The following is a 71568-nucleotide window of genomic DNA, read 5'->3' as shown; positions in this document are numbered from 1 at the left end:
TATTGGATTCGATTATTCTTATGTTTCACTTTGCATGTTTTGACTTCCCGAATAACTAGGTTATTCAAACTATCCACAGTCGATCATACTTTGGAAGTAGGTATTGAAGCTAGACTGTCATGAATGGGTCTGTAGATTGTCTAAAGGTGTTTAGACATAGCAGAAGTTTGTTGCAGTATCCATGAGTACTCATGTAATAAGATTTGAGTATTTGACTAAACCCACGCTCATTTGAATCACTTCATGGATATTATGAGACGATAATATCTTATATTCTTGAAACGGAGAGATATGAGTTGCAGTTTACAAGTCGGTTGCACATTGATGATATGTAAACGCACCGATAACTCAATGCTATAAAACATATTGTTGTGTGTGATTTGATGAGTAAATAGAGCAAGCATATGAGTTGAAGTTTATCCATTCCTTTTACCCTAATAGGGATAAAAGCGATATATGTGGGCCCCTCGATGATTTAGTGATGACAACCCTAAGCGCTTGGCCAAGCCTGGACTGATTTGATTTGTTCAATTAGTCGGTCATCATAAATCGGAAATCGGGAAACAACACATGGACAGAGAGAATGATTATAATCCATGTCTCATGTCCATACAATATATATAATGGAGGAATATATGATCCCTTATCTAATGGACGCGTTATTGATCAGAGTTCGACAATGACTTTTAAGAGCTACGATTGCTAGTCGGGTTTTAAAGTCGTACTTACAATTATAGTTATTAGACTTATCCAAGTGGGAGACTGTTGGATTAGGTGTCTAAGCCCATAACTATAATTGGTATGTACTTGACCCGAGAGTATCATTGTCCATTTCGGGTTGCCTTCATCAGGACAATTTGATAGGATGTATATTTGAGTAAGATATTATTGGTGATTTATTAATATATTATAAGTATAATATATTAATTGAGAAATCGTATTATTTAATTAGTATTGATCAAGAATTGGTTTGGAATTAATTTAGTGATTAAAATAGACTAATTAAATTAACGGGGACTGATTATGTAAATCAGTGAGACATATGGTTTGGGCTAATGATCCATGATTAATCTGTAATGGGCTAAGCTTATGTGAAAGTCCATAAATTATTAGTCTATATAAGTAATGGATCATAATCCTAAGTGTAAGAATTAGGGTTACATATAACTCTTGGAATTCTACACTATATATGTGTAACCCCTTTATCCAAAATCGGACCTGAGAGTGACACTGCATGAGTGAGGACAATTTTTTTGGTGCCTAACCTCTCTCTCATTTGTCTTCCAATTGTTCATGATGTTTGTGACTTGTTTGAGGCACAACACTTGGGGTTCTAAGCTCTTGAAAGACCAATTCCTACAAGCTACAATTAAGAGGTAATCTTCTAACTTACTTTTATGATTTATATGTCAAATTGTATGTTAGTTGTAGGCTTCATGCTTTGGAAATTTTATTGCATATATAATTAGAGAAAACTTATATCCAAAGCTATTAGGGTTGTATGTGCACCATAGGAGTGTTATAGTACACAAAACCCAACAAGTCTTCCTTCGCAGTAGTCGTGGGTCGAAGGAACCAAAGTCGGCCCACAAGTTATGTTATAGTATGATGCTTGTCTTTGTGATAATTGTCAGTCATGTCTGTATTTGTATGCTGACTCGGTGATTATTGTTACGATATTATGTGGTAGTAGTACGGGTGAAATAGACTCGATATCCGGTTTAATAGACCGAAGGGGTAGACCATCACCCATATATGCTTGGCAGTATCCAGTTGAGATAGACCGAAGGGGTAGGCCAACACCCAAATATGATTGGCAATATCCGGTTGAAATAGAGCGAAGGGGCATGCCAGCATATATGCTTGACACTATGTATGTTTAGTATGTTTATGTAGTATGTGGTATGTTGGGGGAACTCACCAAAATTTCTGCTTACAATTTTCAGTTTTTGTCTCAGGTACTTCTAGTTCGAACGGGAAGGGCCCGGCTTGATCGCACAACATCACTCCATGTTTTTCCGCACTTAGTGATTTTGGGATTTGTACTATGATATTATGATACAATGTGACTCTTTTGAATATTTTGGTACCAGTTTCTTATGAAGGGAATGAATTTAAAAACAAAATTTTTATCTGTATTTTTGGAATGTTACAATCTAAAAAGTCGGTAGGGGATTGATGTGCGAATTTTCCGTATATCGGGTAAAGTGTGGTGTATTAATGGTGACAATTTGGTCTTTTTTAATAGGATGTCGGTGCCTGGCCGGGGAGCAGAGTCCTCCTGCAGCTATTCGGGTTGCTGAAGAGACTATTGAGGTGACTACGGGGAGAGATCTTGATGTGGGAGTGCGTTAAAGGAAGAGAAAGTGGGCACATGGTTTGGCATTTTCAGTGATGGGCGAAGAGTTCGACATTGCTAACATGGGTACTGGAGACCAAAGGGACCACGTCATGCATGTTGAGGATGGAGGAACCCATGAGCCTATAAGCTGCAAGTTCAAATGTGGTAGATGCGGATGGATGGGCCATGTTCGCCAAGATTGCACATTGGAGGTAGAATTATGTCATCGTTGTCATCAGCCTGGTTACATTAGGGAAAATTGCCCACGTTTGACGATCGGGTGGCTCAGACTCCATCATTTGCGGTTTCCAGGAAGCGGAGTCAGGACATCAAGACCTCACGGGTATGTATCGTATTCGAATCCTTCATGCTCTTATTATTTATGCTTATGATCATAAGATTATGTGTGTGAGACGTTATGTTCGGTTTACCTAAGTCTTTACCTAAGAAAAAGAGATTCGTTATGACTGTTTGGTTGTTATTATTCAAAGAATTCTCATATTCCATTTTACATATCGAGATCCGTGTTTAGAGGATTTTTGGATGAACTGGTGTTAGGCTTCGACATGGGGGACATCGGCCAATAAGGGATTAAGCCCTGAGTGGAAGAGGACTAAGAGTGTTGCTTGAAGGATCAACAACTAGATTGATTTTGATGGTTCCATCACAATGGGTTGGAGGAAATTGCAGTGTAAGTTTAGTAGACGCATGGTATTCGAGATTGTTGAGACCTTTTACGGTAGTGTGATTAAGGGATTGGTCAGAATGCGGGTGCAGGGTGAGTTGATGTCGGGTTCATACTTTCAGGGTTCTACACTCGGTCCTTGCGTCGGAAGCTTCTAGACAAGATCTTGATGTAGCTGGTTATCTCTTATAGGACAAAGAAATAGAATTAAGAGGAGTGTGTGTCGCTCAGGTTGTATATCAATTGAAGTGTTGATTAGCTCGTTGAACCGATCGTTATCATTAGTAGGGTAGAGCTATTGTTGATTATCAACCTACTTCAGGGTAGAGCTATCATGGGTTTTTTTCTAGCCTAGACATCACTATCGTAAGTAGATCAATAAGTACTTTGACTTGGAATTACTGATAAATATTATTTATATGTTCATAATAACGACTATGACTATAAATATAAGTTACACTTAAATTAGGACAAGTGCAACTTAAAGTAATTGGGACAGAACTCTGACCCGGGAGCTTCTATTTCTCCGGCTCTATGATGTCTTCAGGCCTCGTTAAAGTAATCGAGAACTAGGTAGTAAAAGGGTTAAGGGTACGGAAGAGTTCCAGAGAGATTGGATGGAAATGGTGTGAGAAGTGGCTGCAAATGACTTCGTATTTATAGCTGGGAATTTGAAGGGCGCGCCGCGCATCCATCCTAGGCGCGTCTCACCTCTTGTCGGAGAAGGGTGACGTGGCTTCATATGGACGCTAACATGTGGCAGCTTTAGGGTGGTCCGCGCCGGGCTGTCTGTGCGCACTGCACACCTTGTCTGCGCGTGCGAACGCTTAATATTCTTCAAAAATTCATATCTTCTTCATACGAACTTCGTTTTTAACGCTCTGTATATCAATATGTAGCTATCGACGAGTACTACAACTTTCTTTAGACTCTGTCGGTTAATTCTTATTTTATTTTTAAAGTTATATATTTTAACAGACTTAGAATGTTAAAATCCGTATAAAAATCAAAACTTTCTTATATGATATCCGTTCTCGACTGTCTTTATATCGACATATAGTTATTGACAAGATCTTCAACTCTTGTTTAGATTGTTTTTCCTAACAACCGACCGATTTCAATTTCAATTTCTGAGTCGCACACTGCAACGCTGAAATTTCGAAAAACCAAAACTTCCTCTTACGAAGTCATATTTATGTGTTCTTTATATCCACGAGTTCGCTTTTACGAATACTACAACTTTAATTTATTTAATTTATCCTAATTAATATTTTATTTTTATTTTATATTTTAGCCTTATTTATTACGTTTCGACGTAAGTTTTCACACATATATATCATATATACCTAATATCTATAAAATTCACACACATACACACACACACATATATATATATATATATATATATATATATATATATATATATATATATACTTTTATTTATTCATAGAAGATTTCAATCATCAAATGACATACATACAAATTTATAATTATGTCTAACGATAAACACAGACGTTACACATATTAAAATGAAGAAGCTATGAAGTATTTCAAATCATATAGCCACAAACATTGACAATAAACCACTTTAAAAAAAAGCATAATTTCTTCATATTAGCTCCACGATTTTATATTTTGCATCATCTCCTAGTTGTCCCAAATACACATTGAAACCTTTAGGTCAAATTTTATTATTCTTTTAAGCATAAACCCTAAAGTAGGGCACATATCATTTTGTGGAAATTATATATTTCATTGATTTTCTTATATATACTTATTGATTCCACTATGTTCATCCTATACTCATAACCTTTCATCTAGAATTACATATACATCTAGAATTATAGCAAGTTAGTTTGGTCAATGTAATGTAAAATTATGTATTATGGGTCTAATTTTTGATGTTTTAAACTTTCAATTTTCAATAGGTAATTATGAATATATTAGGGTCCAATTTCTATGTTATATATCAATTGAAATGATACATAATCACATTTTATGTTGAAAATGACAACGAAAAAAAAACTAGAGAAATGATGTATTTTTAGCAATAATGGAATATAATGATGATGGGTAATGTTAGAGAAGAAGATGAGAAATACAAATAGAATAACAAAGACAAAAGGGTAAATAATATAAAAAACACTTCGTTTACACCAAAATTCTAATTTGACACCGTGTTTTTTTTTGTCTCAAATTTGACACTGTGTTTTCCAATTTGTTACAATTCTGACCACTTGACCGGTTAACTAGGTTACATGCTGACGTGGCATGATGACATGTCAGTTTTGATGATGTGACATGCTGACATGATATGCTGACGTGTCAAAATTGAATTTTTTTTCCACAAAAAACACTAAGTTTTTACTTTTTTTCGATTTTGACACTAAGTTTAATTTTTTCTTTCAATTTTGACACTATGTTTTTTTGTTCCAAATCGAACATCATTTTTTCCAATTTTGTTCAATTTTGACCATTTTTCATTTTAAACCGTATAAATATATTTTTTATTACATTTTAAACCGTATAAATATATTTTTTTGTTTAAAAACCACATTTTTATTTAAATACAAGTTGTTGTTGTTGTTGTTGTTGTTTTTTTTTTTTTTTTTTACATTCAAAGTATAATGTATAAATATGAATTAGTTATATTATGAGAATCAAACTAACCATAAGCTTCTAATAAGATGTGAAAATTTCAGGGGTTGCAAACTTGACATCCGGGTTTTAATCGACTACACGCCTCCAAACCTACAAACTCATTTTAAAGTTGCGTATTTAATATACAATACGGTTTTTATATAACTAATACATATTTATACATAAAATTATGGTTTGAATGTAAAAAAAAAAAAAAAAAAAAAAAAAAAAAAAACTTGTATTTATATAAAACTATGGTTTTTAATTGAAATGGAAAATGGTCAAAATTGAACAAAAATTGATAAATGATGTTCGATTTGGAACAAAAAAACATAGTGTCAAAATTGAAAGAAAAAATTAAACTTAGTGTCAAAATCGAAAAAAAATAAAAACTTAATGTTTTTTGTGGAAAAAAAATTCAATTTTGACACGTCAGCATATCATGTCAGCATGCCACATCATCAAAACTGACACGTCATCATGCCACGTCAGCATGTAACCTGGTTAACCGGTCAAGTGGTCAGAATTGTAACAAATTGGAAAACACAGTGTCAAATTTGAGACAAAAAAAAACACGGTGTCAAATTAGAATTTTGGTGTAAACGGAGTGTTTTTTATGCTATTTACCCAAGACAAAATTAAGAATATATGAAGTTCAAACTCATAGGTAGTTTACAAAAAATTAAAGTTACAAAATATGATTATATTTGCATTTTGTTAAAATATGACCATATTATAATAACTAATTTTATGAATATTACCACTTTCATGAATTTTACAATGCACGATCTCAGGTAAGATTGGACCAAGTTCATGGGATCCTTTCTTATATGATATGAAAGACTGTAGCACAAAGTGTATTTTGAAATAACTGACCTTACGAATCTTATCTATCTATATGAAAAATAAATAATGTAGCGAAGGGGATTACTTTTGTAAAATGGTACTTGGAATTTGGAACAATTATTTGCTCTAATAATAAAAATTTGTTTTGTTATATGTCATACTCTCATACGTTTTACCATATGTTATTTTGTGATTATTTTATATTATATTTTTTTACATTCATTTTGTGGTTTTTGATTTTTTTTTCCATTTTATTAAATTTTACATAGTATTTAAATATATTTTAATAAATAAAAATCTTTTTTGCCACATGTTATACTCTCATGCATTTTGTCACATGTTATTTTGTGGTTATTTTAAATTATATTTTTTATACATGCCATTTTATGGGGTTTTTTTTCCCATTTTATTAAATTTCATATAGTATTTAAATGTAATAATAAATGACTATCAATTTAACTAATGCAACATTCATTTTATTTTTAAAATTCATAAATTAAAGCCCAATTATTTCTTTTGTTTTTTATTTAAGTTATTTGTTTAAATTTTAAAATAAAAATAAACACTTCAATTTTAATAATTCAGTATTTTTCTTACTTTCATTATAAATTCAAACTTTCTAAATGTTTAGACTTTTATATTTAATAAATTCAAACTTTCCAAATGTTTAGACTTTTATATATATATATATATATATATATATATATATATATATATATATATATATATATATATATATATATATATATATATATGAATAAATTCGTAACTAGTAAATTAAAAAATAATACTTCTTTATCTTTTAAGTGGTTCTGCCGAATTGGTTATTCAAGATCTGTGGTCATTATCTAGATCAGATGAAAAAAACGATCATTCTTCATGACTTGTTGAGAATGAATTTTATGTATTTTGTGGCCTATTAGAATTGGAACCGGAAGGTGCTCTTGTGAGTGAGTGTGATCAAGATCGAGTAATATTGCTTCTTCCACACAAACCAAGAACCCCTAGATTTATGCAAATTGGACATCGTTCTATTATATATATATATATATATATATATATATATATATATATATATATATATAATAGAACGATGTCCAATTTGCATAAATCTAGGGGTTCTTGGTTTGTGTGGAAGAAGCAATATTACTCGATCTTGATCACACTCACTCACAAGAGCACCTTCCGGTTCCAATTCTAATAGGCCACAAAATACATAAAATTCATTCTCAACAAGTCAGACAATGCGCCTTCTTCCACAATTGTCTGACCCCCAGAGTGAGCTCCTTCTTCTTCGGTCTTGTATGGGTATTGCTAAGCTTTTCTTTGGGTTGAGGACGTGCCAACCCGTTCACATGGAGGAGGCGGCGGCAATATTCTTTGACAATGGATTGCGCGGGGCGATTGAGGACATTGTGGTTTGTGGGGGCCCTTTCTTTGGTGACATATAATGGCGAATTGCTTCCTTACCCATTAGGTTTGGGGTTTTGGGTTTATACTCGGCAGTAGAGGCTACCTCCTATGCTTTTGTTGCCTCAAGGGCCCAATCTTGGGTATTGCAAGACCACATCTTACGGGATAGCGGTATACATGGTATGGATTCTGATTATGATTGTGCCTTGGCATCCCTTCACAACAAGCTTCCAGATTTTGACCTTAACAATTTTACTACTAAAGACACTGCCCCCCCCCCCCCCTAAATATCCCAGAATACACTGGCGAGTGCCCTTTTTCGTAAAATTGTCCAAGATATGGAAGTGCATCTCGACATGACGGCTCGGCAGAAAGCGGTTTTCCAGTGCTTACGTGCACCACATGCTCAAGATTTTCTTCTAGATATCCCTATAGATGGGCTTGGCCAACACATGTCTCCCGTAGAGTATCGTACTATTCTCAAATATCGACTCATGATTCCCATATTCCCAGCTGACGAGATATGTCCTGTGTGTTGCAAGGCATGTTTGGACTCTTTTGGAGAGCATGCAGTTCACTGTAAAGAACTCCCGGGGTTTAAATACAGGCACGATATGGTTAGGGATGTTTTGTTTGACATATTTAAGCGTGTCGGGGTTTCCGCTAAGAAAGAGGCACCTGTTAATTTCTTGACTGACCCGACAGAAGGAAGATCAACCCTCACACCGGCTGACATTTTGATTTTTGGATGGGTCGGAGGGAAACACGCATGTGTGGATCTTACAGGGGTATCCCCTCTCGTGGGTCTGAGGGCTGGGGGTTTCACGGCGGGACATGCTGCTTTAAAAGCAGCTACAGGCAAAGTCACCAAACATGAGAAATCGTGCATGGAAAATCAGCACGTGTTCATACCATTTGCATTTGATACGTTTGGTTTCCTCGCACCAGATGCGGTAGAGCTTCTTAAAAGAGTACAACGAATCATGCATAGTAATGTTATATCCCCTAGATCTTCGGATGTAGTCTTTAAAAGAATTAGCTTTACCATTCAAAAAGGCTTAGCGGCACAGCTTGTTGCCCGTTTGCCATCTCACTCATTGTACGATGACAATTAAAATATATGATTGCAACTTGCCTAATATATATATATATATATATATATATATATATATATATATCAGTAATTACTCTATAAATAAAGAAGAATCGGAGTCTGAAGAGGTGAAAGGATTTTTTTTCTATCATTAACCGTATGTGAAATTGATACGTGTCGAGGATGTACCTAAGGCCACCTCCATGGCCAGATCATTTTATGACAGAACTTAATTGTAGTATTTTGATCGTCATTAATACATTAAATGGAGTTCTCACGTTTCCTTGCTGCCACATTTCCCACGATTCCATACTCCTAATTTCTTGTTCTTTTTCTATTTGTTTAATTAGAGCATTTATTTATTCTCTAGTAAATGTAGTTACAATCATTCTAGTATGGTTTGGTCATGTTTCCCGCTTTCTTGTTTTTAGCTATTTCCAATTATAAGTATTATAGTTGTAATCGTTTGGAGTAATTGTAACATCTGTTCCAGGTATTAATTTAATTTTCTCAATATTAGGGTTTTGGTGCTGGGACTCGACGAGTTGGGAGCTTCGACTCGTCGAGTAGAGGCTATTATGTGGACGCGGGGGTTGGGTCCTACTCGACGAGTAGGAGCCGGAAAGAGAAACCCTAATTTTTAGGGTTTGCACGCTATATAATCTCCTTAAGGACCTTGAGGCTGACCTTCCATCAGCCTCCAAACCCTATAACGTCTGTGCTAAACCCTAATCCCCATTTTCTTCCATTTTGTGAGCTAAGAGTGATTTGTGGAGCTTAAGAAGAAGGAGATAGTGAGAAGAAGCAGAAGATCCAGCAAACCAAGCCCTCACTCTTGAGCTTGATCATCTTGTGGACGGTTGTAAGTCTTCAAGACTCGATTTTTATCTTAGAATATGGCTAGATCTTGAGTTTACCCTTCATTTCCTATCTTTCTTGTTGATTGCATGCATGGAGTTCATAAAGTTTTCAACTTTATGGATCTCCAGGGCAAAATAGTCCCAAGGTGGGCTAGATCTAGCTTTTGGTCAAGCAAGGATGCCATGCAAGGGTTTTTAGAGTATATTTCCCCTTTTTGGCCATTTTGACCTAAATACATGCATTGGACATGTATGTCCATAAAGCCTCCATCTTTGGAACGTTTTGAGGACTAGAAACTCTTCTGGAAAGGAAGGATTTCGGATCCCTAGAGTCTTGGACCACTTGGCAAAGCTTTTGAGCTTTCCAACCCTTGATAAGGACCTTGGAGCATTTGGAGTGGTTCTAGAAGGTAAAGTTGGAAACTTTATCCTTCTAGACACCTTAGGGTTTCAGATCTAAGCATTGGAGTCCCTGCATTCGATGGATTATCATAATAAGCAAACAGGGAGGGGGACTCGATGAGTTGCCCTGGCAACTCAACGAGTCGGATCGGGTTTTCCCGACTACTGGATATCAAGTGGACTCGTCGAGTTGATGAAACAACTCGACGAGTTGGTTAGGGTTTGTCCGGGCTTTCTGGATTATGTGGGAACTCGACGAGTTGCTGGATGCACTCGACGAGTTGAGGTCAACATGGACTGTTGACCTTGACTTTGACCAGGGTTGACTTTGAGGGTAATTATGGAATTATGACAAGTTAATTACACAATGATTATAGGCGGTTGAGTTGGAGCAGCAGCACGTGGGACATATCTGATTCTAGCTTGTCAGTTCAGCAATCGAGAGGTGAGTCTTCTCACCATACCAATGGGTCTACGACACCAAGGCCGACCCATTTTATGATATGTGGTACACTAGCTGTAGTAGAGATATGTGGTATGATAGTTAGCTTTATGCTAAGTGGTATGCTAGTGTTTATGTATGTTATTGCATGGAAGACCCCGGGAGGAGCCCATGACAGTCAGATATAAGACCATGTGGGGGAGCCCATGGCATTCCTAGGTGAAGACCATGTGGGGGAGCCCATGACATGATGGTATAAGACCCTGGGGGAGCCCACGACATCCTTATATGTTTATGTATGTAGTAGGTAGTATGATAGATACCTCTGTGATATATGATATGCTAGTTGATTATGTATGTTATTGTATGGAAGACCCCGGTGGGAGCCCGTGGCAGTTAGATATAAGACCATGTAGGGGAGCCCATGGCAATCCTAGGTAAAGACCATGGGGGAGCCCACGGAATCCTTATATATTGTATACATGACTTATGTGATATGTGTAGCTTTTATAGCTAATATGATATGTGTTATGTGGATTGTGTGTAGGGTATGCTCTGGGGGACTCATTAAGCATTAGCTTACAGTTTGTGGATTTGTTTCAGGTACTTCTGAGCCCAAGGGCAAGGGCAATGCTTGATGGCACGGCGTGCACTCTCTCATATGATATTTTGAAATAAAATTGTAATTGATATGGGTTTTGAAAACAATTGTACTTGGATTTTGTGGTTGTTGGAAATGCGTTTTGGTTAATTAAAAATGAAAATTGTCTTTTGAAAAATGGGGTCGTTACAGTAATGAGAATCAATAAGGTGTTTGTGTTCTTGTTTCGTAGTTCTTTGGAAGACTAGCCATTTCGAAATGGCTTTATCTTGGAGATTGACCATCTTGAATCAGTTTATATCAGAATTTATACGATCGATGGGATGACCAATTTGTTTTTAGAACTAATCGTCGTTGTTAGTAAATGTAATAATTAGGCTAGAGGGGTGATAACACTCCTAACACCTTGCCACATCACTTTTTTATCTGTCACATCGTCTTTTTGTCTTAGCACATAAATCTTAGCATTTCATAGGGGGTGGTAACACTCCTAACTCTATTTTTTTTATTTTCTTTCAAACTTAAGTAAATTATATTTGTATAAATATATGCTAACACATCAAAGATCCCTACAATTTAAACATAAAATCACTCTAATCATGTTCATGAATTTTTTGGCCTTCTTGAAACAAAGTGTCATGGTTCATCGAGGCAAGGCATGTAGATGCAATTAGTCTCATAATAGCTTGAAACCCTCTCATGATTTCTTTATCACTCTTCTTCCTAGAAATTATAGAGATCATAAACCATTAAATTAACATGAAAAAAATGTATCAATGGATTAAAATTTTAGGAATATCTTACCATTGAGTGCAACAACACCCTCAATTGAATGCATATAGTTGAATCACACCTGCAATCATATAGTGGCACAAAGCACAAATTAATAAAAACATAAAGATACATGTGAAGATAATCAAATGAAGCATTTCTCACTTCATAAAACACATGTAAGAGGTGCCAAAGACTTAATCATACCTGCTTGTTTTTAACTCATGAAGTTGTTGGGCAAGGCATCCTCGTAATGATCATCAATGGTAACAAGTTTATGTGCAATCATATTTGTTGAATTAAGCCAAATTCCTAAATAATATCAATGAAAACAGCTTCGACAACCACTGACAATCACTGAAAGAAAAAATCATGATGAATTAAGGTCTTTATGCTACATATAGAATAAATGATATTTGAAGAATTTCATCGAACACTCTTCGTTCGTCTAAACACCATGGAAAGACAAAGGTAAATTGCAGCAATCAAACACATAAATCACAAAAATAAAGTATAGGAGTTGATAATTCATTGAAGTATGAAGAACAAAAAAAGAAACAATAGAGATGCATAATGGAATAACAGAATAAATCAAGATGTAAAAAAATTTAACATAAATCGATTTAGGGATGGAAGTTACCACGATAAAGGTTTGAACATCTTTATTCCTCTCTCTCTTCTCGCTAAGCCAAGGGTGCCCCAAGGGGCGGTGTTTAGCGCCCTTGGGACCTTCCTATCGAGGTTGACTCCTTGAAGCCTTAGGCTATCCGGTATGGGAATGGATTCACGCGTGGGTTTCCTATGTGGCACCTATATGGCATACCAACCCACCGGTGAACACCGCCCCAGAGGCTGGTGGGTTGGGTGTGGAGTGGGCTAGAGTGGTGGTAAAGACGCATGAAGACATCCAATGGGAAGCCGTGAGTTTCATTTTCTCTCTACTTCTCTTTCATCCTTTTTGTTCCTTCACCACCAACCCACCGGTGAACACCATTTCCACAACCTAGTGGGTTGGTTGTGGAATGCTAAAATACTTACGTGGCGTTGAGTTGGCCGGTGGTTTGGTTGTGACCACTCTCACAACCTATAGTTTCACCAATTTCTAAGACTAGAGGGAGTGAAGTGTGGTAAGGATGACATGGCGCCTATGTGGCATAAGGAACACCGCCCCCTCTATGCGGTTTGGGGAGTGCGGCCATTCTTGGGAGCGCTCCTCTCTCTCTTCCTCCCTCTCTATATCTCTCTTCTTTCTCTTTCCTCTCTCCATGATATACCACTCATTGAGTGTGGTAAAATGAGTGGTGACCACTCCCTCCAGCCTAATGTGCTAAAAGAAGCTGAGACGCAATGCGTGTGTCATCTGCTAATAGGTCGAGTGTAGAACTGTGCGAATTGCACAGAAACATAGCAGCCTTTTTTTCAAAGTACTGGTCCCACGATACAAACTAAGAAGTCAGTCCATCGGAACACAAAAGTCAATGTTGGCGAATGCCATCTTGATTTCTGATCTGAGAGGAGAAGCAGAACATTTCACCCAAAAATCGTAGTACTCTTACGCGTTCTTATTAAAAAATCGCAGTTACTTTCAATGGCTGAATATGTCATCAACTTTATCTGCATCAGCTTACAAACGTTTACCAGTTCAAGCTTTCTCCTTTTTTTTACCTCTTCTCTTCTCAAAATCAACACCCACCCAAGTTTACCAAAGAACATTCAACAAGGTTCGCCTAATAACACAGACCTGTCAACCACCCTCATAATTTGTCAACGGATATCTAAAGGCGTACCCATGTGAACACAGTGTAAGGAAATTATACCCTGATTTGGCATATAACTTTTTGCACGCAAACCGTTGGATTAAATGCCTCTTCGAAGTGGTAACTTTGCTGGTTTTGAGAATCTAATTTTTGAGCTCGTGTTTGGAGTTATTGTATGTGGAAGGAATCTAATTGAGATTTGGAATTTTAACCTGTTGTCTTGTTTTGGCTCAGGTGGATAGTTTGGATATTTGGATAAGTACAAGTGTTAACTTTTAAGGAATATTTGGGGATTGTGTCCACTCAACATTCTCGGGATGTCCGACTCAAGGTTTTTATTGTTCAGAGTGTTCTGGGCCATGAGTTTGTTGCTTGTCGTTACAGATTGTCAATCTACTCATCCTGCTGAAGGTAATTCTTAATTAATTGTGAGATTATTGATTATGAATTATGATGATAAACTTTGGTATAGAAGGTGGATTTACTCATGATAATCTTGTAAATTAATGTGCAGTGACAGCACTGCAGCTTATTAGGGATAGCTTTAGCGATCCAGGCAATAGTCTGAGCGACTGGAATCGTGGAGATCCATGTTCATCAAATTGGACTGGGGTTTTGTGCTTCAACAGAACCCTAGACGACAGCTATCTTCATGTCAGAGAACTGTAAGATATCACACCCTTGATAATTGATATTGGTTTTAACGTTTAATTCATTTAAAAATAATTCTGCTTACAATTTTTGCAGGCAACTACTGAATCTCGACCTTGGAGGAACTTTATCTCCAGCCCTCGGGCGCTTGTCTTATATGGAAATATTGTGAGCCAAATTCCTAATATCATCATCATCTGCATTACTTTATTTCTTATAGTATTTTGATTTTCTTATGCATATTTACTCTTCATTTTAAAGGGATGTCATGTGGAACAACATAGTTGGGAGTATACCAAAAGAGATAGGCCAACTTACAAATTTGGAACTCTTGTAAGTTGATTTTTTCTTACATTTAAATGTGAATACAAGTGAAAATTATTGTTAATTTACATGCAGGCTCTTGAATGGAAATCAACTAACAGGATCCTTGCCAGAAGAGATTGGTTATCTCCCTAATCTGGATCGAATACAAATTGATCAAAATCACATATCTGGTTCAATACCTGTGTCATTTGCAAACTTGAACAAGACAAAGCACTTGTAAGTACTCATCCTTTCCTTGATATTATATTTTTAGTTTCTTATTTCTACCTGATTTTTATGCAGCCATATGAACAACAACTCACTTAGTGGACAAATTCCTCCTGAGCTATCTAGATTACCATCACTTGTTCACATGTAAGTTTACGCTTTGAGTTTCTTAACTTCAAGTGCATTGGCATTTGCTGACATGGACGTATGTTGCAGGCTTCTTGATAATAACAACTTATCAGGCTCTCTTCCTCCACAGCTCAGTGAACTGCCAAACCTGCTTATACTGTATGCTTTCTTTCTTTACTAGATTCATGTTTTTTTTGTATGCTTATGCCTTATGTTTTGTTCTATAAAACTATATATAATCAGTCCTTTCTTTCCTTCTGTTGGCAGTCAACTTGATAACAACCACTTTGAAGGAAACATACCTCCCTCTTATGGCAACATGCTTAAGTTGTTGAAGTTGTAAGTCTAATTTCATTTTCCACATGTTCACTTAGATAGGAGTCTTTGCAAGTTTGTGATAATTTTTGGGTGTGGCAGGAGTTTAAGGAATTGCACCTTGCAGGGACCAATCCCTGATCTTAGCAGGATATCCAATCTTGCTTATATGTAAGTATGGAATACTTGTTGGATGTTTTGAAATGATGATATCTGGCAAAAATATTTTTTTAAGTTGTTAGTTTGATGAGAGGTGTAAATTTATTTCAGAGACCTGAGCAATAACAATCTTAATGGGTCCATACCACCCATGAATCTTTCTGATGATATCACAACAATGTAAGAACACTTGATCTTTTACAGGGTGTTGTTCTGGTCTGGATTTTTATACAACAAACAATTTCATTTCATATGAAAAAAACTATGCAGAGATCTGTCAAGGAATCAGCTTACTGGAACAATTCCTCCCAGCTTTTCAGGCCTTCCTAACCTACAAAGATTGTGAGGATTCTTTTAACCTTTCTTTTTGCTTCTTCTAAATGCAATTTTTATTTCTCAAATGGTACATTTTAGAAGGTAATTACTAATTACTATTTGGGTGTCCTTCATGATTACAACTTTAAGGACACCAATATTTATGGCTGTTATTTACAATTATGATGTATGAAGCATGAACACACATATCTTAAACAATTTCCACTGCAGGTCTCTTTTCAACAATTCATTGAATGGCTCAGTTCCATCCAACATTTGGCAAAACAGGACTTTCAATTCGACTGAATCACTTACCTTGTAAGACCTGTTTCAATAAAACATTCAAATAGTAAAAAAAAAAAAAGGTATAATCTTTCTCTAAACTCACATCTTCTCTGATACTGCAGGGATATGCAAAACAATAGGCTTTCAGGCATCTCAGGCAGCCTTACCCTCCCTCCAAATGTCACCCTTAGGTTCGCTAATTACATATTCATGTCATGTTTGGGTATTTATTCATCATAAATGTATGGGACATGAAAAAACTTTGGTTTCATGTCTATAAATATTTTCAGCCTTCAAGGGAATCCTGCATGCACAAATGCGAGCATCAGTGTGGAATTTTGTAACTCTCGTCCAATTGCATTAGTCAGTCATCTACAGAGCGTTCCATCGAATTCAACCGACAATTGTCCCCCTCAATCATGCCCATCTAACTATGAATATGCTCCAGGCTCGCCTACTCCCTGCTTCTGTGCTGCACCATTGCTTATTGGTTACCGATTAAAGAGTCCCGGATTCTCAGATTTTCGACCATATTTCTACTCATTTGAGGTGTATTTAACCTCGGGTCTTGAAATAAACCATTTTCAACTTGACCTTACTTATGAATGGCGAAAGGGTCCTCGATTACAGATGTATTTGAAGATTTTTCCTGTCTATACACCTACACCTAATTCTAGTATCTTCAATAGGAGCGAAATCCTCAGGATCCGAAGCTTGTTCACGCAATGGAAAATTCCAGATAGCGAAATTTTTGGACCTTACGAGCTTCTCAATTTCACACTAGTTGGCCCTTACGAAGATTGTTCGTCTCCTAAACCCTAATCTTACGAATTCTTTAATCTTGATTATATTCTTGTTATTAATAGTTCAATACTCGTTTTAATCGCAGTTATTCCCCCTCCCCCCTCGTCTTCTGGTATAAGCAAGGGTGCTGTTGCGGGAATCGTGGTAGGGGCAATTATAGGTGCGGTTTTAGCCTCTGTGTTCATAGCACTTTATATCCTAAAATTGCAACGGAGAAAGTACCACGCAGTTTCAAGAAAACGTCATGGTGAGTAAATTTCTCTAGTATTACTATTGAAGTCAAAATTCATCATCTGATTCTGATGCTCCTGGATCCGAATTCCAAATGATATTCTACGCAGTTTCCAGGGCGTCACTTAAAATTGAAGGAGTGAAAAGCTTCAGTTACAGTGAAATGAAACATGCTACAAACTATTTTGATGTCGGCAGTGAAGTTGGGCAGGGGGGGTATGGAAAGGTGTATAAAGGTGTCTTCACTGATGGGACAGTTGTCGCCATTAAACGAGCCCAGGAGGGATCACTACAAGGGGAAAAGGAGTTTCTCACAGAAATAGAGTTGTTGTCTAGGTTACATCATAGAAATCTGGTTTCTTTGCTTGGATTCTGCGATGAAGAAGGCGAGCAGGTAAATTACCTTTTTCTCCTTTAGTCATCTTTACATTAAAGATACATATATACCATTGATTTGTGCATTGCAGATGTTGGTTTACGAGTTCATGCCTAATGGCACTCTCAGAGATCACTTATCAGGTATTATTAAACACAATGAGTCTTTACTGAATATTGAAAGAGATAAAAAGGGAACTGATGTATCTTGCATTGACTAGTTACAGAAAAGTATAAAGAATCGTTGAGTTTTGGGATGAGATTGAGAATTGCATTGGGGTCTGCAAAGGGCATTCTTTACCTACATTCTGAAGCTGATCCTCCAATATTCCATAGAGATATTAAGGCCACAAACATCTTGCTCGACTCAAAACTTGTTGCAAAAGTTGCTGATTTTGGACTTTCAAGACTCGCTCCGGTTGCTGACCTGGAAGGTGTTGTCCCTGGTCATGTATCAACAGTTGTCAAGGGAACTCCGGTAAGACAGTTGACTTTTAAGCTCAAAATTCAAATCAAGTAAAGAATGGGTATTTGAAACTTAATTAAATGGTTTTATTTTTGCATGGCAGGGGTATCTTGATCCTGAATATTTCCTGACTCATAAACTAACAGATAAAAGCGACGTCTATAGTTTGGGTGTTGTTTTTCTTGAACTGTTAACGGGAATGCACCCAATCACACATGGGAAGAACATCGTACGAGAGGTAATAAAATTAATTTGATTCTTACCACATCAACATGAAGTTTAATTTTTGCGTTATCTTTGTTTTGATATATTTATTAGGTTAATATTGCGTATCGATCGGGGATGATATTCTCAGTGATTGATGCAAAAATGGGATCTTATCCGTCTGAATGTGTGGAAAAGTTTGTGACATTGGCCCTGAAATGTTGTAAGGAGGACACGGATGAACGACCATCGATGGCGGAAGTTGTTCGGGAACTGGAAAATATTCGACAAATGATGCCGGAATCGGACTCAAGAATCATGAATTCCATTGATATCGAAGCGGGGAAGAATGCGAATGCGCCTTCTTCTCAGTCTTCATCTTCTACAACAAAGAACGGCCACCCTTATGTTTCTTCAGATATCTCGGGAAGTGACCTTGTGAGTGGTGTTGTCCCCACCATTGCACCTAGATGAACAAACAAAACCATGTATTCTTTTATGTTGTGTCCACAATATTGTATGTAGATTGTAGACACAATAAATAGTGTTTTAAGGAAGATATATCTGCATATACTACATGAAGGAGGTATCTCTTCTTTAGGAACTATTTATCGTGTATACTACTTGAAAATTGTAATATTGTTTTCTTTTGTCTAGTTTATATGTATATACCATGTTGGGATTTGGTTTTGTAAAGTATGGTTTTAGAGAGTTACAGGAGTGACTTCATAAATTAACTACAAACTTTTTGGTTTTCTTACATCATTGATTGTTAATTTTATATATTACATTCAGTCGTTAGACAATATTTCATCGTGTTTTTATGGTCACGATACAAAATTATACAGAGCAAATGTCGAGGCAAGATATCAATTTTGGCCAAACAATAAATAATATAAAAAATTTCCGGTTTCTCACGTTATGTTTTTGGTATTATCTATGTGAAAGAAAAAAGGCGGTGCAAAGGCTAGCCAAGTGGCATTGGCGGTAGCTAAGTCACCTCGGCAAACACCGTTCCGCCAACTCGGCATACCGAGCTCGACACCCCATCTCAGTAGCTTGCAACATTTCTCCCTTCTTGCCACACTCTCTCTCATCTCCTCTAGTTTCTCCCCCACTCCGCACCCCAACACCATCATCATTGGGGGTGGAGAGGCTTTTGGTTGAGGTGGAGTTGGTGACCTCAACACCACTCCTAATAGCCTAAGACCCAAAGGAGTGATGCTCAGAGGTGTCAAACTCCACCTCATCCATCTTCTCAAAGGGTTTGTTAAATCATTGGCATGTCCTAATGATAATAAAAGGAAAAAAAAAATTAAGAAAGCTCAGCGATGAAGGATGTGGAAAGAGCGATATGTGACTACGATGAAAACGAAATCATTCTAACGATACAATCGCTAGCGAAGAATACATGGCAAGAAGAGTGTCGATATATAATGTTGAAGTCCATCACAATCTTCGTAGCGACTTGGTGGAACATATTTGGATTGTTCACCATATTGATATGAACGTGGAACCCGAAGATGATTTGGACAACCAATTTTCTGACGACGACTTCATGTAATTCTTATTAATTACGTATTTTTAGGATTTTAAGTTTTGAAGTTATTAATTTATTGTTATTTATCCCTTATTTCAATTAATAGAAATTCTAGTTTTTATCTAAACTTAATTGTTTAAATAATTTAATTAGAGAAAAATGTGTAAAAAGTGGGACATCATTCACTTTAAATGATAAAAAAAATATGAAAAAAATGATGTGGTAGAAAAAAATATGTCACAAAGTTGCTATTACTTCCTCCGGTTTGAAAGGGAGGTGATTCATTTATTTTTAGTTTATAGGCAACTACTAACGTACATATTTATAACCATCATTATTATCTTATTTTTCTATCTTTTAAAATCAAAGAATCGTATTATGTTATGATTGTATTTGGCGGGACGAGGCAGAAGGCCGACGATACTGCCGGGGGACGATTGCAAGCAGCAATGGTACCATTAGAAGAAGCTGATTGCAGATTGTGGAAGGAACCGGTACCGACCGTTTCCGATTTCCGAAAATCAAATTTGATCAAAAGTCAATCCTAAGTAACGAACCGAATTAACATGACCGGTATCAGGAATGATACCGATTTTCTGTACTGGTACCGATACCGACGGTACCGAATCCCGAATTTCATGAATTTGAAGTACCGAGTACCGTCTTATATTTTTAAATTCGATACAAGTTATAGTACGGTACAGATACGGATCATAATTTGGTACAAACCCTCTTAAGGACAATTTGCTAAATTATGGGGCATTCTTGAAATCCTCCGCAAAGCATGTGTGGGACACGTGTCAACGCTGTAGGCAGTAAAATAGTCAAATGTTGCGAACACCATCTCGATTTTTGATAGGAGAAACAGAGCCTTCAACCCAACATCTGATCGAAGTATTCTTGCATTTTCTTAGTTAAAAATGGACAGTAAAATTGAGAAAGAAAGGCTACAGCCGTCACCATGCTCATCTGCATCAGCTATTCAGCTTACAATCGTCACTGGTCCAAAGTTTAATTTTCCTTCTTATCTTCTTTTCTTCCCATCATCAAACATCTACAAGGCCACAAATGGTTACTGAAGAACATTTAATGAGGTCTGCGCAATCACACAGAACCCTCAACGGCTCAACCACCCTCTTAATTGTGAATGCCTAATTTATACTCGTACCCATGTGAACAATGGGTGATGGAATTTTTTTTATTTGGCACAAAACCGCATGCACACAACCCATTTGATCAAATGTCTATTTGAAGCGGTAACTTTACTGGTTTTAAGATTGTGATTATCGAGTCCTTGTTTGGAGTTATTGCATGTGGAAATAGTCTTAATGAACTTTGGAATCTAATTGTTGTCTTGTTGAACTCAGGTGGATGGTTTGGATATCTGTACAAGTAATTGGTGTCCTTTCAACACACTGGTGATATCCAAAGTATGGGTTTCATGGTTCAGATTTGTCTGGACCATGAGTTTGTTGCTTGTTTTTGCAGATAGTCAGTCTACTCATCCTGATGAAGGTAAACTGCTTTGTTTTCATGTATTTGGAGGAGTTTTTGTTCATTACAAAGGCCTCTATTTTATCAAATATTTTGGAAAGAAGAGGGATTGATCATTACTCAATACACATGATAAACTTGTGATTTAATTTGCAGTGACAACACTGAGGGCTATTAGGCAAAGCTTTATCGATCCAAACAGTAGGCTTAGGAACTGGAGGCGTGGAGATCCATGTGTATCAAATTGGACTGGAGTCTTGTGCTTCAACAAAACCCTAGACGATGGTTATCTTCATATTCGAGAACTGTAAGATATTAATTCTCCAATTTATATGATTGTAACTATAAGTTTTAAAGCGACAATATATAACCACAACAACTAAGTCCATGTATGATTTTTGTAGGCAACTACTGAATCTCAATCTTTCTGGAACTTTATCTCCAGAAATAAGGCGATTATCTTATATGCAAATATTGTGAGCCAAGTTCCTAATTTCACCTACATTACTTTGTTCCCTTTTTTCTTGATAATATTTTCTTATGCATATAACATATTTGTTCTTGATCTTAAAGGGATGTCATGTGGAACAACATAGGTGGGAGTATACCAAAAGAGATAGGCCAACTTACATCATTGAAATTCTTGTAACTTCATTTCTTTTTTCCTTGTTAATTAATTAGATATTGAACCATTTATGATAATTTGTAATTATGTGCATGCAGGCTCTTAAATGGAAACAATCTAACAGGCTCCTTGCCAGAAGAGATTGGGAATCTCCCTAATTTGAACCGCATACAAATTGACCAGAACCACATATCTGGACCAATACCAGTCTCATTTTCAAAACTCAACAACACAAAGCACTTGTAATTTTATTAGTTATTTGTTCCTATATTTTTATTTTCTGATTTCTATATGATGACTGACTATTAGTATTATGTGGGTTTGTAGTCATATGAACAATAACTCACTTAGTGGTCAGATTCCTCCTGAGCTATCTAGATTGCCAAATGTTGTTCACTTGTAAGTTTATTCTTTGAATTTACTCAAGTTTTTTTAATGCAATGGCATTTGCTGACATGGACGAATGTTGCAGGCTTCTTGACAATAACAACTTATCAGGCTATCTTCCTCCTGAGCTCAGTAAACCACCATACTTGATTATACTGTATGCTTTATTTCTTTACTATAATATTGCTTTTAAAAAGAATATTGTTGTTTTGGTCAAATCATAAGATCAAGGGGTTCATTGTACTTTCTTTGGTAGTCAATTTGACAACAACCACTTTGAAGGAAGTATACCTTCCTCGTATGGCAACATGCTTCAACTGGCCAAGTTGTAAGTGTAGTTTAAGTTTTAATAAACTTTAGTAATGATGAATTTCAATACATAACACTCTAATCCAAGATTACTTTTGGTGTTGCAGGAGTTTTAGGAATTGCAACTTGCAAGGACCAATCCCTGATCTTAGCAGGATACCGCATCTTACTTATATGTAAGTATGAAATAAATCTTGAAAGTTTTTGAGTGAAGTCTTTTTTTAAGTTGTTAGTTTGATGACAATTTATATATTTCAGAGACCTGAGTGATAACAATCTTAATGGATCCATACCACCCGTGAATCTTTCTCATGATATCACAACAATGTAAGTTTTACAGAGTCTATTTGTGATCTACTTTGTGTCTTTGTGTTTGGACTTTGGATTCTTATAATTTCATGTGATAAAACTGTGCAGCGATCTGTCAAGGAATCAGCTTACTGGAACAATTCCTCCCATCTTTTCAGGCCTTCCTAATCTACAAAGATTGTGAGGATTTTTTTAACCTTTCTTTTAGAAAATATAATGGATCGATGTACACATTTATTTGAAACTATTTTCCTGCAGGTCTCTTTCCAACAATTCATTAAATGGCACAGTTCCATCCACTATTTGGCAAAATAAGACTTTCAATTCAACCAAAAAACTTACAGTGTAAGACCTCAAACATGAACATCCCTCTCCCTTTTTATCTGCTCTAATTCTTTCTCTGAACTCACATGCCTTCTCTCGTATCTTCCAGGGATGTGAAAAATAACTGGCTTTCAGGCGTTTCAGGCACCCTTAACCTCCCTCCAAATGTCACCCTTAGGTTCCTTAATTTTCTTGCGAATTGTATGTATATTCAAACAACAAGACTTTCAGGCTTTTATGTTTCTAAATTTTCTGCAGTCTTCAAGGGAACCCAGCATGCTTGAATGCCAGCTTGGCACAATTCTGTGAATCTTCAACCACATTAGTCAGTCATCTGCAGAGCATTCCATCAAACTCAACTGACAAATGTCCACCAGAATCATGCCCAAATAACTTTGAATATGCTCCAGGCTCTCCTACTCCTTGCTTCTGTGCTGCACCACTGCTTGTTGGGTTTCGGTTGAAGAGTCCTGGATTCTCCTATTTTGAGACATATTTCTACCCATTCGAGGTCTACCTAACCTCTGGTCTTGAAATCAATCATTTTCAACTTGATCTCACCTATGAATGGCAAAAAGGTCCTCGACTTGCAATGTATCTAAAGCTGTTTCCGGTGTATACAGTACCTGGTTCTAATGTCTTCAATAGGAGTGAAGTACTTCGGATTCGAAGCTTGTTCACACAATGGGAGGTTCCATATAACAAATTCTATGGACCTTACGAGCTTCTCAATTTCACACTATCGGATCCATATAAAAATTGTTCGTCTTCTATAACCCTAATCATTAGATATCGACCTGTTATTAATACTCATCTTAATTGCAGACTTTCCTGCCACGTCACCCTCTTCTGGTATAAGCAAGGGTGAAGTTGCAGGCATTGTGGTAGGGGCGATTGTAGGTGCGATTTTAGTCTCTGCGTTCGTGTCAGTTTATATCTTACGATCGCATCGGAAGAAGTACGATGCAGTTTCACGAAGTCGCCGTGGTTAGTAAACTTGTGGATTGATTTACTAATCATGTTACGGTGTACATACCTGATACTCGATCCAAACATGTATGTGCAGTTTCTAGGGCATCCCTTAAAATCGAAGGAGTGAAAAGCTTCACTTTTGAAGAAATGAAACACGCTACAAACAATTTTGATGGTGCCAGTGAAGTCGGGCATGGTGGGTATGGAAAGGTGTATAAAGGGTTCTTGACCGATGGGACAGTTGTCGCCATTAAACGAGCCCAGGAGGGATCACTACAGGGTGAACATGAGTTTCTAACGGAAATAGAATTACTGTCGAGATTACATCATAGAAATCTGGTTTCTTTGCTTGGATTCTGCGATGAAGAAGGCGAGCAGGTAAATTAACTTTTTGTCCTTTAATCATCATCACAAATTACGTATAGCTTGTGCATTGCAGATGTTGGTTTATGAGTTCATGTCTAATGGCACGCTTCGAGATCACTTATCAAGTATGTCTATCTGTATAAACTACCTTTCCTTATATATATATATATATATATATATATATATATATATATATATATATATATATATATATTACTCTTGTATAATCTGATAACGAAATATGTGTTGTGTTGACTAGTTGAAGAAAAATATAAAGAATCATTGAGTTTTGCTATGAGATTAAGAATCGCATTGGATTCAGCAAAGGGCATTCTCTACCTTCATACTGAAGCTAACCCTCCAATATTTCATCGCGATATTAAGGCCACAAACATCTTACTTGACTCAAAACTCGTAGCAAAAGTTGCTGATTTTGGTCTTTCAAGACTGGCTCCAGTTGTTGACATTTCCGGAATTGCCCCTGGTCATGTATCGACAGTTGTTAAGGGAACTCCTGTAAGCATCAATTTATATATGTGTTCATAGAGGGTTTGGTTCAACTTTAAAGGTGACAATGGGAACCCGGTTTTCTTTTACAGGGCTACCTTGACCCCGAGTATTTCCTGACACATAACCTAACTGATAAAAGTGACGTTTATAGCCTTGGTGTTGTTTTTCTCGAACTCTTGACTGGGATGCACCCAATCACACATGGCAAGAACATTGTCCGAGAGGTAATATTTGTGTTGGATTGAGAGTTGAGACATTGAGTAGACTAAATCAAAAATCAGAATTATTTTATTTGTATATATATTCAGGTTAATATTGCATATCAATCTGGCAAGATATACTCGGTTGTTGATGCAAATATGGGATCTTATCCGTCTGAATGTGTTGAAAAGTTTGCGACCTTGGCCCTCAATTGTTGTCGGGAAAAAGACACGGATGGGCGACCATCGATGGCTGAAGTCGTTCGGGAAATTGAAAACATATGGCAAATGATGTTAGATCTTGACCCCAGGACCATTGACTCGGTTGATATCACTGAACCTGTGTCTTCTCAGTGTTCATCATTAACAAAGAACATGTTCCTGGTTTCCTCAGATATCTCAGGGAATGACCTTTCTAGTGGTGTTATCCCCACCATATCACCTAGATGAATCCCTTGTTGTTGTTGTTGTTGTCTGATTTTACTAGTGTATGTTAGTGTAGTTGAGTTTGAATTGTGGCTTTTGTTTTCGGGTAACAAGTAAAAAGGGTAAATAGTGTGCAAGGAAGATGCATAAACTAGTCTTTTCTAAGAAATGTTTATTTTGTAGAATATTTGGAATACTGTTCTGTTTTCTGCTTTCTAATCTATGTATAAAGTATAAACCATGCGGTTTTGCTTGAATTTTGATATGTAAGTTAGAGTGGTTTTGCTTGGCATTCAATAGTTTTGACATGTTTTATGAAAAAAATCATTGGAAACACTAATTAAACATGTACTTTTGGTGGGATTTTACATTGAAAATTCATGTCCTAAAACATCATTTAGTTGAGTCATATGTTATTCTAGTCTAATTTGTTATTGTATTATCTTCTTTACATTGTTTTTTCTTACGAGTTTAAGTTTTGAATCATCCTCCTTGTGAGTTCAAACATTTGTATTTACAAGCCTTCATATGTCCACGTCTCTTGATAAAATGAAATCATACTGATCTAAAAACTTCATGACCATTTCTTTAAGAGAAAAATAATGTCATGACAACTATTTTTATCCACTGGATTTTATGAATATTGATCTTACCAATTACACCAAGGATATGTTTAGTCGCCATAAGTCTATTTTTTTTTTTCGAAATTTTAAAGTTGTCATTCAAACCGAAAAGTATATATATATATATATATATATATATATATATATATATATATATATATATAGAGAGAGAGAGAGAGAGAGAGAGAAACAGAAAGAGAGGCTAGCGTATTAACAAACTTATCGAATTTTTAAAAAACTCTTTAAAATATACCATTTATTAATTATAAAAAACTTCAATCTTCATGTTTTTATGTTATTTACTTATTTTACTTATTCTAAGCTAGTTTATCAGCTATTTTACCAAACATTTTTTTTATCTGATAGTTTTTCAACTAATAACTATTTTGCCAAACATAGCGCAAGAATAAACCACAAGCTCCTCCACGTCTTTTTGGATCCCATACCAACAAGTCTTAAAAAAACTCAAGAACATGATGTTAGGTATTTCATAGGTTAAATTCTAAAAAGAAAATTCTTTCAAATAATAGTATTTTTTTTCAACGGCTAACACAAACACCCATTAAATCCTACTCATGACTACTCTTTTGTCCACGACATGATTTGAACCCTCAGCCCTTTAGAGGAGGAATACATTTTCAAACACTTTGGTACCGATAAGCCATAACCATTTGGTTCAAATATCACTATTTATTAACAAGTACGTCTATGTTCTTAAATTGTTTGTAGTGAACTCTTTTAACTAACAATACATCTCTATACAAATAATTCATACATTCTTTAGGTTTGTTATTATAACATAAATGAAAATTCTTTTAAGTTTGTAATTATAAATTTTTTTATAACATGAACATTAAATAATAAATTTAAACACGAACATTAAATAATAAATTTAAACAGGAATGCCACAAAATATTCATTAGGCTTCATTAAAAGATTAAAGAATAAAATAAACACACAATGCTTTCAAACAACGCTTTCAATACTTTTCATAAACACAAAGATGAAACAATTGTTTCAAACTTAACAATATAAAATGGTTTTTTTTTCTACACACCAGCCTATTTAAAAATCATAATTATTCGTTAATCATTCTTATTAATAAATTTGTTACATTTTTTTCTGAAAAAATAATTTTCATTATCTCTTCTTCTCTCTCTCCCTCTCTCTCTTTCTTTCTCTTTCTCTCTGTGTGTGTATGTGTGTGTATATATATATATATATATATATATATATATATATATATATATATATATATACTCCCAAGTATTTTATTTTATTTTTATTATAATAAATATAATAATTACATTTATATTATTAATTGAGTTAATGCAAATGATCCAACCTTTATATATTTCCCTAAGTGAGGCCATTTCAGATTTGAGATATATAATTTGGAGTTTGTTCTAATTTGAACCAATTGCTTGCTAAAATTATTTTTCTACGCATAAATTATAGGAATAATGACTTAAAGGGCAATATAATTTTTGGTTTGTACACATTTGGTCACTGAGTTTTTTTTCGTAAATATTTACCCCTTTCAACTTGTTAAATTGTACGCATTCTATTACCGACTACTCCAAGTTAGCCGGTGAAAATGACTTATTATGGTAATATATATCTCACTTTGTACACATTTAGTCCTTAATATTTTTGTACACATTTAGTCCTTAATATTTTTGTATGTTCTTAATATTTTTTTGTTGCAAAATAAGCCATTTTTTTGTACTCAATTAAGTATTTATGAATGATTTCTGTAGGTTTTTTTCACGACATTTTCCGTGAGACAATCATTAATGAGGTGTTTGAGGCTTTTGATGCTTATGTTCATCGCGATCTCGACTACTTGGTTGCTTAGGTCATGTGTGAACGTCATAAATTCTTCATACGATCTCGGATTTTAACGAACTTTATATCCATGCGTTCATATTTTAGTCTACTACAACTTACGTTTAGATTACTCCTGTTAAAAAGTAATATATTTTTACTTACGATCTTTATATCCATACGTTTTTTATGAATGCATGTATGGATGTTTTTTTTATAAAATCATAAGTAAAAATATATTACATTTTAATAGGAGTAATCTTAACGGAAGTTGTATTAGACTAAAAAACCGAACACGTGGATATAAAGATCGCTAAAATCTGATATCGTATGAAGAAATTACAACGTTCAGAACACAAGACCTAAGCCAAACCAGAAGACTCACGCAACCAAACAGTCGAGATCGCGATGGACATAAGCATCAACATACGCAAACACCTCATCAATGTTTGTCTCGCGTAAGATGTCATTAGAAAAACCTAAAGAAATCATCCATAAGTACTGAATGAGTACAAAAACAAAAAAAAACTTATATTGAAACAAAAAAATATTAATGACTAAATATGTACAAAATGAGAAATATATTATCCTATTATGTCATTTTTCCCGGCTAACCTGGAGTAACCGGTCATAAGGACTGAATATGTACAGTTTAACAAGTTGAAGGGTTAAATTTGGACGAAAAAAAAATCAGTGATCAAATGTGTACAAATCGAAAAATATATTACACTTTTAAGTCATTATCCCTAAATTATAAATGTGTAGTGTTATACGCTTTGTATGAGTATCATTATCTACTTTATTATTGATAAGTTTTATATTTTTTTTCCGTAGTAAAAAAACAATAAATATTATATTATTTTTTAAGTATTATATTACATTTTGTTGATTTTGAACATGTTTTTGAGATTTTGGAATTCTTTTTCGACAATATATTATCTAAATTTGAATATGAAAATACTTTATGTATGAGATTTTTTTTGGTACAAAACTAATCCAAAACAAATAAATAACATTGAAATGGGGCATAGTCTTAATTTGATGGTTATTTCCAAAATAAATAATTATTTATTTATATTATAATTATTAATTAAAAGTAAACTAATAATCATTACTTAATTACTATTATAATAAAGACATTTGATTAAAAAATGTTTTTTAATCATTATTGGGAAGAGAGATGAAAAAAGTAGATCTAGAATTAGGATAGTAAAATCTAGAATATAAATAGACTGATGTGTATATAATAGGACCTAAAGATATATGATTGATCTCATAGTTTGCCAAAAACATTTTGTATATCTATGAAGACATCTATGCTACATTTTCTAAACTTAAACCCCACCCCAATAAACCTTAAACCCCACCCTACCATACCCCAATTCCTATTCCCCTTCTCTTCGTTGTATTTTGCATCAATTAAAGATTACTCTCTGCCCCCCTTCCATCATCCCCAACGGTGAAGACAAACACCGCTCACCTTCGTCGTCCTCACCAACAACAACCACCACTACCACCAGACGGTCACCTGAAAGAAAAACATCATTAATTAAAAATTAAAATCCATTACATTACATTATTTAAAAAAAACATAACATAACATTAAAAAAAGATTTAAAAACTTAGAAAAAAACTAGAAAACTTAAACGTACAAAGCGGTTGATCATACGAAAGTCTTGATGTATGGATGTTTTTTGGTTGTTGGAATTTGAGTGATGTTTGGTAAAAATGATAAGTTATACAGGAAAAGTTATAAAAAAATTAAATTCAAATTTTTTAACCGTTTCAAACAGTCAAATCTATTGACCACCAATCAAAAAACGAGGCTAAAAGGAGGAGAAGTGCGGCCAAACCACATCAAAGACCGCATTGGGGGGGGGGGGACAGATATTTCTAAATGATGTGTGCTTTGGTCATTGCTGACGTTAGTTTTTCATGAACGGTGTTTCTTCCATATTCGAGTAGGAATGTTTTTAAGTGTCGGTTGTATTATTTGTGATGTAATATAAAGTGTGTAACCCTCAATAGTCTAGGGGATATAATGTAAATATGTATGTCATATTGCAATCAAACGATTGCAACTCAATTATGTAATCGGCTCTCTTGAGCCTATAAATAGGGTCTTTGTCCATATGAAATAAACAAGTTAAGTTTGAGTGTTTAAGACTTGAGTTGATCTCAAAGTTCTTCCTCTGTTGAAATAGTTGTTCTATTTCTGAATAGCAGAGCCCTATCCAAACATATTCATATAATCATTCATATACTTTAAAACAATCCATCGTCAATCCATCCCGACGCATTATTAATATAACACATGAGAAACATGGAGACATACAACACATGAACCGAAAGATAGATGTTTATTTGGATCGATGAGCCTTAACAGTTGCAAGGATCACACTTGCAGTTTCCTCCACACTTGCACCCTTGTGCACCTTCAACCACCAAGCTTTAATACCATTTGAAGAGATTGATGTCTTCATGGAGTTGATTCGAAGACATTAGTGAAGACACTTGTCATTTTTAATGTGGAAGGGATTATATTATATTAATATAAATATTGTGTCGGGAATTATTTGTATTTGTCGTTGTATAATTATTGTTTGTATGTGTCATAAAGTTAGTGTCGGTTAGAAATGAAATAAAGTGTGTAACCCTTAATAGTCTAGGGGCTATAATGTAAATATATATGTCGTATTGCAATCAAACGATTGCAACTCAATTATGTAATCGGCTCTCTTGAGCCTATAAATAGGGCCTTTGCCCATATGAAATAAACAAGTTAAGTTTGAGTGTTTAAGACTTGAGTTGATCTCAAAGTTCTTCCTCTGTTGAAATAGTTGTTCTATTTCTGAATAGCAGAGCCCTACCAAAATTAACGACATGACGGAATTAATAAAAAGATTAGGATAGGATTATACCTGAATGATGCGTCGGGATGGATTGACGATGGATTGTTTTAAAGTATATGAATGATTATATAAATATGTTTGGATAGGGCTCTGCTATTCAGAAATAGAACAATTATTTCAACAGAGGAAGAACTTTGAGATCAACTCAAGTCTTAAACACTCAAACTTAACTTGTTTATTTCATATGGGCAAAGACCCTATTTATAGGCTCAAGAGAGCCGATTACATAATTTGAGTTGCAATCGTTTGATTGCAATATGACATACATATTTACATTATAGCCCCCTAGACTATTAAAGGACTAACACTTTATATTACATCACAAATAATACAACCGACACTTAATAATTATCCTACCGACACTTTTAAACAATTACATTAATAAAAATAACAATCTCTTCCACATTGAAAAGACACGTGTCTTCAATAATAATGATTTTTTACGTCATTGCTTGCGTCATTCCTCCCGCCTCTTAAATAATATTAATAAAGATGCTATAAAAAAATCAAATTTTACACTATCAGAAAAACATAATTTTAAAAATAACTCATTAAAAAATTTCTTTTCTAGAAAAAATATTATATATTATGGAAAAATTATAGGAGAAGAAGCAATACCTATAGAATCAACTCAAGGAAATATTATTATACCCATAATAAATAAACAACAAATTAGAAATAGATTATCTAATATTAAAGAAGTAGATAGAATAAAAAGCCATTATTTTTATTAATGTAATTGTTTAAAAGTGTCGGTAGGATAATTATTAAGTGTCGGTTGTATTATTTGTGATGTAATATAAAGTTTGTAACCCTCAATAGTTTAGGGGGTTATAATGTAAATATGTATGTCATATTGCAATCAACGATTGAAACTCAATTATGTAATCGGCTCTCTTGAGCCTATAAATAGGGCATTTGCCCATATGAAATAAACAAGTGAAGTTTGAGTGTTTAAGACTTGAGTTGATCTCAAAGCTCTTCCTCTGTTGAAATAGTTGTTCTATTTCTGAATAGCAGAGCCATATCTAAACATATTCATATAATCATTCATATAATTTAAACAATCCATCGTCAATCCATCCCGACGCATCATTCAGGTATAATCATATCCTAATCTTTTTATTAATTCCATGGGGGGGGGGGGTGGCGGTGTTCCCCTTCCTATATGGCAAAGAGTGCGGCTAAACTACGGTCCACTCCCTTGAGCCTAATAAATCTGAAAAGGATAAAATAGTAACATCAAACAATTATACAATAAAAAAAACCAAATAACCCACCACGTAAAACATAAAACCGTAAGGACTAAACGCATATGATTAACGTATTTTGACAAACTTCATCTTTGACTTGAATAATAAACTCATGCCTAAATTTGTATGCTTCCTTTTTGATCGATAAATAATAGGGTAAATTACACCAATCGTCCCTCGTATATATGCCAGAAAGCGTGTTTAGTCCCTATTTTCAAAAATTAACTCGGACCATCCCTTGTTCTGTTTTTTCTTGCTTGCTTAGTCCCTCCGCACATAAAAAGACCATTTTACCCTTATTTATTTATTTTTTGATTTATTTCCTATTTACTTGTTATTTATTAATTATTTATTGATTTGTTTATTATACAAAATAAATATTATTGCATTTAAAAAAAAGAAATGGGTCGGTACATTTAATCGCTCGTCTCCCCCTCCCCTTCTTCTTCTTCTTCAATGCATCTCATATCTACCGTTATGTCACACCCCCAAACCAAGGATGGCGGAAACGTCCGGGGGTGGAGGACTTCATGTATAGTATCATAACAACAATTGTAATAGTAATTCAAGCAAACACAACCAACATATATATAATTGAAAAAGTTACATCATTGTATGAATTACATGTTTACGAATCAATTACAATATGTTGACAAAATATGAAATAGTAGACGCCTTAGCGTCCCATCCTCAAAAGCACTTGATTACCTGTTTAATGATTTCCTGAGAATACAAGTTGTTTGAAAAAGTGTCAACACAAAGGTTGGTGAGTTCATAAGCTTTTGTTTGGTATTATTAAAAGCCTTTCGTTTGTGAAAGTAGTATTTGTGTTAGAAAATTCAACATTTTCCTTAATGTGTAAATGTAGTCTTAAAACCCAAAGACCGAAATGTACAAGTAATTTGTCATATTTATAGTAAAACAATGCAAGTTTAAATCGACATAAACTCGTTAAATTTTAATGAAGTTCCCGTAAATTCCAATGTTTATTAATACTTTATGTGAGTTATTATAACCATGTTATGACCTAGTTGGCCTGAAACGACGTTCTTCAGGCGTCGGAAATGTTATGACATTTGTCACCCCAGACCTGCCGGTCTAGCTGTTGCATGCAGCTTAGGTGTGGGTTTGTCAAACCCAATATAGATCTATACACAACTATCACGCTCTCCCTCAAGGAGACTCTGGTTACAATACAGGACTTAATGGTAATTTGAAGTAAATGTCTCACAAAGTCATTAACGGAATTACGTGTTATGAAAACTTGGTACCGTATGGCCGTACCTTGCTTAATGAAAATATCCTTTGTATAAATGTACCCTATTTCAATGTATGTGCTATGTAATGTATCATAAACTATACCTATTATAGTTTATCAACCAAGGGTAGTACGTAGTAATGTATGCAAACTATATTTAAAATAGTTTATTAAATGTTTGAATGTATCGTTAACGGAAATACGTGTTATTAAAACTTGGTACCGTATGGCCGTACCTTGCTTAATGAAAATATCCTTTGTATAAATGTATCATTTTTAAATGTATGTGTTATGTAATGTATCATAAACTATACCTATTATAGTTTATCAACCAAGGGTAGTACGTAGTAATGTATGCAAACTATATTTAAAATAGTTTATTAAATGTTTGAATGTATCGTTAACGGAAATACGTGTTATGAAAACTTGGTACCGTATGGCCGTACCTTGCTTAATGAAAATATCCTTTGTATAAATGTACCATTTTTAAATGTATGTGTTATGTAATGTATCATAAACTATACCTATTATAGTTTATCAACCAAGGGTAGTACGTAGTAATGTATGCAAACTATATTTAAAATAGTTTATTAAATGTTTGAATATATCGGTTGTACTTTGATTATAATCACTTGTTATTCTTTATATTCAATATGTCCAAATCCATTTGTAAACTGATGTGTGTCCATATATTAAGATAAAATGACATATATTGCAATAACATATAATCATATAAAGATATACACCTTGCTCAACATGTTACAAGGTGAAATGAAATTGACAGCAACTTTTTGTTGAAAACAGTTTCTGTTACTGTTTTTAGAAAATTTATAGAAAAATCATCAAAGCTCCAAATCCAAATCCGCAAATTTTGAGAGTTTGGAATATGAGTCTAGTTTGTTGTAAATTTTATCAAGATTTTTAGTGATCTCTAACAGAGGTGAAAATGTCCATAATCACATACTGGTCCGGGTTTGCCTCTGAAATGATAGGCAGTTTTGTAAAAATCACCATAAATTGTAGAAATATCATATGGAGATGTGCAAGTAGCCATTTTAAAGCTAAGAGTTTGAACTAATTGCACCTGGAACAGTTTTGAAAACTAAAATATTTAAGTTGACCAAAACAGTCCGTGATCGAAGTTCATCTTTTCTGATGTAATCTGATAGAAAAAGTTTAATTGTGTTCTTGATGATTTTACTTGTATTACCCCCTTAAAACTTAAGAAAAACATGTAAATGTAGGGGTATGAACTCACCTTATGTGGTTTCAGTAGATGAAAGTGAGAGAGAGGAAGTGTTCAACCCAAGAACACTAAGAAGATGTCTTGATGATTCGAGAATCTAACACCGAATAAGATGGAACTTGTGTAAGATATCAATGATTTGAGTAGAATGGAGTTTAATAATTATGTGAATGATGAAGATACTTACTAATTGAAGAAAGAAATCCCTGGAGAAAGCCTTGAAGTTCTTGAAGTTGAGAGAAAAGATGAGAGAATTTTGGAGAGTGTTCTTGGTTGCTAAGTGTAGAATGAAAGAATTTTATGGAGAATGAGGAGAGAGGATCAATCCTCCAGCTCTTAGAACGTGGGAAGAGCTGGAAATTGGGTGTAAAGGTCCACTAAGGAGACAATGGGTAGTGGGAAAGAGTGGCTAATCATAGAGTGAGGTGGTGGTGGTTTGCTTTTGCCATAAATTAAGGAAAAGCAAATATTCCCTCAATAATTAGTTCAACCACTAATTCTTTTAATATATTTTATAAAAACCCTGGAGATTTATATATTTTGGGGCCTTAGTTTATAAAATAAAGTTTTGGGTGAAAATCCCACGTTAAAATAATGAAAAACGGAGTTAAAACGAAGTCGTAGTCGAAAACCGGGAGAAAAAGCTGAATCTGCGAAGTTGCTCGGTCCTGGGCCGAGGTTCGGACCTGAGGCTTCGGTCCTGAGCACTTCGGATGCGAGGCTTCGGTCCTGAAGCTTCGGTTTTGGGTCCTTAAGGCTATTTTACCCGTTTTTACCCCGTTTCAAGTGGTTTTTGACCCGGTTAAGGGTCGTGATGACCCGAATGATTACAAAAAGTTAAAGGAACTTTTGAGAGAGATTTGGGAGAGATTTCTAATAGAGAGAGATTGAGTGAAAGAGATTGAGAGAGAGTTCTTTTGAGACCTTTTTGAGTGTTTGGCTTTGAAACGCAAGGTCCGTAAACCCCGTTAAGCCATGATTTAGTGTCCTACACAATCCCGATGATTGTGCAATAGTGTTTTATCGCTTTGGTTCGTTGTTTAGCACTGTTAAGGCTAAGGAAAATCAAACACATGAATTTTCGAAATGATGTTTTCTCATTAAAATAGCGAATTGTACAGTGATTACATAACGTAAACCCTAACATACAAGGGTTATTGGAGTTGAACGGTTTGACTTGTTGACTTTGTTTGACTTTGACTTGACCGAAATTTGACGGTTGTCACATCATCCTCCCGTTAGAAGGAATTTCGTCCCGAAATTTGCATTTGACTGGGACATCAAGAGTTTGGGAAAAGATGTGGGTATTTTTGTTTCATTTGATCTTCGCGTTCGCAGGTGAACTCAGACCCTCGTTTAGCGTTCCAACGGACCTTCACGATGGGAATACGACTTTGTTTCGTTCGTTTGATTTCCCGATCCATGATTTTGACTGGTTCCTCCACGAAGTGGAGATTTTTGTTAACTTCGATTTCGTCGAGTGGTATTACGAGGGTCTCGTCGGATAGATTTTGTTAATCATATTTTTTTGGGTAAAAAAAAATAAAGTTTTATTAGTTACCTATAGCGACGACTTGTCGTCACCACAGGTTTAATCTATTACGATGACTTGTTGTCGCTATAGGTTTTTAACAAGAGCCAACGACATACCTATAGCGACACACAAGTCATAATTTGCATGTGTGAAGACTTGGAGTACTTTCTAACTGGTTCATGTGTGAAGACTTGGAGTACTTTCTAATGAAAACTGTGCTACTGGGGAAATTGGAAACTGGAACGTAGCTTCAAAGTCAAGAATATGCAGTAGGCATGTGATGCATTAAATGCATGAGGCACACAAGTCATAATTTGCAGCAACATATCCGTATATGTGTGTGAATTGAAGAAGAAGGTTACGGCTCAAAGAATATATATATATATATATATATATATATATATATATATATTCATTTTCTCTTCATTTGTTAGATACACAATAACCATAACATCATAGACTATATATATTCCATTTCATTTGTAATTTTCACTAGTTTATATTCCGCGAGTGTTACCGAAATCATTTATCAATTTTTCAGAAGTGTTTAACTTGTTTTGTTGCATTCCCAACAATTTGCTTATTAATTACTTCTCCCACTTTACTTATATAAATCATCACATTCTTACCGCGACTTTTAACTTCTCCCTCACAAATGGATCCACCTGCAGATCATCAAAACCCCATAGATGACCTCGATTGGTTTCAGTACTTTGATCATCAAGATCTTTTCAGGTATATATAAACGTCACTCATTACACCATCTTACGCACAGAAAAGTGATTTTGTCGACATTGATCAAAACATGGTTTGGATTTGTAGTGATCAAAAAGAGTATTTCATCGTGTTGGATTTGATTATCTTGAGTTTTTTTTTTTTTTTTTTTTTTTTTTGGATTTTTGCAGTGGTGACATGCTCAACCATCATGATTACGAGTTGTCGGAAAAATTGCATGAAGGGCTCGATCAGAACGTTTCCACAGTACTTAACAAGGATCAAAACATCATTTCTAGAAATGAGTTTCACGATCTTGATCCCCTTGAAGATATAAGCTTATGGGATTGTTGGGAGGATGGTAATTTACCATTGGTTAGTTTCAGTGAAGACTATAAATCCGGTGGTGAGGCTACATGTAGTGCTAGTGCTGTCACCACTGATCACGGTGGCCGGAAGGTAACAAAGAGATTGAGACCATTGGAGTTTGAAGAGATAGAGAAGTACTTTGAGATACCGATAATCATGGCAGCAAAGGAACTAGGGATAAGTTTAACAGTGTTGAAGAAAAGATGCAGAGAGTTAAACATAAACAGATGGCCTCATAGAAAACTTAAGAGCCTTCAATCCCTCATTGAAAATGCCAAGGTAAATTATGATAATAACCTTCTATACATTACTCATGCACTTGGTAACCAAAGTAGTTTTGGTATTTTCTAAAATTTTAATCGTTAGCTTCTTTATAACTAAACATAGGTGCTAGGCATATGCCACATCAAATCAATTTATTTACTACGATCTCCTGATTTATATTTATATAAACTTAACTCATTGTAAATTTTGTGAACTCACATGAAAAATATATTGTATCTATCTTTAAAAAAATTAGGAGTTGGGATTAAACGAGGAGATAGAGACGTTAGAAGGGCACAAGAAGATGATGGAGAAATTGCCAGGTATGGAATTGACAGAAAGAACAAAGAAGCTTAGGCAAGCTTGCTTCAAAGCTATTTATAAGAAGAGAGGACTTAACAATCCTTAGCCATTTTGTTATCATTAGTGGATTTTAATCTACATTGTATGTGTTTTTCTCTTGATAATTTGATACTCTTTTTTTTTAGTTTCATTTTATGTATTTGTCTATTGATTTTTAATGCAGAAAATTTTGTATAATTTGGGTATTATAGTTTGTATTATGTATTTAGCCATATTTTAGATTGCCGACACGACTACGCCGGCGACTCTATACCAGAGGTCTATATAAATAGACTTATGAATTTAATAGGAATAACTTGATTATAATCTTGTGATTTGTTCCATGTCTGATCCACTCCTAAGATTCTCTTGACATGCCCCCAGTTATGTGTAATTAAAATTTTATTAGACTGTTGATCCTAATGAGTCTACCCTAAGTCCACAACCAAACAAGGAACAGGTCCTAAGGCGGACTCACCATTTCTAGGTCAATCATTCCTTAATTACACATAACTTCGAGGTACACCTAAAGAATCTTAGAGTTACCAGTTGTAAATTGTTTGTAATACCAAGTAGTGAGATTCAATGAAATAAAACGCATGCCTATTTCATTGATAAACCTTTTAGTAAATATCCTTACCATTTATATACACATGTATATTTTCGCACTTTAGTGAACTATTCTTGGTGTTTCTGTTAACGTCTTGGAGATGGAGTTATGGTAGTGGGTAGAAGTAGGTTTTGTACGGGCGTTAAAATTTACACATCATGTTGCTCCTGCGAGAATAGGGGTAGAAGAGATAATTAATAGACGCCTAATCCTATAATTACTTATAGGGGTGATCCTTATTAGTTACGTCTATAATCACGTAGTGCATATCAGTTATACATAATTTGAGATAGAATAGACTTTCGAATAAATGACTCTACTCTAAGTCCACAACCAAACAAGGAACAGGAAGTAGAGCAATAGTCATAGATTCTGAGTCTATAATATCTTTAATTATGTATAACCTTGGCGTATGCACTCAGTTATCATAGGCCTACTAATAGAGGTCTTTAGTTTTCACATAAGTTGGTTATAGTATCACCAAATACTCCTATAGTATTTTTAGCTGTTTAGATTCGATTCTTAAAGTATTCTCTGTAGGGTGTAGTTAGGTTGATAGATTTGTTGCCCATTATGACTATCCCCCAGTATATGCAAGTCACCCCTCGGACAGATATAGTTGATCAGGCTATATCCTTCCCAGACTTGATTTACATATACCAAGGCATACCCATAATGTACAACTCCTCTTCTTTTATTTTATGTTCTTCTAGTTATGACACTATATGAGCATGTATGCATGTATTTATACTTTTAATAAAAAATCATTTATTTTCTAAAAGTATATTTATTTGAAAAATGCACAAATCAGAGACTATTAGTCCCAATTGTGTTTATAGTTTGTATATCTTATGTGGTTTGATATACTTAATTCACTATAAACTGTGCTCTGATACCAATCTGTCACACCCCCAAACCAAGGATGGCGGAAACGTCCGGGGGTGGAGGACTTCATGTATAGTATCAAAACAACAATTGTAATAGTAATTCAAGCAAACACAACCAACATATATATAATTGAAAAAGTTACATCATTGTATGAATTACATGTTTACGAATCAATTACAATATGTTGACAAAATATGAAATAGTAGACGCCTTAGCGTCCCATCCTCAAAAGCACTTGATTACCTGTTTAATGATTTCCTGAGAATACAAGTTGTTTGAAAAAGTGTCAACACAAAGGTTGGTGAGTTCATAAGCTTTTGTTTGGTATTATTAAAAGCCTTTCGTTTGTGAAAGTAGTATTTGTGTTAGAAAATCCAATATTTTCCTTAATGTGTAAATGTAGTCTTAAAACCCAAAGACCGAAATGTACAAGTAATTTGTCATATTTATAGTAAAACAATGCAAGTTTAAATCGACATAAACTCGTTAAATTTTAATGAAGTTCCCGTAAATTCCAATGTTTATTAATACTTTATGTCAGTTATTATAACCATGCTATGACCTAGTTGGCCTGAAACGACGTTCTTCAGGCGTCGGAAATGTTATGACATTTGTCACCCCAGACCTGCCGGTCTAGCTGTTGCATGCAGCTTAGGTGTGGGTTTGTCAAACCCAATATAGATCTATACACAACTATCACGCTCTCCCTCAAGGAGACTCTGGTTACAATACAGGACTTAATGGTAATTTGAAGTAAATGTCTCACAAAGTCATTAACGGAATTACGTGTTATGAAAACTTGGTACCGTATGGCCGTACCTTGCTTAATGAAAATATCCTTTGTATAAATGTACCCTATTTCAATGTATGTGCTATGTAATGTATCATAAACTATACCTATTATAGTTTATCAACCAAGGGTAGTACGTAGTAATGTATGTAAACTATATTTAAAATAGTTTATTAAATGTTTGAATGTATCGTTAACGGAAATACGTGTTATTAAAACTTGGTACCGTATGGCCGTACCTTGCTTAATGAAAATATCCTTTGTATAAATGTACCATTTTTAAATGTATGTGTTATGTAATGTATCATAAACTATACCTATTATAGTTTATCAACCAAGGGTAGTACGTAGTAATGTATGCAAACTATATTTAAAATAGTTTATTAAATGTTTGAATGTATCGTTAACGGAAATACGTGTTATGAAAACTTGGTACCGTATGGCCGTACCTTGCTTAATGAAAATATCCTTTGTATAAATGTACCATTTTTAAATGTATGTGTTATGTAATGTATCATAAACTATACCTATTATAGTTTATCAACCAAGGGTAGTACGTAGTAATGTATGCAAACTATATTTAAAATAGTTTATTAAATGTTTGAATATATCGGTTGTACTTTGATTATAATCACTTGTTATTCTTTATATTCAATATGTCCAAATCCATTTGTAAACTGATGTGTGTCCATATATTAAGATAAAATGACATATATTGCAATAACATATAATCATATAAAGATATACACCTTGCTCAACATGTTACAAGGTGAAATGAAATTGACAGCAACTTTTTGTTGAAAACAGTTTCTGTTACTGTTTTTAGAAAATTTATAGAAAAATCATCAAAGCTCCAAATCCAAATCCGCAAATTTTGAGAGTTTGGAATATGAGTCTAGTTTGTTTGTAAATTTTATCAAGATTTTTAGTGATCTCTAACAGAGGTGAAAATGTCCATAATCACATACTGGTCCGGGTTTGCCTCTGAAATGATAGGCAGTTTTGTAAAAATCACCATAAATTGTAGAAATATCATATGGAGATGTGCAAGTAGCCATTTTAAAGCTAAGAGTTTGAACTAATTGCACCTGGAACAGTTTTGAAAACTAAAATATTTAAGTTGACCAAAACAGTCCGTGATCGAAGTTCATCTTTTCTGATGTAATCTGATAGAAAAAGTTTAATTGTGTTCTTGATGATTTTACTTGTATTCCCCCCTTAAAACTTAAGAAAAACATGTAAATGTAGGGGTATGAACTCACCTTATGTGGTTTCAGTAGATGAAAGTGAGAGAGAGGAAGTGTTCAACCCAAGAACACTAAGAAGATGTCTTGATGATTCGAGAATCTAACACCGAATAAGATAGAACTTGTGTAAGATATCAATGATTTGAGTAGAATGGAGTTTAATAATTATGTGAATGATGAAGATACTTACTAATTGAAGAAAGAAATCCCTGGAGAAAGCCTTGAAGTTCTTGAAGTTGAGAGAAAAGATGAGAGAATTTTGGAGAGTGTTCTTGGTTGCTAAGTGTAGAATGAAAGAATTTTATGGAGAATGAGGAGAGAGGATCAATCCTCCAGCTCTTAGAACGTGGGAAGAGCTGGAAATTGGGTGTAAAGGTCCACTAAGGAGACAAGGGGTAGTGGGAAAGAGTGGCTAATCATAGAGTGAGGTGGTGGTGGTTTGCTTTTGCCATAAATTAAGGAAAAGCAAATATTCCCTCAATAATTAGTTCAACCACTAATTCTTTTAATATATTTTATAAAAACCCTGGAGATTTATATATTTTGGGGCCTTAGTTTATAAAATAAAGTTTTGGGTGAAAATCCCACGTTAAAATAATGAAAAATGGAGTTAAAACGAAGTCGTAGTCGAAAACCGGGAGAAAAAGCTGAATCTGCGAAGTTGCTCGGTCCTGGGCCGAGGTTCGGACCTGAGGCTTCGGTCCTGAGGCTTCGGTCCGAGGCTTCGGTCCGAGGCTTCGGTCCTGAGGCTTCGGTCCTGAGCACTTCGGATGCGAGGCTTCGGTCCTGAAGCTTCGGTTTTGGGTCCTTAAGGCTATTTTACCCGTTTTTACCCCGTTTCAAGTGGTTTTTGACCCGGTTAAGGGTCGTGATGACCCGAATGATTACAAAAAGTTAAAGGAACTTTTGAGAGAGATTTGGGAGAGATTTCTAATAGAGAGAGATTGAGTGAAAGAGATTGAGAGAGAGTTCTTTTGAGACCTTTTTGAGTGTTTGGCTTTGAAACGCAAGGTCCGTAAACCCCGTTAAGCCATGATTTAGTGTCCTACACAATCCCGATGATTGTGCAATAGTGTTTTATCGCTTTGGTTCGTTGTTTAGCACTGTTAAGGCTAAGGAAAATCAAACACATGAATTTTCGAAATGATGTTTTCTCATTAAAATAGCGAATTGTACAGTGATTACATAACGTAAACCCTAACATACAAGGGTTATTGGAGTTGAACGGTTTGACTTGTTGACTTTGTTTGACTTTGACTTGACCGAAATTTGACGGTTGTCACACGTTACCACCCACAACGACCGACTTCAATGCTCCAACAACTCCTTCGGAAAGTCCTCGACATCTCCGGTTTCATACAGAGGAGATCGACTCCAAGACACCGGCCAAGTTCAGTCTCTATTTTATTCTCTTCTCCTGTTTCCCCTATTCTGATCTCATACTTGCGTCTCTCCAGTTTCAGATTTGGAAATGGAACCATTTGAGTTTCCCCATCTCAAGATTTACCACAGATTGCCCAACACCACCTATCATCGCTAGCACCTCTGACACCACCACCTATCACTGCCATGTCCTCCTCCAACCAAATCATAATCTGAAAACCTTGCACCTGGCTTCTTCCTTGATCTGAAACCTTAGGCAGAAATCGATCTGGACATATGTGAAGAAGGAGATCAATCTAAACATATGCCGACAACTTCTTCCTCGATCTCAACCTTGCACCCGTCTTCTTCATCAATTATCCTTATATGCTCTCCATTCAATCAGACTTATGGTTTGTATGATTTCCTTACATGGTGCATCCAAAAATCCAGATGTAAAAGAGATCCAAAAAATCAATCTAGGTTAAAATCTGACAATCATCGATTGTAAAATTTCCCATACATCGATTGTTTTCTAATAAACAAGTACAATTATAAACAAAATAAAAAAAGAGAGAGACCAGCATTCCAATTCATCCATATTTGAAAGGCAGTTGGTACCGATTTGAACGGATCTAAAACGGGTTTCAACCCATCTGCAACCCTGTATAACCATGGCGTCGGAGATAGTGTCCGCTTCCGCCTCCGATTATAACGCCTTCGCCTCTGATTCGAATAGAGAATTAAGAAAGAGTGACAGCTCTACATTGAGAACGGAGAAGAGGGAAAGAGATCGACTATTCTTCATATCTTTCTGGTGATGGCTTCCCCCATCACAAAATCAGATAGAGAGGAGGTAACCTTGCTCCTATGGTGTCTGATTTAGGTTTCGGATTTATGGTAGCTTTTGAGGTGCATATCGACTTCATGGGTATCTTGAAGCTTGCCAGAAGCATATGATTTTGCCGGCGGGTTCTACAATACTGAAAGAAAAGAGAAAGGGGAGATGTAGAGGATGGGTGAAAGTGGGCTCAATTTCCTTTTTTAAATGATAAATAATATTAGATTAATTGAAAAAAAATACACAGGGGCATTATTGTCATTTTAAATCTGGTATGGACTAAACCTGCAACAAAATCGTCTTTTAGGGATGAAACATGCAACTTTAAACCAAACAAGGGACCGTCCGACTTAATTTTTGAAAATAGGGACTAAACGTGCTTTTCGGCACCTGCACGAGGGACGATTCGTGTAATTTACCCTAAATAATATTAGCAGAAAAATGCTTTTTACAAAAATGCCCTCACATAAATCTGAAAATAACAGAGGTCACAGATAACGGAACTACGCGCTTCTATTTTGGGTTGCCAAATTCAACCTGAATACATATTTTACAATAGTCGGTGATCGAAGAACGTGTCTTGGATTGGGTTACACTTCTAGAAGCCCATAATCACCACCAACCCAATTCAGCACGCCAATGACGAATCAGCATACGTAAGCCCATCAGGCCCATAAAACAACTATATAAACGCTATTTCATCGTAACCTAATTAGGGTTCTTGTGTCCGATATTGCGCAGCATATCTCTCGAAGAAAAATCAGCAATGGGAAGAAGTACGTTTTCTCCTCAATTGATTCATTGCTTTTTGCTAATCGTTGCAATTTGAACTATCTAAAATTAATTTCCCGTCGTTGATTTCATCATTTATGTTTTTATGTTATGATTTGGATCTGGTCAAACCACAAGTCCGAATACGTTTTGTCGATTCCATAAATTTGAACTTTGTTAGGACAGTTAATCATCTTTTATAACTTACGATATATGCCTCGGAAATGGATTGTTTCAAGGTTGTTTGTTGAGTTGCTTTGTTGATAGCGAATTAGTGTTGATGATCTTCATTGTTTCAGAAGTTAAATAATCTGATATGTCAATTATGTAAGATTTCATCCTGACACATATTAATTGTATCGCTCAGGACCCGCTAGGTGTTACAGGCAGATCAAGAACAAGCCCTATCCCAAATCCCGATACTGCCGTGGTGTTCCTGATCCGAAAATCAGGATCTATGATGTTGGCATGAAGAAGAAGGGAGTCGATGAATTCCCTTTCTGTGTTCATTTGGTCAGTTGGGAGAAGGAAAACGTCTCCAGTGAGGCACTTGAAGCTGCACGTATTGCCTGCAATAAGTATATGACCAAGTTTGCAGGAAAGGATGCTTTCCATTTGAGGGTTAGGGTTCATCCTTTCCATGTGTTGCGTATCAACAAGATGCTTTCGTGTGCTGGAGCTGATAGACTCCAAACTGGTATGAGAGGTGCTTTTGGGAAACCACAGGGTGTATGTGCCCGTGTTAGCATCGGCCAAGTTCTCCTTTCTGTTCGATGCAAGGATGGTAACAGCCAGCATGCCCAGGAGGCACTTCGTCGTGCTAAGTTCAAGTTCCCTGGTCGTCAAAAGATCATTGTCAGCAGGAAATGGTATAAATTTAAAACTATTTTTCCCAAATCCCATTTTTTACTTTATACACTATGTTGAATGAAGAATTCTGTTCTATTTAACGTTTTCCTAATCTTTTGTTGTGTTGATTTCAGGGGATTCACCAAGTTTAGCCGAACTGATTATGTGCAATGGAAATCTGAGAACAGAATCATGTCTGATGGTGTTAACGCTAAGGTATGTATTTCTTTTAATGGCTTAATCATATCAGAAAACTTTAATTGTAATTGAGTTTTGGTATAACAGTTGCTGATGGGTAATCTTGTAATTTACATTGCAGCTTCTTGGATGTCATGGACCCCTTGCAAATCGCCAGCCTGGGAGAGCTTTTCTAGATGCTGTTGCTTAAGTTGGATTATTTATTTGGTATCAGGATTTTTAGAGTATTTAAACTCAGTTTTGTATGTTTACTTGAACAAGGTTTATTTCATCTTTTTCTATGTTTTGGATATTGCAATGAAAGAACAATTTGTGATTTGAATTTTAATGTTTGTCTATGGTTCATCATGCTTTCGTTCATTATAAAGCACTTATGTTTTAACATCAGCAGCATAATCATATATATACACCTCCACCATCTGATTCTTTAACTACATGAAATTGCAGTAGGAACTGTAGCATTAAAATATTCAACCTCTTAACATTTTGCATATAATAGCAACACGACTTTACTTTTTACTTTTTGCTAAAATATTCAACCTCTTAACATTTTGCATATAATAGCAACACTGCCAATATTAGACGACAAATAAAGTATTCCAATTTATAAAACATACCTTGAATCTTTTTGGTTCTATTAATTCGATTACCAAAGCATCACCATGCAAATGTCTTGTTATCAACCACTAATTCCAGTTCTCTGAGTAATAAGTAAACAACTGCATTTATTCCCTCTCCATATGTGCTTGTTTATCCCAAACAGAGAGAAACATATTGACGTCAGATGACTCCTCTGCTAATGGTTGTTTTTGATGGCTTCACCACTCCTTGTCTCCTTTCACTCTCTCTACCTGGCAGTCCTCTCATCATATTCTGTTTCTATTCATGCTCACCAATTTAAGCTCATTAAAATTTTGATTTTGTTTTTGTAACATTTCCAAAACCAAAGAAGCCAAAGTTTTTGACTGAAGTTTATAGCACTAAAGGTAGAAGTGGATGATGAGTTAGAGCCTTGAAGGAGTAAAATGGCATGAGTAGAGAAAATAATTGGTGATGGTTTTTGTACTTATATATGTGAGAGAGAACCTTATAATCTCCAGAAGGGAGAGACTTTGTGTGAAAGACCTCAATGAAAATGGATAACTCAAAGTAAAAATGTTGGTGATTTTAGTGTTATCAATATACTTTAGTATAGTTATTATTAATGTTGAGATAGGTTGGGCTCTATTTACTCACTGAGACTGTCAGAGTGATAAATGTAAACTCAGGAATCCGGGGGCAGCGCCCCTAGCGGGGTCCAAGGGACAGAACTTTTAATGAAGTATTATGATCCTAGTTATTTCCAGTCTGTTGGTATAATACATGAAATAACAGTTACATATACTCTTCAACAAAATGGGATTTCTGAGAGGAGATGGTGAATTCTATGTTGTCATATTCAGGTTTAAGTGATGGATTTTAGGGAGAAACTATGCTAACAACTTGTTATCTTCTAAATAGAGTTCCAAACAAAAGGAACAAGATAACTCCCTATGAACTTTAGTACGAAAGGAAACCAAACTTAGGAATATTAAAGTTTGGGGTTGCCGGGCAGTTGTAAGGCTGACTAAACCAAAGATGAAGACTTTGAGTGAAAGAGGTATTGATTGTATCTTCATTGGATATGATAAAAATCATTTTTTATCCATACCTAAACCAAAGGATATGGTCCCTAGTTCCAATGAAACTACCAAGGAAGTTGTACCTGATTCAAATGAATCACATGAGCTTAGAAGAAGCAAAAGACAAAGGAAAGCTAAATCATTTGGTAATGATTTTCAACTTTACCTAGTTTAGGGTTCTAGATGAGATTGCATGTCATATTGTTTTAGCATTGAAGAATATCTAAAACATATGATGATGCAATGAAATCTCAAGATGTTGCTTTCTGGAAAGAAACAATAGATGATGAGATGGATTCTATTATGGGATATAATACTTGGGTTTTGTCTGATCTTCCTCCTGGATGCAAACCTTTGGGTTGCAAGTAGATATTCAAAAGTGAAAAGGAAGATGAAAGTTGATGGATCAATCAACAAGTTTAAAGCTCGATTGGTTATTCAAGGTTTCAGACAAAGACCTCACATTGACTACTTTGATACTTATGCTCCTGTTGCTCGTATATCTACCATTAGATTGTTGATTGCCTTAACAACAATTCATAATCTGGTCATTCATCAAATGGATGTTAAAAAAGCATTCTTGAATGGTGATAAGGAGGAAGAGGTATATATGAAACAACCTGAGGGTTTTATTATGCCCGAAACTGAGCATAAAGTGTATAAGTTAGTGAAATTGTTGTATGGGCTGAAACAAACACCTAAACAGTGGCATAAGAAGTTTGATGGTGTTTGTCTTGTCATATGGTTTTAAGTTGAATCAATCAGACAAGTGTGTATATAGTAAATTTGATGAGCTTGGTAAAGGAGTGATCATATGCTTATATATAGATAATATTTTGATCTTTGGTACTGATCAAAGGCAAGTTGACATTACCAAAGAGTTTTTATCATCTCAGTTCTCCATGAAGGATATGGGGGTGCGGAAGTGTTTCTTGGAATAAGAAACGTGAACATCAAGGAATCTTAATTTCACAGTCTCATTACATTGAGAAAGTACTTAAGAAGTTCAATTGTTCAGAATGTTCTCCTGTGAGTACTCCTTTTGATCCAAATATGAAACTTATGCCAAATACTGGTGAAGCAGTTCACAACTTGAATATTTAAAGGTCATTAGATGTTTGATGTATGTTATGACCAACACAAGGCTTGATATTTCATTTGTCGTAGGAAAGCTAAGTAGGTTTACTAGCAATCCTGGTACTCATCACTAGAAAGCAGTAAGGTTGGTGCTGAAGTATCTTAAGAAAACCATGGATTATGATTTGACTTATGTAGGGTTTCCTTCTGTCATAAATGGATATTCAGATGCTAGTTGGATTAAAAATATAAAAAGACCACTCTTCTACAACTGGTTGGGTGTTTCTTCTTGTTAAATGTGTCATTTCATGGGCTTCTAAGAAACGAACATGCATCAAACATTCAACTATGGAATCTGAATTTGTAGCCCTTACAACTGTCGGAAAAGAAGCATAATGGTTAAGGAATTTGATCTATGAAATTTTTTTGTGGCCAAAGCCTATATCACATGTTTCTATACATTGTGTTAGTGTTGGCACCTTAGCAAAAACATACAGTCAAGTGTATAATGGAATATCGCGACATTTAGGTGTTAGGCATAATATGGTATGTGAGCTTATTACTCATGGTATCATTTCTATAAAGTTTGTTCGATATCAACAAAATTTAAATGATCACTTGACGAAGGGGTTGGCTAGAGACTTGGTAAGAACGTTTGTTATAGGGATGAGTTTAAGGTCCACTTAATATCTTTACGGGTGAGATACCCAATTCCCTTCTAATACACTGTTAAAAGTTAAATTCAATACGGAAAGCTTGCTTATGGAGATTGGAGCACATTTATGGTATTACATCCCAATGTATGTGCTTATAACTTGTAAGTTAAAGTAGGTTGATTAAGTTCTTAATAGTTATTTTGGAAAAATGCATTAACAGGTGCATGATATAGAAGGACTGCCTATGTGAGTGTGAAGTGTTGCCACTTCAAAAAGCTTAGGCTAGGCTTTTATACACTTAAGGATGTAGAATGTTGCCACTTACCAAGGGGGTGGTGTTCATATGGTCGTGAAGAGGCGTCAAACAAGAAAAGGATTGTGCGTGATGAAGGTTAACCATAGTCACAGGGAGCCACTCCACATCAGCAACACGTACCAAGGGGGTGGTATGCACGGCAGGGGCAAGTAGCCACCTTAGCACCACGCCCATGGCGTGGTGAGTATAGTACAACGCCTAAGAACAATGAATAAATACATCTCAATATGACATCCATGATTATTGATTATCACACCATTCACTTTTTCTTTCCAATATCTAGCAAATTTTTAATTTCCACGATTATAATTTTTTTTTGAACCAACAAACTAACCTACTCCTAAAACCACTTATGTCTCCTAATAAGACTTGAACCCATGACCTCTCATTTGAGAGTGTAACTCCTTCCACAATTATAATTATCATATATTTTGTCAAGGTTATATATTTAATTCCTTATTTTGTTGAACAAGATGAAGCATTGATGCTAACATGTGTGATTCGAATTTAAGTAGTCTCAAGTTTTGATGTAATTATTTTTTGTATTTGTTTGGTTGGTTGTTGTTTAAAAGAACAATGGAATTGCAGTTTTTTTTTTTTTTTTTTAAATCTACTATAAATGTATAATGTTAATTTAAACTTTAAATGTCAAACTTGCATACTAAGGTTGTCATCATATATATTTTTCTTTGAATATATACATTGGTCTACAGTTAAACAAAACATGACGCTAATTCGTTTGATTCAAAATCATGTAGCCTCTTTTCATATTTTATACGTTTTATATTAATTGTTTTACTTTAACTTCGCATGTTGACCCTCTGTTTACAAGATTATGATCACCACATATTTTTATATGATTATATATATTTTTTATATTCAATTGAACAAATTAATGTTAGGCTAATAGCTAATACGACCGGTTAGAATTAAGACTGTTCGGTATGGGGCCGTTAAGGTTCGTTATTGTCTACGTGGCACAGCCTTAACGGCGTTACCACGGGGGAACACCGCCCCCGCCTCTAGTTATGGGATGTGGCATTATGAAATGTGGTAACGAGCATAAGAGGCAACACCTAATCAGATTATTTCCTTTTCTTTTTCTCTCTTTCTCTCTCCTCTTAACACCATGTTATAACATGGGAACACCACCCCCCACTTCATGTTATAACATGTTAAAATGTGAGAAAATATGAGGTGGCAATATTTGGCATCATAACCCCGTTGCCCACACCCAATAGTCTAAAATAATATCATGTTTTTATATTTATATATATTTTCTTTTTTATAAATTTTCTTACTTTGACTTCAACTCTCAAATCAAGGAGCCTCATTTTTTTGTATTTCACACGGTCTTTGTTTTTAATCTAAATCTATCAAACTTGCAATTACGGAGATGAGAATCACCAAATAACTTTCTACAACTTTAACACCAATTCTTTTTTGTATTATGAGTTACCCTCATATAGTTATCATTTTTTTTTCTCAAGAACTAAATAATATACATCGCACTTCAAAATATAAATGTTTATTTAACAAAGTCAATATAAAACAGCACAAGACAACAGGAGTAAATAATGTCTAATCTCCAATTTTTAATGGTTGCTTTTTCATTAGAACCACAATTCAAATATAATATGTGATAACATGTCTCATTAATTCACTTTTAAAAGTTATTTGAGAAAATGACAATTCATTTGGTACAAATTTGTAGAAAGTTAAACAAGAAAAAGACTTTTTCTATTAAGTCATTCTTTCTAAAAAATCGTCACCAAGTGTAGTCTTTGTGTCCGTTTAACGAAATCACAACTTTGCCTCCAAACAAAAGCGTAAAGAAACAAGAACATAAGAAATAATTAAAATCATAATGCGCTTTCAAACCATTTCCATAATAATTTTAGGAAGAATTAGTGTCATATTGAAACTAATACTAATTGAAGCCATGAGCTTCTGTCACAACATTCATGCCAACATCTATAAGATGATAGATGAAGATGATCAAAATCTTTTACTTACTTGGATCAGTTTTTCACCCCTCTAGTAGAACGCCGAGTACCCATTACAGTTTCCTTTGACTTCTTTGGCTTTTCGGGTTGACCTCCTTTTTTTGCAGTTGACTTTTTCCCGTTTTCTTTTGGACTCTCATCTGTTGTTTTGCGCTTCTTAGGTCTTCCCCTTGAAGACTTTTTTGTTTCAACATCTTCTACTTCCTCATCATCATTATCATCATTATCTACACTTCCACCATCTGATGCTTTAACTACATGAATCTGCAGTAGCATCAAACATGAAACCTCTAGTTTATGTTTCAATGCATAATAAAGTATTTACCTTGAATCTTTTTGGCTCAACCAATTCGAACACCAAAGCATCACCATCATCCAGTTTATGTTCTAAAGCAAATGCTCTCCATCCACCACTGATTCCAGTTCTCTCACTAATAAATACACAATCGTATTCATTCCCATCTTCATCTTCTAGTATCATATTCACTGTAGACTTTGGAAGATGTTTCTTGCAGAATGACATCGGTAGCCCCTTAAGAAATATAAAATCAACCAAACATAGTTTGATTAGCTTTTATAATATTATGTAAAAAAGTTGAATATTTTTATTACTCACCAACCAAAAGCAACTGTAAACATGAGAACGGAGCATTGATTTTACAAAAGATGGAAATTCAGACTGCAAATTGCTTTGGAGTTTCTCTGCAGACTTCATCGCTTTAACCCTTTCTTCATATCTTGCCATTTTGACTTCTTCCAATGGTCTTGCAAGATAACTGAAAAACAATATCATCATTATGAGTTTTATGTGACATGAGTTAACAACCAATTTGGTAGCAATATGCTGTTTGAACCTTGCCCATGAAGAATTGGATTTTGATCTCCTCACAGATGGGAGACCTATATCAACCTGTATAAACAAGAAGATTTAGAAATTAGTCATTCTTGTCATTTATTTATTAAGGAACTTCATTAAACAACATTGATGATGGAGATGGACTTACATCATCATGATATGAAACAATGGGGTTGCGTTCACGCGTTGAACGCCTTGGTTCTGTTATTGGGGAATTCCTTATTTTTAGTTTCACTTCACGTTGCTGCTTCAAAGTTCAAACAAATGAAAATTATGTCATGTACGTGATCAATTTTATCATGAAGGTTAATGAATAAGTGTAGAAAATCCATACCTTGGACTTCTTCTCAGATTTTGAAATATCGGATAGGCTTTTAGTAATCTTCAAGATTCCCAGTTCCTTCAAAAACAATAAGCATAAGAAGCATATACTCAACTTAACATTTTGAAAACACGGCCTAGGCCTATATCGTTTGTTTTCGTTTGTCTACGTTGGTTGTCTTGAAAAATGATTTTAAATTGTGTGTTTTTCTAGTAAATATGACATTATGTTGAAGATCAAGTGATGAGAAAATGTGTATTCTGTAAAGAGAGACATTTAAACATTCATATGTGTTTGAAAGGAGCAGTTTTACCATTATTTATCATCAACTCAAATTACATAAAGTTGGAAGGTTAAATACCTCGAGTCTCTTTTTGTTCTCAAGTAGTTGTTGCTTGCGAGCCTCTTCATAACTGTTGGATGTAATCTCCTCAGCCATCAAATCACTTGTTGCTATGCCGGAAGACTAGAAAATCTATAAATTTTGAGTTTAAGAAAGTATCATACTCATTTAAACGCAGTCCATGAGAACTCAATGTTTAGCACTATATTTATTCAGGGAATATTGTGTAGAAAAAGATGATTAGCATAAAAACCGTCACATTCTAATGACAACAGCTGAGCATAAAAATGAATACATAGATCTCAAAACTGAGGATAAAAGGGAACTGATAGTACTTAGATCAATTACTCTCCTTGGAATGAACTTCCAGATGTTAGGCAGAGTTTTCCCAAGTTAATATCAAAGAATGGAACTATAATAACACAATACAAATTCTTGAAAACTCAATGAAGCGCAAAGTTTCTAGAATGAGAACTCTAGAAGCAACAAATGAGAAATCTTAGGGTCACACTTTTAGCTGTCTCAGGATACGAAATTAGGGTTTTTGCAACAGCGCCCAAAATCAGAAAAAAAAAACAATATATCGTGCAGATGGAGATTCCTAATCAAATACTGATGATAATAAGATAATCCGAGCACCATACATGTTTAAAATTTTGAAAACCCTTCTCTGGTATCTGCTAGTTCTTAGTAATGTTTGCATTAACGCGCCCATCATATTTTTAAAGAATAAAACCAATAAATAAATAAAAAAGAACATAAGCAACAGAATGGAAGTTTTTTTGACAAATAATGTTAGCTGAGAGATTCATGAACAGGGCTCGAACTTACCAGAAATCGACTCAATGGTGTAAGGAAGAGACTAGGTGGAAGTTTGAAATTTCGAACGGCGGTCAAATAAATTGATAAGAAAGTTTGAGTTTTAGTCCCTAAACTGTATTGGTAGTGACACTATTGATCCCTATACAAAAAGGAACCAATGAGTAACTTAATTTTTAACAAGAGGATAAAAACACATAATTATAAATTGGTGGGCAAATGGGAGATATAATCACTCTCTAACTAATTGATAAGTATTTACAATATATCGGTCTTTTGGTATCCACTTTCAAATAGAATTACTTTGTTTTTATTACAAAAACTCCTATTGTTCTTTTTCTTCAATAAAATCGAAGAATTCGAATATGTGTTTTAAATTTAAACGGTTTGAGGTGATTTTCATGAAATCGCCTTATTTTCTATAACAAAAAAACTCATCACGTTTGTCATCATCAAGGGATGGATTGTTGATGTAAGTGTATATAAATTGTATTTAATTATTAGTTAGCACATAACAGCTATTATTAATAGCCTCATTGTAATTTATAAAAGAACATTATGCAAGCTAGTGACCTCAAGAGAAAAAAAATCAAACAAAAATTGGTATAAGTGTGGTTCGCCATATATTTTGTGTGCCATAAGATTCAAGTCGGAGATATACAACCCGAGCATTTTGAAGGATTAATTCAATGCTAAAAATACATTGGTAAACAACTACAAAGTTAATCCTAGACACTGAGTGAAGATGCTTTTTATAAAAACCAAAACTTTTTGTTCATAACAGATGTGTTAGAGGGAAAATGTTACTCGAAGTTGGTATATAAGTCGATAGTCCAACATTCCCTTTTGGGAACTCAAATGTCAACGGTCATTTGAAATAGATTTTTTGTTGAACGGATCTTTTGACTCGTCAATAACGATTGACAATACAGAAGGAAGGTTGATTGAAGGAGATTCTAATCAAATCTTCATAAAGGCGTTTAAGATCTTTTTCAATTTTGACACCCAAGGTTTTGATAATAGCAAAAGAAACTCTTTGCCTCCTAATTCTATAACATTTTCTCGAACAACTTGAAGTTCTTACATTGACATTTTCACATATTAAGTCTCCACTTACCGTTTATTATTTGCGTGCGTGATCACACACCATCTTCTAGTAAAGAGATTAGTCTTTTATTAAGGTTTTCACTCCACCAAAAGAAGTGATCTTTAGTGGATTTGTTTAACAAGTTAATCAGAAAAATGGTTGTAGCCTCATATTCAGGTTGAACCATTCTACGGTCTATATTGTGGTTTTCCATTTGAAATTTTCCTCTATCTTATTTTATGTATTGCAGCTTTTGTTCTCTTGATTACGAGTATGTGTAGTTTTGTACTACATTTTGGCAATTTGGCTTGTGTAAAACGTTACAAAAATAAGTTTGCGGACCCTCGATAAAAAGATTATAATTAGCCCCAATTGCACCCCCACCCCCAAGGTCCATTCACAACATCCATTCTGAATATAATCTAAATATTCATTGTTTAAAAAACAATAGCAAAATTATAAAATAAAAAGTCAATTAGAATCTTTAAAAAATATAACTTTAGAAAAGCAAGAAAAAAATAATAATATAAACATGACAAGAAGTTCCATACGAAGAGGGGTCTCCAAGAACTAGTGTAGTTTCATGGATTAAAAAATCTTTTTTTATGTAGAAACGCCGGAGGGTTTCGTCGATCCAAAGAGTCATATATTCTTAAAAATAATAATTATTACAATAAAACAATAAAAAGTTAAAACTATAAATAGACCCACAAGAGTCACCATGTTTTAAATGTCATCCACCTTTAAAGGGAAAACGTTACAAAATGGGATAATGATTCTTTTCAGGATTTTCAATGAATCACAAAGACGAAAAAGATATAATTTATCCATAGGTTTATAAGCAACTTTCGCCTAAAAAATAAGTATCGGATAAAACCAACTTTAACCATCTTATTCAAGTTTACTCGAAGTTGTGACTTTAGTTTCAATATCTATGCTCCATCTTCTCTCTTTCCTTATAATTCTGAACGTACCTACATTCATAAATTATATACAACAGTTTCTAACATCATTTAAATTCAAGAAAGTTTCCCATATAAAAATTCTTAGATAGATAATTGGATTAAATGCACAAGGGAACAATTTATATTATGTCAATCTCCACATTAGAAAACTAACTTTTTTTATATATGTAATAGCTATATATTAATTTCCCTTGATTTCAAACAATCACTTTCGCCGTTGTTTGAGCCTTTGAGGTATGAAATATGTTGTATAAAATGGACGGAAAAAATACATTGCTGAAAATAAAATTAAATAAATAAATTGTATTTCTAGTTTTTAACAAATAAACATACGAGAGAGAGAGAGGGTTGTGGAATTACGAGTAGGTGCCAACGACGGGGCCCACAAGGAGGATAGCGCTAAGCCAATTCTCGGTGACTTTGTTGTGATTTTATTGGTGAGTTCCTTCCATAGACCAGGCATCACCTTCTGCTGAAACGGCGATAATCCGTACACCACCGCCTTTATCTTCACTGGAATCTTCCCCATCTCCGATTTGATCAAACAAATCAAGCTTTCATAACGAAACATGTCAAAATAGCAACACCGTCGTTTTATGGGCAAAAATGCCGCTAAAAAGGGATTTGATCTAACAAAATGCCGACTTCCTTGCATTGATCGGGTTTTTAGGTCATTGAGTTGCAAAGCTTTTCTGGAGGTCCTTGTGGTTTGCCAAAAGTAACAAACTTAGTTCCTGCTAATTTTTTTATGTGTTTGGCCCTTGTGGTTTGCAAAAGTTGCACTTGAGGCCCTTTTTCATAACTCCGTCAGTTTGTAGCCGTTTGGGTGATTAAGTTCAAAAAAATATGGGGATATTTTGGTATTTTCACATCAGCTTCTCCACCCCCTTTAAAAAGCCCTTGCCAACTTTCAGAAAAATCAAGCAACCATCTCTGAAAAATCGAAGCTCTCCTCTCTTCCAGGAATGGTGATTTGTATGTGTAGAAGTGTTGTCGTGAGAGTCACATCTTGGACGGACCTCCACCCAGGAAGGCGACTATGGTCTTGTGCTCAAAACGGTCGAAGCTGTCCATTTCTTGGGTGGGTGGACGATCCGATGTGCCATAGGGTTGTGGAGGTGATTCTTGGCTTGCTAAGGAAACTAAACAATGTTCAAATGATGTTGAGTCAAGCTCGTGTAGATGTTGAGTCAAGCTCGTGTAGATGTTGTGAAGCTGAAGTGGATGCTTCTTCTGTCATGGTTCTTTTTTTTCGTTTATATATGTATGCACTAAGTAGAAGTTGGATTTGGGGATGTATTTGGTCAATGTATTTTGGATATGTAATGTCGGATGGGTGTATAGAACTGGAATGGGATATTACCAGTTGATTTGGGATGGGATGTCATGTATTAGAATGTTAATGTAATGTATGGTTTTGGTTAATCAGTTTAATGGTATTGTGTATTATGGTAATTATAAAAGCATTGTTTTTTTTGTCATTGACCAGGAATGTTGGAATGGAATGGAAAGAGTTTTGTCCATTTATCAAACATTGGAATGGAATGAGAAAAACATAAGATCAAAACACTATAAGTAAATAAAGAAAATGGCATTTAGTGTGACATATGACAATCTATCAAACATTGGAATGGAATGAGAAAAAGACGAGATCACCACATATTGATCATCACAACTAGAAATGAGTTTTGGACATTTATCAAACAATGGAATGTAATGAGTTTTGGTCATTTATCAAACATTGGAATGGAATGAGAAACACACAAGATCAAAACATGAAAAGTAACTAGAAATGTTTACCACATTGATCATTACAACCAGAAATGTAGCATGACATATGGCTAGTATCAACTTAATTACATCACTAATTTAGGTAGTTGCAAAAGATGTAATTATCTAGATTAAACATGTTTGAACAAAAGCATCATTACAAGTTTATAATCTTAAACAAAAGGTAGCCAAATAACTTGATTAGTCATGCTTTCATGTGTATCCAACTTCACTTAGGTCCTACTTTCTGCACTTGAGGCTTTTTTCCCTTGTCCCTCTTTTTTGCTCTTAACCCACCCACTACAGCTTCACTTGATCCACCCACTAAACCTTGACTTGTTCCACCAACTGCATCTTTACTTGATCGACCCACACCACCTTGACTTGATCCACCCACTGCTCTCTGACTTGACCCCCCTTGCCCCTTACATGTAGGGCTGGCAATCCCAACCCAAACCCGCCAATCCAACCCGTACCCAACACAATAAAAAACAGGTTGGGTTAAGATTTTCAACCCGTTTAAATAAACTGGTCAACCCGTTTAACCCGTTTAATTAAATGGGTTGGGTTAGGGTTGGAATTCTTAACTCGTTTACAACCCGCCAACCCGTTTAAACTTTTTAATATTTTTTAATATATATATATATATATATATATATATTAATTCACTATTATTATTTTAATTTATTATTAATTGCCTAACGGGTTATTTGTTAATTATTTTATTTATCCAAGAAATCTTTCGCTATTTAGTATTACTAGATGACTTTTCATCTTCGCACATATCATATTCCTCTGTAACCAGTATATAAGCACACCACAAGTACAAAACAAATTTTCTAGTTTCCTTCGTTTTTGTTTCCTTCTCAAATCTCATGCCAAACACCCTAATTTTTGACCTTCCTTTACTTGAAATCGCACTTGTTAATACCTTAGCTACAAACAGATGTCGAACCCTAGCAACAGAATCGCCATTCACCAATCGCCAGTGAGGTATTATCGTATTAAGCATTAAACTTTTCAGTTCGATCTAAATTTCTAATATTTGATTTTTTTATTTTTAGGATGAATGCAGTGGAAATATCAGAAGATGATGTATTCAGTCTCCTACACCTCCACCAAAGCCAAACAAGACAAGGAAAAATAAAGAAGTAAAGCCAAATAACTCAAGTGTTGATGCCAAACGTCCTACGGAAACTAACATCAAATGTCTGGCCCCACTATGAATTTCTCAAACGTGATGAAAAAAGGTTAAACTTACTGTAAGTGTAAAAAGTGTGGTAAGGTTTATATGCTGAAAGTAGAATGGGTAATGGAAATTTGAAACGCCATATTGAAAACTGCAAAAAAAATGATTTAAGGAAGTTGGCCAAATGATATTAGATGGTGGTGGTAGTGGTGGTTCTTTGACTAATATGGTTCCTGATTTTAACCCTTCTACATTTCGTGAATTATTAGCTATAGCTATTGTGAGGCATGATTTGCCATTTCAGTTTGTAGAATATGAGGGCATCAAACGATGTTTCACTTATTTAAATCATGAAGTGAATCTTGTTAAAAGGAATACAATCAAATCTGATATCAAAAATATGTTTGGGATTGAAAAGTTAAAAATAAAAGATTTGTTGAGTTGTACCCCAGGTAGAATATGTTTAACATCTAATTGTTGGACATCTATAACCACTGATGGTTATCTATCTTTAACAGCTCATTTCATTGATAGTTATTGGTGCTTGCAAAAACTAATACTTAACTTCAGTTTTTGCCTCCACCACACACCGATCTTGCTATGAGTAATCATGTTTTTAGTCTTTTGAAGGATTACGGAATTAAAAAAAGTGTTTTCAATTACTTTGGATAATGCTTCTTCCAACAATGTGATGGCCGATTTACTTAAAACTGAAATTGATTTGCTTTCGGAAGGTGCATACTTTCATGTGAGGTGTTGTGCACACATTTTATATCTAATTGTCCAAATGGTTTGAAAGAGTTAGATGATGATGTCATAAAGGTTAGAGAGAGTGTAAAGTACTATAAGGGTTCTCAATTGAGGAAGAAAATGTTCAAAGATAGTGTTACATGTGTAGAGTTACAATTATCTAAGGGTCTAAAGCAAGATGTTCCCACTCGATGGAACTCCACCTATATGATGTTAGAATCTTTTGTGTACTACAAAAAGACATTTATTCATTTGCAAAAGACAGATTTTAACTATTCACATTGTCCAACAAGTGAGGAGTGGGGTAAAATTGAAAGAATTTTCAAGTTTTTAAAGGTTTTCTATGAGGTGACATGTGCTTTTTCTGGTTCTAAGTATCCTACTACTAATCTTTATTTTGCCAATGTTTTGATGGTTCGAGTGTTGTTACACAAACAAAAAGACAGCCATGATAGGTTTATGAAAAATATGGCAACAAGGATGTATGAAAATTTTGAGAAGCATTGGGCTGAATTTAGCACGGTTATGGCGATTGCGGTTGTTTTAGATCCTCGATACAAATTTCATATGGTTGAATGGGGATATGAGAAAGTGTATGGGGACGGGTACAACTCTGAGTATGTCAGACTCTCAAAAAAAACGTCATGATGACTTAGATGGAGCTTCTTCTTCACTGATGATGGTAAGTTCTTTACTATTAATCTACTATTTCACCTTTTTATTTTTTTTAATGTTTGATGCTTACTTGCTAGTTGCTAATTATAATTCTAATGTTTTTTTTAATTTCTTGATAAGTTTCCTAATTACATTAAAATCTTATTGTCTAATGCAAATGATGTTTTTTTAATGTCTAATGCTATATATCTATCAAATAATGTCTGATGTAAAAAAAAAGGTTTACAGGTGGTATTTTTAATGTCTGATACTAACTACCACTCTACTTTTAGGTCTGATGCATTCTGATCTCAAACATTTTTTTATTTTAAAGCCTGATGTTTAATGGCAGTTCAATGACAATGTACTTTCATGGTACTTATATAGTTATGTATTATTTTGATTATTTCAGGACTTTGATAAATTTTCAACCAAGGTTACCTCTCAACCTGTGAAGTCTAAAATCGAGTGTTATTTAGAGGAGAAACACATGCCACGAGTTAACAATTTCAACATCTTGGATTATTGGAGAACTCATGACATTCGATATCGAACTATTGCTCGAATGGCTAGGGACATCTTAGTTGTTCCTATCTCAACTGTGGCATCAGAATCTGCATTCAACACATGTGGCAGGGTACTTGATGCTTATAGAAGTTCTTTGGCTCCTTCTATAGTTGAGGCTATTATTTGTCTAAGAGATTGGGTATTTGGAGAAGGTTAGATTTCACTTCTTATTTCTTATTTATACATTTTAATTGTTATCATTTACAACCATATGTTCTTTATAGTTAATTATTAACATTAAGTTTATATATTGTATAGAAAAAATGGAATCCCAACTTAAGGAGATTTGTGGTGCTATCATGATGGAGAAGATGGACGATGAACAAGAAAATCATACCGGAAATGGAAGTGGAGTTGGTGAAAGTGAAAGTCAAGTTGCTTAGAATTAGAAATTAAACATTTGATTTGAGTTTATGTTATGGAGTTATGGTTGTGTTGTTTTGAATTTATTTTGAACCTTTAAGTGTTATGTGATTTTTTTGATGGATTTAATGATTTACGAATGTTTAAGTTTTTTTTTTGGAAATATAAATAGGTCAACCTATGTTCAACCCGTTTATTAAACAGGTTGGGTTGGGAAGACATTAATCAGGTCAACCCGATTGCAACCCATTAACTAAAAATGTTGGGTTGGGTTGAAACTTTCAACCTGTTTATATAAATAGGTTAGGTTGGGTAGAGATTTTCAACCCGTTTATCTAAACAGGTCAACCCATTTATGACCCAACCCAACCCATTGTCACCCCTACTTACATGTTCTAGAGTTATGTCCTTTATTATGACACTTGGAACAAGTAACAGTCAAGAATTTCCTAGATAGGTTTGTTGACTGGTTAGTAGGCTTATCTATAGTCCTCCTCCTCTTTTTCTTGGGCCTTCCAACCTACAAAAATATTAAGGAAATCATAAAACTGGATGAATAAAAAACTATGTTAACCAATATTCAACTTACTTGTATGTGATGTGTAGGGGGTATAAGAGTGGTTGGACATCTAGATTTTGGCCACATGCTCCTTCCATTGATTGGATATATTTTGTTAGAGTACATTTCCCTCCATGTTTCTAGCTTATAACATGGATGCACCCAATATTCAGGTTGTTGGGTTTTTTCACCATTTTGAATATGTTCCCATGTTTCACAAACTCCATGCCTGCAGACTATCCATGTTATCTCCCAATACCTACAACTACATGTCCCATCTTTCAAGTTGACCACATACTGATCAAACATCATACCAATCACTTGATATTTTCCAGAACCATAGAAGAGTGCCCTATATTTGCTTGCAGCTGTTTTGATTGTGTCAAGTATAGTAGTTGTAGTAAGGGTTAATATACTTCTTCATTTACCATTTTTTTTTGTTGTACAATGCAATGTCTCTTCATCAAGTACATTCTAATGTACTCTAAACAAGTAATGATAGGCTTGTCCCTACCATGCTCTAGCTTAGAGTTGAATACTTCACACAAATTGCTTAACAGACAGTCTGAATGTGCTCTACATATGAAATAAGACCTAGCCCAATGAACTAGAGGAATCTTACTTAGCCATTCATGAGCCTCCTCACTGAAATCTTTAAACTCATTCATTGCCCTTTCAAAGTACCTAATGGTTGTATTTGTATCACACCTCCACAAGTGATCTCTAAACTCTTCACCCCTCCATTGCAACTTCATGTTTTCATGTATATGTCTGAAACACTATCTATGCTCTGCATTTGGAAACAATTTTGCTATTGCAGGTATTATTCCCTTCATATAATGTAATTTATAGTTAATATTGTTACAAGCTAAAAAAGAGACTTATGTTATATGTATTCATACCTTTTGTCTGCCAGAGACAAAAGTGAAGTTGCATGATGCATCCAAATCCAAATCACCACCAAGGCATTCCAAGAACCATGTCCATGAACTTGTTGTCTCAGCTTCCACAACTGTTTAAGCTAGTGGATATATTCTATTGTTGGAATCAAGACCCACAACTGTTAGAATTTGTCCAGGGTGTGGTCCTTTCAAGAAACATCCATCCAATCCAAGGAATTCCCCTTTTATAGATTTGAACCCCAACTTAAGTGCTCCAAGATAAATGTATATCCTCTTGAAAATACGATTTTGAACATCAGGATTTGGTTCATTACACACTTCCAACTTCACTGTTGTACCTGGGTTATTGGTTTGTAACTCCAAACAGTAATCTCTAAGCAAATTATATTGCATTTCGTAGTCACCATACAGTTGTTCCTTTGTAGTTGATTTAGCCCTGAACACCTTCATTCTTGATATACTTAATTCCAAATCCATTTGAAGCTCCTCCTGTAAGGCTATAACTGGGATGCGAGGGTCGAAATCCACTTTTTGGAGAATAGTGCTTTCCATGTATCTAGATGTACATGCCTTCACATTTCTACTTTGTAAGCATAAATGCTCATCAATAATTGTCTTCACCAACCATTGTTCCTCTTCCGTAGATCTAGATATCTGAAATGCAAAAGGACAAGAATCTTTTTGTTAAATTATAGTTTTGCCCTTTGATGTGCCTTTACTTATAGTGGAGGGCCCACCATCAGTGGAATCTTGAACCATCCCTTTACACTTTACTCTTACTCTCAATTTTTCATTTTTGTCCATATGCAGGGCCCTCCTTGTTTTTATTGAAAGCGTCTTCATGTGACCCTGTATATCTTTTTTGGTTTTAAAAGCTTGACCCACAAAAAATGGTGTAACATGAACTACCCCAGAAGAACAAGGGACCTTCTTGTTCAAGTTTTTTAACATTCTCTTCCTTAGGTCTTCCTCATATCCTGCACTTTCAAACTCATCATTGTTGATCACACCTAAATCATCATCTTGGTTTAAATCTAATTCTATGTTTGGTCCTTGTCCAAACCATTCAACCTCATCCACACAACTGTTAAACTCTCTCATATCAACCTCCCAGTCATCTAAAATAGCTTATGGGTCAACAATGTAGTCAGAATCATCCTCTTCTTATGTATGCTCTTCTGAATCATCTTTTGAATCCTCTGCATGCCCTTGTTCATCTTCTTCATCCTGTTCTTCTTCAACTTCAACCTCTCTTTCAAACTCACCCATATTCTGATATCCATCACTACTAAAAGGCTCAAAATCATATAGTATTTCCCTATGATCATGGCAATTAATATCAACTGTAATTTCTTGCATTGTATCAATTTCTTTTGGTACAGGGAAATACAAATCATCCTTAAACTCATTAACCACATCTTGTTTGTTTGGCTAAAAAGGAACCAGGGGCATGGAAAAATCATACACACCATCTTGTATCTGTGCTTGATTAGCTGATTCTTTAAGTGGGACATTCATGTCTAATTTATTGCTACAGGAACCAATTCCCATCTTATTAGGCCTAATCCTATTAAGTTCAGGAGAAGGATCATCACCCAGTTGCTCAATAGCAACTTTACCTGGGGACATGAAGTAAGTATGAAGTCTTGTAGAACCATGTTCAACGTACACATTAATCACTTTGTTTTGAGGGACATATTGAGCCATAAATATAACGTCTTGATCATTTCCTAAAGCCTTCAATCCAAAATCTAAGTCTAGATTAGGAATTCTATAATGCTAGTACATTGTGTCATCTGCAAAATACCCTATCTCACAAATCATGTCATTTAGGTCATGAACTGAAAAAAGATCAGTGTCAACAAAGTCAAAGAATGCCAACCTTCCCTCAACGTACTTTCTTCCTGGGAACTTTGTAAAAAATCCACCATGATGTATCTTTGAAGTGAAGAAATTTGCGTGACCATCTGAAAAAGAAAAATTGATGAGCTTTGAATATACAAACCAAGAAACACCAAACAAAAAATTAAACAACTTACTGTAATCTTTATCAAGGTCGATTGCAATCGTATAAGGACCACGTAAATTCCAACTACACAATACCATTTTTAGTTGATAAACCCTAAATTCGGATGCGGTGGATGAAGGATGAAGATCGTCAAGATGATCAGTAAGCTAAGGTGAAGTGGAGATGAAAAGGGGTTTCTTGGACTCTGGTTAATCATAGGATAGGTTAATGACGTATCACTGCCTAATCCCATCTTAAATGAGCGCTAAACATAAAAAGAAGAATATACCCCCACATTAATGACCCCAAATGGCTACAAGCTGACGGAATTATGAAAAGGACCTCCAGTGAAACTTTTGCAAATCACAAGGACCAAACGCATCAAAAAAATTAGTAGGGACTAAGTTTGTTACTTTTGGCAAACCACTGAGACCATTTTTGTAATTTTATCTTATTTTTAGAGTAAATTACATAAATTGTACCTGTGGCATGGTCGAATTCTCAGTTTTGGTCCTTAAGTTTAAAATTTGATAGGTTACATCCCTATGGTTTGTGAAAATTGCACTGCAGGTCCTTGGTCCATATTAAATGAGCAAATTGTCCTTTCTTTCTTTTTTCTTTTTCTTTTAACAATTATATATATATATATATATATATATATATATATATATATATATATATATATAATTGTTTTTAATATTTATTTAAAAGAATTAATATAGAGTATTTATAAAATTATTTTTATTTTTTTAAATCAATTATCTAAATTATATAAAAATCATATTATTATTATTATTATTATTATTATTATTTTTATTTATATTATTTTTTTTATCTTTTTTTTATTTATTCATTTTTGTTTTTGTGGTTTAAAAATCTTTTAATATTTTTGATGTTTTATTTAAACATATTTTTTAATATTGTTTTTTTGACGTTTTGTTCGTTTAAATTATATAATGATTTTTTTCGAATTAACAAATTAAAACAATAACCCGAATAAGTATAAGTCTTCCAATAAAATTATTTAATATTTGTTTTTTTCTCTTTCTTATATATATATATATATATATATATATATATATATATATATATATATATTGTAACACTCGGAATCTAGAAGATTAATTGTGGAATTTAGACTAATTTGGAGTTGAATTCGGCGAATTGGAGGAGCCAACTCGACGTGTTGAAGATGAAGAATTATGAGGATTAAAGGGTCTACTCGACGAGTTGAGGAGCCTCACCTCGGCGAGTAGAAGTTGTTTTAGTCGCGGGGTTTAATGAGAAAACTCGGCGAGTTGAGGAGCCAACTCGACGAGTTGGACGCTGTTTAGGAAACCCTAATATTTAGGGTGTTGCACCCTATTTAAAGAACTTTAACCTCTTGGTTGGCCTCCTTATGTAACACTAGTCAAAATAGGTCAATAACAATCACATGTGATTATGCTAATCATGTAATGTGATGTTGTTAAACTAGTAATGTGATATACTTACTATGTAGTTCATGATAAATTCTAATACAAATATGAACTTTCTTTACGATACAACTCAAAGTATACGTCCATACGATTCCAAAAATATAGAGAACGTCTAAATCTGACTTCGCGTGAAGAAGTTATGATAAACCGAACATTATAAATCTCTACAATAAAAGGAATTTAAAATAGACTTAGAATTAGCTATTAGAGTCTAAAAGAGAGTTGTAGTACTCGTAAATACCTACGCGTGGATATAAAGAACGTCAAAACGGAGTTCGTATGCAAAAGTTACGATCTTCCGAAGATATAGCCGTCAGAAACCCTAATTTGACTGAACTCACGACGTGAGCATAAAAACTCACGACGTGAGGAGTCAACAGACACTAATCGGAGCTAGAAAACACGCGTTAAGGCTACGGGATGACTCATGGAAGTTCACGACGTGAACCTATCATGTTCACGACGTGAATGGCCCAAGAACACCATATAAATAGCAAGTTCGGCTCATTCAATCCTTACACCAATTCTTTTCTCTCTCTCTCGTTTCCGAAGGCCATTTTCCTTCCCGAGCCTGACAACGACGAGCCTCTGACTGTTTACATTCTATAGATCACGCTACTAGGGTGAGTTTCACGCCCCCCACTTTTTAATATTTTCGAGGGAAAACGCATGCTAAATATTGTATATACGTTAATATTATGTCTATATGATAGTATATCAGTATCAACGTAGATAGTTATATTAACCGGGATATAGTTGTTTAAATATAATATTTTGAATATATACAACTATTATCAACTTGTTAGCATGTTATTATACTAATGTAGATCTTGAGTTATACTTAGGATTCTATATATATGTTGTGTGTGATATAGTTCCGAAGTTATATTCGGAAGTTCTATATGTTATTATGTCAAGATAAAACTTGGTATGCTATATGCTGTTATTGTTGGTTTTATGATAAAACCTAGTTTTACCTCAAGTTATAGCTGTTATACTGCCTAAATATTATGAAATTAGGAGTAATGTTTAAAAGCATTGTCTAGTAACTTAGGGTTTTAGACACGAATATGCTTTGTTTTTAGAGTTATAGGAAGCCGACAAAGTCTACATGAGCTACCTCATTCATCAACTAAGATTGGGAATCTTAGTGGAAATCCTCTGACCTGTAACCGTTAATATCGTGTGAGCGAGGAAGTTGTGTATGGATCTATGTGGGTTAACGCCCCATCCGTGGTTGTTGGCTACAACCTAATCGGTTTTACGGTGGACTATAGATCTATGCGGGTTGACGACCCCACCCGTGGTTGCTAGCTACAACCCAACAGTCTGCGGGTGACGAACTGTCCTATTGATTGTTATGGACCCGGCGTCGATGAAGCGTACGGGGGAAGTATTTACCTTGGTGGAATCCTTTATGGCACCAATGGCGGTTTTATTGTGGCACCAATGGAGGAACCAGTGGTGGGATATCTTTTAATCAGAGGTTTGTATGTCTAGCAGCGGTTATTGACTCATGGTAGCACAACTTTAGAAGCATTATACTTTGTCGATATACAAGTATGAATGTTAAGTATAAGTTTCCCAAAGACTTATACTCTAAGTATAAGGAAATTGTAGGTATACTACTTGCTCATTAAGTAGACAATTATACCTATCACACTTACTCGTATAGAATTGAAATAGATTTATACGTAGCGGTTTTACTCGTATAGAATTGAAATAGATTTATATGTAGCGGTTTTACTCGTATAGAATTGAAATAGATTTATACGTAGTGGTTTTACTAGTATAGAATTGAAATAGATTTATATGTAGCGGTTTTACTCGTATAGAATTGAAATAAGATTTATACGTAGCAAACTTAGTTTGTATGGGATTACATTCATTTATTCATAATATGTGAAACTTATAGGTATATCACTTATTTAATAAGTAAACCATTATACCTAATATATATATATATATATATATATATATATATATATATATATATATATATATATATACTAAATGTTGGAGAGTCAAAATGATACTTTCAAAACTAAACTTTTGAACTTAGAAAAAGTATTATTTTCATATGGAGTCAAAACCTGTGAACTCACCAACTTTATGTTGACGTATTTTTAAATGCATGTGTTTTTAGGAAGTTGATAACTATGATACGAGAAATGACGTTACACCGCTCGGTGTTTCCGCCGACGGCCGGGGTGTGACACCTTACCAGCCACCCTTATCCAAAAACCCTAGATTCGTGTATCATCATGCAAGTTTGAGTGTGTGAGCTTGTTGTGAGCTTGGGAAGTTGATTTTGGTGATTTCTTGGAAGGAGCTTTGAAGTTGGAAGTGCCAAGCTTGGAATGAGGACTTTAGATCTAGAAACTCTCCACCAAAAGCAGCCTTTTGAGGTATAAAGTCAACACCTTGCCTTGTTATCATCTACATCTCTTTGTTTGAAGTTTTAGCATGATTTTAGGATTTTGGTTGGGATGTTCAAAATTTTGAAGGTTCCAGGGGTTATTATGTTATATATGACCTTTTCATGACTTCTAATGGCTTAAAGTTGCAAACTTTACTAGTTACTAAGTCACATTCATGCAATAAGTCCCTCATTAAGTCTCTATTAAGCTCTAGAGAGCATTTCTAGCTTGCATGGACGTAAAGTTGGAAACTTTACGTGTGTTTCCAACCTTTGGACTTTAGATCTGTGTTTTAGGACTATGTGGTGAGAGTTTAAGAGATTAATGGGTTAAGACTCACTTTATGAGCCTAGGGTTTGAGTTTGGCTCTTTATGGATGGTTCTTAAGGGTAAAGTTGGAAACTTTACCATTCTAGACATCATTTTGGAAGATCTGAGATTAGGAGTCCCTGGTTTCAATGGAACCAACTTAATGCATTAAGAGGTTGAATTTCTGGTCAACTCGGCGAGTTCATTGGTGAACTCGACGAGGTGATGGGAGTTTTACCGATCTGTACAGCTGGAGGAGAAACTCGACGAGTTGAAGGACAACTCTGCTAGTTGGGTCAACTTGGACCGTTGACTTTGACTTTTGATTTATGACTTAGAGCAAGTTTGTCCCAAGGGGTAATTGTGGTAATCTGAATTGTAATTAAGGGAAGTATGGGCTTAGGACAAGGCCCATATGGGATTGGGCCCAATTTGGAAAATTGGGCCATTAATGGGCCTTTATGGATCTTTTGGCGTTGGGACTTTTGGTTAATGGAGTTGGGCCTCAGTTTGGTTCATGATGAATCAGGGGTAAAATGGTCTTTTTACCCCGGGTAAGGATGGTGGGACTTAGAATGGAACCCAATTGCTAATTGGGTGTTAGTTTGATCGGTTAGATCGGAGGTGTCGTCAGGGCAGTAGCTAAGAATTTCTTTTAGTGAGCTTCAACATTCGAGGTGAGTCTCATCATTATATTCATGGGTCGAAGGCACCAATGTCGGTCCATTATGTGTTATGTGGTATGCTAGTTGTCTTGTGATATGTGGTATGCTAGTTGTCTTGTGATACTTGCATGGAAGACCCTGGGGGTGCCCGAGGCAATTGGATATCAGACCATGGGGGGAGCCCATGGCATTCCAGGATAATACCATGTGGGGGTTCCCATGACAGTTCGATAAGACCATGTAGGGGTTCCCATGGCACTCGGAGTAAGACCGTGGAGGGTTTCCATGGCATCCTTATATGTTTGTATGCATGACTTATGTGGACTTATGTGGGTTCATGTGTGGTATGTTATGGGGAACTCACTAAGCTTAGTGCTTACGGTTTTTTCAGTTTTGTTTCAGGTACTTCAGTTTTCAAATGAAAGAGCTTGGGACGATCGCAACGCATACAAACGAATATGTGATCATTGGGGTTGGACTCTGATAATTGTTTTATTTGAAATGCTTTTCAACGCTTGAGCAAAGTAACAATAGCGATTTGAATATAATAAAAATGAAAATTTTTTACCTTGGATTTTTGGGTTGTTACATATATATGCTTTGTTTTTTTTTCGGAAATAGTTATACGAAAAAAATATAATTATTTAGGCAATAAATGAAGAAACACTGACAAACGAATGATTTTGTTCATGTTCGTTTAACAAATAAACGAACACGAACAAACAAACGAACAGACGGTGTTGGTTTATCTTTGTGTTCGTTCGTTTAAGTTAGTCGAACAAAGAAACAAACATGAACGGATAAACGAACAAGATTTTCTTTTTCGTGTTCGTTCGTTTAACAAATTATCTTTTTCATGTTCGTTCGTTTATGTTCGTGAACATACTAAACGAACAAAGATAAACAAACACAATTGAACATAAACGAACATATAATATGGTAATATAATTAAAAAAATTTGAACATAAATGAATATAAATAAATTAAACGAACAAACATAAATGAACATAAACGAACATCATAAACGAACGTTCACAAACATGAATAAACGAACGAGGCCAATGTTCATATTCTGTAACAACGTAAATTTTCAAACAATTTTTCATTTTTAAAACATAATTCATTCATAACAAAACCCATTGTATCACATAATATCTCAATGAACAACCCCAAAATCTCAAGTACATAAATCTTTATCAGTGTGTACAGACCATGTCGGCACCTTCCCGCGATCCTCGCTAGTACCTGAAACACATAACACAACAACTGTAAGCATAAATGCTTAGTGAGTTCCCCAAATACCACATACAACACATACGCCTTTCCAGGCCATAACTCTGTGGGATCTTCCGATCCAAGTGTCTCAGGGGACTTCCGTCCCGAATCCCGGTAGACCTTCCGGTCCTACCCATATCGACCTTCTGGTCCGTACCCTCATGACCTTCCGGTCCATATCATCTTGACCTTCCGGTCCTTATCATACATAACATACATAACAGATACATATCACATAACAACATACAGTTCATACATCTCATAACATATAAGACCTTCCGGTCACACATAGGTACCCTTCCAGGTACAGTATAGTGAGAAGACTCACCTCAATGAAGTCGGATAAACTCTCGAGCTCAACGTCCTGACTTAGCCTCCTCCTATTATACAAATAACATTCGCGATCAATATTCTCTCATAGCCCCATTTATAAAGATTGGGTAGAATGCCATTCTACCCCTCCCTGAACTCCCTTGAATCAGACTTGACCAAAACCCTAAGGTCAACGGAAGTCAACGGTCAAACTTTGACCCGACTCGTCGAGTGCACATGGGCGACTTGGCGAGTCCATGCGGGTCCTCTAGATCCTTCCAACCTCTCTTGGCACGTCGAGTCATCTCTCCACTCGACGGGTTCCTCCTGTCACGAATCGCGGGGCAACCCCGACTCGACTCGTCGAGTCCACTTATGGACTCGGCGAGTTGCTTCCATGCTCACACTCAAATGACCTTCTGAGGTCAGATCTGCTTCTCCAATCTATAGATCTGACCTTCCCAAGCATGATAATCACGAAAAGGTTCGAACTTTAGGCCCATGCATCACACTATCACCTCTATATGCCAAAATAACCCTTAAAATGATAACCTAAGCCT

The 71568-nt window shown here is 35.0% G+C and overlaps 5 protein-coding genes, 1 long non-coding RNA gene and 1 pseudogene across 13 annotated transcripts; 4 read left to right on the top strand and 3 right to left on the bottom strand.

Moving 5' to 3' along the window:
* Positions 1 to 11920: 11920 nt before the first annotated feature.
* Positions 11921 to 12415, bottom strand: LOC145136729 (uncharacterized). The gene is made up of 3 exons (XR_013720693.1): positions 12302 to 12415; positions 12128 to 12176; positions 11921 to 12046 (listed from the first exon to the last, which is right to left on the bottom strand). It is a non-coding gene; the product is annotated as an uncharacterized LOC145136729 (long non-coding RNA).
* Positions 12416 to 13537: 1122 nt separating this feature from the next.
* On the top strand, positions 13538 to 19079 carry LOC145136507 (putative LRR receptor-like serine/threonine-protein kinase At1g06840). Of its 3 annotated transcripts, none has more exons than XM_079070632.1 (21): positions 13538 to 13896; positions 14086 to 14262; positions 14366 to 14516; positions 14599 to 14670; positions 14764 to 14835; positions 14902 to 15045; positions 15112 to 15183; positions 15253 to 15324; positions 15433 to 15504; positions 15583 to 15651; positions 15751 to 15819; positions 15910 to 15981; positions 16186 to 16272; positions 16362 to 16430; positions 16530 to 17041; positions 17129 to 17290; positions 17385 to 17668; positions 17742 to 17793; positions 17871 to 18127; positions 18219 to 18353; positions 18434 to 19079. In XM_079070632.1, the coding sequence occupies exons 2-21, from the start codon at positions 14169 to 14171 to the stop codon at positions 18791 to 18793; spliced, it is 2877 nt and encodes a 958-aa protein (XP_078926758.1). In that variant the 5' UTR covers positions 13538 to 13896; positions 14086 to 14168; the 3' UTR covers positions 18794 to 19079. The 3 variants fall into 3 exon arrangements, with proteins under 3 accessions (XP_078926758.1, XP_078926759.1, XP_078926757.1); XM_079070633.1 differs by having other exon boundaries at positions 13538 to 13971; positions 17877 to 18127; XM_079070631.1 differs by having other exon boundaries at positions 13538 to 13971.
* Positions 19080 to 20647: 1568 nt separating this feature from the next.
* On the top strand, positions 20648 to 26046 carry LOC145137224 (putative LRR receptor-like serine/threonine-protein kinase At1g06840). 2 transcript variants are annotated; one of them, XM_079071365.1, is made up of 21 exons: positions 20655 to 21115; positions 21227 to 21374; positions 21510 to 21660; positions 21758 to 21829; positions 21927 to 21998; positions 22077 to 22220; positions 22306 to 22377; positions 22451 to 22522; positions 22622 to 22693; positions 22782 to 22850; positions 22933 to 23001; positions 23092 to 23163; positions 23242 to 23328; positions 23417 to 23485; positions 23566 to 24068; positions 24133 to 24294; positions 24374 to 24657; positions 24719 to 24770; positions 24905 to 25161; positions 25245 to 25379; positions 25464 to 26046. In XM_079071365.1, the coding sequence occupies exons 1-21, from the start codon at positions 21077 to 21079 to the stop codon at positions 25803 to 25805; spliced, it is 2943 nt and encodes a 980-aa protein (XP_078927491.1). In that variant the 5' UTR covers positions 20655 to 21076; the 3' UTR covers positions 25806 to 26046. The 2 variants fall into 2 exon arrangements, with proteins under 2 accessions (XP_078927492.1, XP_078927491.1); XM_079071366.1 differs by lacking the exons at positions 25245 to 25379; positions 25464 to 26046 and having other exon boundaries at positions 20648 to 21115; positions 24705 to 24770; positions 24905 to 25055.
* Positions 26047 to 44527: 18481 nt separating this feature from the next.
* LOC145137416 (large ribosomal subunit protein uL16-like) lies at positions 44528 to 46007 on the top strand. The gene is made up of 4 exons (XM_079071540.1): positions 44528 to 44637; positions 45000 to 45501; positions 45616 to 45697; positions 45801 to 46007. The coding sequence occupies exons 1-4, from the start codon at positions 44628 to 44630 to the stop codon at positions 45867 to 45869; spliced, it is 663 nt and encodes a 220-aa protein (XP_078927666.1). The 5' UTR covers positions 44528 to 44627; the 3' UTR covers positions 45870 to 46007.
* Positions 46008 to 51219: 5212 nt separating this feature from the next.
* Positions 51220 to 53831, bottom strand: LOC145136234 (AP2/B3-like transcriptional factor family protein). Of its 4 annotated transcripts, none has more exons than XM_079070401.1 (8): positions 53748 to 53831; positions 52935 to 53048; positions 52586 to 52651; positions 52400 to 52498; positions 52250 to 52305; positions 52012 to 52171; positions 51721 to 51927; positions 51220 to 51659 (listed from the first exon to the last, which is right to left on the bottom strand). In XM_079070401.1, the coding sequence occupies exons 2-8, from the start codon at positions 53010 to 53012 to the stop codon at positions 51411 to 51413; spliced, it is 915 nt and encodes a 304-aa protein (XP_078926527.1). In that variant the 5' UTR covers positions 53013 to 53048; positions 53748 to 53831; the 3' UTR covers positions 51220 to 51410. The 4 variants fall into 4 exon arrangements, with proteins under 4 accessions (XP_078926527.1, XP_078926530.1, XP_078926529.1 ...); XM_079070404.1 differs by having other exon boundaries at positions 52400 to 52495; XM_079070403.1 differs by having other exon boundaries at positions 52935 to 53039; positions 53748 to 53769.
* Positions 53832 to 55565: 1734 nt separating this feature from the next.
* LOC145140902 (cytochrome b-c1 complex subunit 8-like) lies at positions 55566 to 56353 on the bottom strand (annotated as a pseudogene). The gene is made up of 2 exons (XR_013722331.1): positions 56148 to 56353; positions 55566 to 55796 (listed from the first exon to the last, which is right to left on the bottom strand). The product of XR_013722331.1 is annotated as a cytochrome b-c1 complex subunit 8-like (transcript).
* A 2577-nt stretch (positions 56354 to 58930) lies between these two features.
* Positions 58931 to 61100, top strand: LOC145139069 (zinc finger BED domain-containing protein RICESLEEPER 2-like). The gene is made up of 5 exons (XM_079073023.1): positions 58931 to 59286; positions 59377 to 59480; positions 59546 to 60117; positions 60563 to 60869; positions 60976 to 61100. The coding sequence occupies exons 1-5, from the start codon at positions 58931 to 58933 to the stop codon at positions 61098 to 61100; spliced, it is 1464 nt and encodes a 487-aa protein (XP_078929149.1).
* Positions 61101 to 71568: the final 10468 nt, after the last annotated feature.

The sequence above is a fragment of the Lactuca virosa genome, chromosome 9 (assembly GCF_052849685.1).
Source record: "Lactuca virosa cultivar CGN04683 chromosome 9, Lactuca_virosa_CGN04683_v6, whole genome shotgun sequence".
In the NCBI taxonomy this organism is placed as follows: Eukaryota; Viridiplantae; Streptophyta; class Magnoliopsida; order Asterales; family Asteraceae; genus Lactuca; species Lactuca virosa.
Note: the sequence above shows the minus strand (reverse complement) of the source record. Positions and strands in the feature narration are given on the sequence as shown.

Bases quoted from the DNA above. Each gene is read 5' to 3' on its own strand.
- LOC145136507 (XM_079070632.1), top strand. From the start codon at position 14,169: ATGTCCGACTCAAGGTTTTTATTGTTCAGAGTGTTCTGGGCCATGAGT. The intron at 16,273-16,361 runs GTAAGACCTGTT...CTGATACTGCAG, and splicing joins TCGACTGAATCACTTACCTT to GGATATGCAAAACAATAGGC. The intron at 18,354-18,433 runs GTAATAAAATTA...TATATTTATTAG, and splicing joins GGAAGAACATCGTACGAGAG to GTTAATATTGCGTATCGATC.
- LOC145137416 (XM_079071540.1), top strand. The intron at 45,502-45,615 runs GTATAAATTTAA...TGTTGATTTCAG, and splicing joins ATCATTGTCAGCAGGAAATG to GGGATTCACCAAGTTTAGCC. The intron at 45,698-45,800 runs GTATGTATTTCT...TTTACATTGCAG, and splicing joins CTGATGGTGTTAACGCTAAG to CTTCTTGGATGTCATGGACC.
- LOC145139069 (XM_079073023.1), top strand. From the start codon at position 58,931: ATGATATTAGATGGTGGTGGTAGTGGTGGTTCTTTGACTAATATGGTT. The intron at 59,287-59,376 runs GTGCTTGCAAAA...AGTCTTTTGAAG, and splicing joins CATTTCATTGATAGTTATTG to GATTACGGAATTAAAAAAAG. The intron at 60,870-60,975 runs GTTAGATTTCAC...TATATTGTATAG, and splicing joins AGATTGGGTATTTGGAGAAG to AAAAAATGGAATCCCAACTT.
- LOC145137224 (XM_079071365.1), top strand. From the start codon at position 21,077: ATGCACACAACCCATTTGATCAAATGTCTATTTGAAGCG. The intron at 23,002-23,091 runs GTAAGTTTTACA...AAAACTGTGCAG, and splicing joins TCTCATGATATCACAACAAT to CGATCTGTCAAGGAATCAGC. The intron at 23,329-23,416 runs GTAAGACCTCAA...CGTATCTTCCAG, and splicing joins TCAACCAAAAAACTTACAGT to GGATGTGAAAAATAACTGGC.
- LOC145136234 (XM_079070401.1), bottom strand. From the start codon at position 53,012: ATGGCTGAGGAGATTACATCCAACAGTTATGAAGAGGCTCGCAAGCAA. The intron at 51,928-52,011 runs GTGAGTAATAAA...ATATTTCTTAAG, and splicing joins TTTACAGTTGCTTTTGGTTG to GGGCTACCGATGTCATTCTG. The intron at 51,660-51,720 runs GTAAATACTTTA...ATGCTACTGCAG, and splicing joins TTGAGCCAAAAAGATTCAAG to ATTCATGTAGTTAAAGCATC.